Here is a 72,089-nt window from a genome sequence, read left to right on the forward strand (position 1 = left end):
AAGAAATGTAAGCGTGTCAACCTTTGCAATCGCCTTATAGGTGTAAGGTTGTCTCAGCCTCTTTAGATTAGAGTGGAAGCTGCAGTTTGGATTTGTAAACTGGTCATGACGCTGTGGCACAGGAAGCCATGAGCAATGATATATAGTGGAAAATATCTGATCAGGGCAGCAATTATCCTGCAGGATGGCTTTATTGTGCCGTGTTTCAGCATCAGGTTTGTATGGTGAAGAACTGAGTTAATGCCTATTTATAAGGTTTCCAAAAAGGCTAACTTTACAACAAATGGAACTGTAGGAATCCAAAGAAGTGTACGCACTAATGAAGGTACATTTGCAGTAGAGAATATTAGGGAATGTACTGACCAATTTATCAATTAGGACATCAAGGAAAGGTAACTTATTTGATAGCTCCATTTCAAACATGAGTTTGAGTGCAGGATTGAGCCCATTAACACATTAGGAAATTATTACATGCAGCTGCTGATTTAAATATAGCAAACATATCATCAACATGTCAGAAATATGCAAGGGTAGAAGGATAGGTGCCATTCCATTGAAGACACATTTCCAATGGAATCCAATTAGGATACTTGTGAGAGCTTGGTCTAGTGGGGACTCCATGGCAACACCATCTATTTTCAGCATACACAATGTTGTTGAGACTGAATTCAACTGCACAAGCTGCTGAGTTCATAAGTTCAATTAATACAGATTCACAATAGTTGCTGTCTATGTTGCCCATATATAGTGTTGAAGTGCAGGTGTTTATGGTTTCTTTGAGAGGATACATTGAGTGAATAGGTTACCAATATTAAATGAACATATGGAGAGAGTATTGCTATTGATATGTAAGCACTGTAAGGTCTTTGCAAACGTGAAGGACTCCTTCACTGTGTAAGTAGGGAACCTACTCAAAACTGGTTGTGTGAGTTCACCCAACCATTTGGCCAGTTCATGTTATACAGAACCAGTCATAGATATGACAATGTAAAGGAAAAACACTTCTGTATGTCATGGACAGTCCATGTATAAGGAGCTGCAATGAATTGTGAGAATGAACCCTACCATTCTTAAGACTGTAAGACATCGGAGCAGAAGTAGATCATTTGGCCCATTGAGTCTGCTCTGCCATTTGATGAGATAAAAACTGTTCTGATAGCCCTCAACTCCACTTTCATGCTTTATCCCCATAACGCTTAATTCCCTTAATGATTAGAAATCCATCTCAGTTTTGAATACACTTAATGACCCAGCCATAATAGCCCTCTGTAGCAAAGCATTCCATAGATTTTCCAAGAGAAAAAGTCCTCCTCCTCTCTGTTTAAATTGTCACTCCCTTACTCTGAGATTGTGCCCTCTGATCCATGATTCTGAGAAACAGCCTCTCTGCATTGACAACAATAACACCAACCCAACTTCTCCTCATAAGCAAATCCCTCCATACCCAGGATCAACCTAGTGAAACTTTCCTGGATTCTTCAATGCCAAGATGCATTTCTAAGATCAAGGGCCAAAACTGCTCACACTACTCAAGCTGTGATCGGACTGGTGCCTTGTACAGTTTTAGCAAGATCTCCATATCCATTGCATATCACTTGGCCATTCATTGCTTTTGCAAAAGTCCTGCAAACAATCTTTTAGTTACTTTCTAGTCAGGCTGTGTGGTCATACTGCGCATTTTATCTGATGGAGAGACATGTGGACTTCTCATTAAAAATGGCATTTTGTTTGTAAAATAATGTTTATCGGGGATGATTATTCAAATCCCTTTACCAGGTTTACTGATATGTATGTCTATCTTGGCTCTGAGGTCTGGCAATGCTGCTCAACATTCGCATTGTATGGGGAAATTGAACAAGTCATTCAGAATCTCACAATATGCACATGCTCAATCAACTAGGTACTCCTCCAAGGACTTACTATCTTGAGCACTGTGGGCACTGGTTTATAGGTCGATAACTGTGAGCAGAAGAGTTTAAACTCAGGAACTTTATCTTCTTGTTTGATGTCAGATGAAAGCATATCAAAATAATGTACAAAGACAAACTAAAAAAACCCAAAAGAACTGCAGATTCTGTAAATCAGAAACAAAACAAAGATCGCTGGAAAAGCTCGGCAGGTCTGGCACCATCTATGATGAAAAATTAGAGTTAACATGTCGGGTCTGGTGACCCTTCCTCAGAACTCCTGTGTACAAGGACAAACTCTTCACTTTTCAGACAGAACATGGTCAGGGAGATTTACCATCTATTTATCGGAATCATTACTTGTGCTGCCAAACCACTCCTGCTTTACATTTATGGTGCAAGCATGTTTTAATCGGGCATTGTTTATAGTGCAGTCATCTATAGAAACAATATAGTGGCATAAATAGATCAAAATTGAAAGAAATTTGTGCACTTTAGACCAAGTGCAGTGTTGGGCACAGCACAAGTTAATAATTTTATTCGCAATCTGTTCAATATCTTCTTGCATAAACACCCATTCAGTTGTGAGACTTTGTCTCATTTTAATATTATCTATGGATTTGGGCGTGAAAACTGGCACAATCTTGGGTTTGATACATTCTTGAAAGAATTCAATGGAACTTTAAGTTGAATTACGTTATTTATATCTTTGCTGTACCTCTGTCTCAGGACGCAAATAGTCATTTAGTAGTACAGACCTTGAGAAGGATTGTTAGTTGGCCTCAGTGTGGCACACTGGCATGTACTGGTAGTTGCATGCATTACTACATGGGACTGTTCTTTGCAGATAGAAAGAACATGTACAGACACTGTTCCTGTTTCAACTCAACAAAATAGTTATAAGACATTCACTGGTTCATTTCTCAGGGCAATTACCTACTCAATCAGAGTCAACCCAACTGGTTTAAAATTGAATAAAACCAGGCTGTTAACTGTCAATCAGCATTAACAGTTACATTCTCAATGGTAACACCTCTAGAAATCAAAATCCACTTGCCAACCAGTCAGCACTCTCCTCTCATGCAGTACAGATGGTGTTCCCCTTGAACTTATGTTCTTGCAAAACACCCTGATGAGGACAAAAAAAATGGCTTCAACAAAATGTGTCTTTTCTCAACAACCATTCACAAGTGGTACTAAACAAATTGATGGAGCTGCTGGCTGACAAGATTCTAGGTTCAGATGGATTTCATTGTAAATTTTAAACAACATTTCAAATGAGATTGGAGATGAATCGGTGTTAATTTTACTAGATTTTGTGAATTCAGGAAAGATCTCATCAGACTGTAAACGAGGCAGGAAAAAGAACACTATTGGCCAATTAGCTTGCTTTCTGTTGTGAGGATGTTTTAAAATTGAACACTATAAGATTATAACTATGAAGTTAGAAAACCCTACAAACATTTTGTCAATGAAAGATCATGGTTAAACAACTTATTGGTCTTCTCGTGAAAGAGTAACATGAGCTGTGGATACAGGGGAGCCCATAGATATACTATATTTGTATTTTCAAAAGGCTTTAGTTTATGGAACACATCAAAGGTTATTGTGGAAAGTAAAAGCTCATAGTGTAGAGGGTAATGTATCAGAATGGATGGAAGATAGGCTGACTGACAAGAACAGAAAATATGCATAAATGGGTCTTTATTTGATTGGCAAGATGTGATGATCAGAGGTCTGCGAGTGTCTGTGTTAGAGCATCAACTTTTTATGATTTACATTAATGACTTAGTTGATTGGGGCAAAGGTTTGGTTGCAGATGATACCAAGATAGGTAGGAAATTATGTTCTTAACAAGACATAAGGAAGTTGGAGATGGATATAGATGGGTTGTGTGAGTGGGCCAAAATTCTGACAGATGAGTGTAAGTTGTGATAAATAGAGAATGACTGCAGAATTCTGAGGTGCAGAGGAATTTAAATGTTCTGGTGCTTGAGTTACACAAAGTTAGTATGTACTTACAAAACAAAATCAAGAAGGTTAATGAGATTCTATCTTCTATTACCAGATAAATTCAGCATAGAACTAACAATTTTATAGTTCAGTTATAGAGGACATCTCAAAACTGTGTGTAATTTTGTTTTCCTTATTTAAGGAACTTTGGAGGTGGCTCATAGGAAGTTTACTAGTTTGATTCCTGGAATGAGAGGGTTGCCTAATAAGGAAAAAATAGACAGGCTGGACTTATTCCATTGATGTTTAGAAGAGTGTGAGGTGACTTGATCAATGTGAATAAGATCCCAAATAATCTTGACAAATTGAAGGTGAAGAGAATGGAGATGGGTCCATAACTAGGGAGGATTGCTTTTAAAAATAGAGTTTGTCACTGTAGCACAGAGATGAGGAGAAATTTCTTCTCTTGGATGGTGTTATTCAATGGCAGAACAGACTTGGAAGACTGACTGGTCAATCTTTGCTCATCTTTCATATATTCAATGTTCAGCAATGGTTGTGACTCCTCAGATAGTGAAGTAATTCATGTTGTGATGACGTTGCTCCTTTAATAAGGTTATGTTATTTTTATTCTTTTTTGAGAGGTCGTAAATGCAGAGACTCTGGGACGTCTGGCTTTTAATGAATTTTAGGGCAAATTTGATTATAGCTAACTGATACTGCCTCAGGCAAAAGGCTTTTAAGTTAAAAATAAACTTGTAAAATGAAAGGGGAGTAACCAGTTTCTCCTGACTCAGCTTTTCTCTGCTTTGGTTTGGTTTTGGTTTTTTTTTAGCAGTTTGGATGTTCAGAGAACGCAGTCAGTCAGTTCTTTGAGGCTGTTGGTCAAAGAAACAGTGACATAGAAGAAGGTGTTCCATGCTGAATCTCTCTGCCATCTCCCCTGTTAAACCCTGTGTTTGATTTTACCTTTTTATTGCCAAAGGGTGTTTATGGGGATTGTTGCAGGAACTTGGAACAGCATCATTAAGTTGGGATAATCTGTTAGGGCATCCAGATAGGTTAAGTTATTCTGTATTCAGTTCTCTTTTGTTTGTGTTTCATTTAGCAATCTTGCAAATAAATTCTGTTTTGCTTTAGACTATGTGATTGGGCCAGCTGCATCACTCCTGGAATATCCACCATACACCTGCTTAAAACAATTAACAAAGTTAGGGTCAGGGCTACTTCCTTGAAATGTTTTGAGGGGGATTGGCCTTGTCCATAATAATGTTCAAATGCAGACAATATCATGGCTTGGGCTGACAAGTGACAAGGAACACTCACACCACTCAAGTACCGGGCAATGACCATCTCCAACAAGAGAGAATCCAATCATCATCCCTTGCAATTCAATGGCTTTACCATCACTAATGCACCCCCACCTATTAACATCCTGAAGGTTACCATTAACCAGAAACTGACCTGGACTAGACATATAATATGGGAAAAAGTGAGGACTGAAGATGGTGGAGATCAGAGTCGAAAACCACAGCCAGTCAGACAGCATCTGAAGAGCAAGAGAATTGATGTTTTGAGCATAAGCTCTTCATCAGGAATATAATATAGTAGCTACAAGAACAGGTCAAAGTATAGGACTCTTGCAGTCACCTCCTGACTCCCCAATGTGCAAATGAAGTATCCTATAATGTTTGCTTGCCCAAGATAACCAATGCCACCTCTTCATGCAGCTTAACACATGGTCCTTATAATGACTGTTGGAGGCCAACTACCACCAATAGTTAAGTATGTTCAAGTCATTTATCTAAATATGGATCTGGGTGCAGCAGGAAATTTCCTCCTTAAAATTATAGGTTGTTCCAAACACCACCTGTCCATCTCTCAGTTGTAACCTCAACCTAATAACAGGAGATTAGGAAGCTCAAATGAATAGAAGGATCTTGGATTGCTCATCCAGAGATCCCTGAAGGTGACAGGACAGATTAATAGAGTAGTTAAAAAGGCATATGGGCAACATCTTTATCAGTCTTTACATAAGAGCAGGGAGGTTATGTTGGGGTTGGACAAAACTTTGGTTAAGCTACAGTTGGAGCACTATGCACAGTTCTGGTCACCTCACTATAGAAAGTATGTGATTGCACTGGAAAGCTTGCAGAGAAGGTTCATCAGGATGTTTCCTGGAATAGAGCATTTTAGCTATGAAGAAAGGCTGCTTAGGTTCAGATTGTTTTCTTTAGAGCAAAAAAGGTTGACGGGAGATACTTATTGAGGTATATAATATTATGAGGGGCATGGACAGGCTGGATCAGAAACAGTGTTTCCCCTTAGTTGAAGCGTCAACAATGAGTGGACATAATTTTAAGATGAAGGGCAGGAGGTTGAGAGTAGATTGGAGAAAATAGTATTCACCCACAGGGTACTGGGAATCTGGATGGAAACAGCCTGGGAGGCAAACCTCACTACCTTTAAAAAGTACATGGATGAGCACTGGAAATGTCGGTGTTGGACTGAGGTGTACAAAGTTAAAAATCACACAACACCAGGCTGTAGTCCAACAGGTTTGCACGTATATACATATAAGTTTGTGGGTTGAATTTGTACTTGCAGAATTACATTTTATTTTGCTCAAAAACTGCATGAATCCATGTAAGATACTGTAAATCCATTTTTTATATGACACAGACAGCCTCACACAGGGCAGCTCACACCTTAAACACATTATTCTGGGCCAACATGACACCAATTGTTAAAGTTCACTTGAGAATGTAACTTTTAAATGTTCTGCGATTTACATATGAAAGAACTGAAACCAACATGGCCATTCTAAAAGATGAGAGACTTAACAACAATCCAGGTCTTATTCAATATATAATTTCAGTTATATCATACTGTAAACTTTTGCTATAAATTGTGTCTCACGATCTTATACTCCACAACCACCTGATGAAGGAGCAGCGCTCCGAAAGCTAGTGTTTCCAAATAAACCTGTTAGCTTATAATCTGGTGTTGTGTGATTTTAAACTTTGAACACTGGAAATGACATAGCATTCAAGGCTATGGGCAAAGTGCTGGAAAATAGGATTAGTGCATAGATAGATTGGTGCAGACTCGATGGACTGAAGAGCCTCTTCTGTGCACTATGACTGTACAACTTTATAACTCCTTCTAATCAGCACTCTGCAGGCTCAAAACCCTCATTCCATCCACTGCCCACCAGATCATCACCCTTTTCTGGTTATTCCCCTTATCTGGTCTTCCCTCTTTCATCGTCCCTTTTAGGGATTTAACACAAGCATCATTGCCAATTGTGCAGCAGCCTAATGCTTATGATCACTTCAACAAGCTGCCCGAGGCCACCTTATAAGTGCCAACAACTTCCAATTCAATAATAATGATGTGGGAAGCCCAACTGAAGGTATGTCTCAGATCCATCCATTCAAGTGAGTTTGTTTACTTGAAACCAGACAAATTTTCATCCAAAATTGTCATTTGTATACAGATTCATCATAGAAAGATATAATTAATTCCTGGTGGGTCAAATTCAATTTTATGACCTGTGCTCCCTCATATAGGCCGGGAGATTTAAATCTGTTCTGTTTCACTGCCTGCGCCAGTAATGCGATCAGCACCAGTCCAAATAGAGTGTGAAAAATCAATTTAAACAGTAGATTATGCTTCAGTTCCAGGAAAGGAACTTATCAAGGAATAACATGAATATCTTTGAATTCACAGCTGGATCCTGGCAAGCAGAAATCAAGCCAATTTCAACATCTAAGATAAACAGGATGATTGAAAATAAAATATTGAGACAGCGGTCAAGTTATGAAAATAGAGAATTGTGGGACTACAATAATATTGAAATTTAACACATGCTTAATCCATCATGTTTGTGCTGGATCTTTGTCAGTAAAAAATATCAGGCAGCCATGGCAAACCTTCACCTGACACCCCAGTCCCTCTTACTTTCTATAATTATCCTTCAAAAGTGATACAGTGCATTGACATGAATAAAAATTTGATATTTATAATTACAGAATTGTATTATATGAAAAAGAAAATCATGATGATACTGACTGTATATTCGCATTGTTCTACACTTTTCAGAGGATATGTTCTCAAAGAAAGCTCATTATAATGTGTAATGTGGTTTACAAGACATAATATTAAGTGTTCCTGTAACAATTACTAGATCACATTATGCACACTTTACATGATCAATACTCATGAGGCAATTGCCTAATGGTGTTAATGCTAAACTATTAATCCAGAAACCCAGATAATGTTCTGAGTTTAGATTGGACCATGGCAGATAGTATATAGTTCAATATTGCACAGTTTGATAACTGTAACTTCAGAGTTGCTGAAAATAGTCTATAGTCTGGCTAGTCTTGTGGCAGTTGACAATCTTTACAATTCTTTAAAATAAATTTCATGTTGCGACAAATTCTAACACAATTATAAATCCCAATAAATAGTATATCATCGTGTAAAACAAAATTTCCCGATCTCTTCTGTTTGTACATAGTTAAACAGTGCTATTACTCATCATAAAAAAAAAGCATAATTTGAGGAAGACTGGTTGCTCAAATGTAACTGTACATTGTCATTGAAAAGATGTTCAAGCTACTGACAAACAAGAAAAACATTCATATGGGTATCCTTTATGCTTGTGATGTTCATTAATAAAATTAAATATTGTGTTTAACTCATCTTTAGTTCTGCACTTGACCTACAAATAATGAATAATAGATAATCTGTTGTGTATCCAATTTATTTATTCCAAAGGAAGTCAAACAAAGTCAATGCTAACAGGAAAAAGAAAAAGACATGAATTCATGTAGCATCTTTCATGACCACTGGTGTTCCAAAGTGCTTTAGCACCGATGAAGTACTTATGAAATACAGTCGGCAACTTTGCCTAGCAAACTCCCACAACAATACGAGAATGGTCAATTTGTAGGGGGAAGTTCATTAGAGATATTCACATTGGCAGGATACCAGAAATAACTTCTCTCTTCTTTTTTTGAAACAGTGCCTTTATATCTATCTCAGAGAACAGATGGGACTTCAGCAAATGGTTCCTCTGACAGTGCAACATTCTGTTACTCTCATTGTGTAGCCTCAAATCTTGTTGCAAGTAGTGAAGCAGTTGTTTGTTTTTGCTTGGAATAAGGACAAGGGATCATTTTTATGATTTAAAATAGATTGAATGACATTGGGAGAAATGTCTTATTCACGTTCAACATCTAATCTTAACCTTTATTAAAATTTAAACTAGAATTCAAGAGATTGGAGTTGATAATTGCGTGATCCACTTAAATGTTCAAACACTGGGGTCATGGAAATTTGGGATGGAATAACATGAGGGGAGGAGGCAGTAGGGTTCCAGGGAGATTGAGATTCTGGCCTCAGGTGGAGGGAATGGAGTAGAGTTGCATGAGAGGATGAAATTCTGGAATGGGAATGTGGTTTCAGGCAGAGATGGGGCAGGGAATGGCATTTCAGGTGGATAGAGGTCCCGGGGGTGTCAGGGTGGATGGGGCACCCAGGGGTGATGTGGGATGAAATTCCAGGGACAGAGATGAAAATGGGAGTAGGTGTTGAGGTCCTATGGAATGAGCGTGCAGTTAGATGTACCATGGGTGGAGAGTGAGCAGAGCTCAGGGAATGTGGGTTGGCAGCTTGCATTAAAAATAGAATGATGTTTTAAAAGCTTATAAACACTTAAGACAATTTACTTGTCATGGACCAGAAGGCGATCCTCATTGGAAATGATTTACTACGAAAGAACCCCACTGACCTCATTGATGGACTTACACTGCAACTCGCAGAAAAAGTTATTGCTGCAGACTATGGAACAAGGTAGGAACATAGTTTTAAATGCAGTTGGCAATGTACACCAAAAAACTTTGCATTATTTCAATGCTATTTTAAAATAACATGTGTTTTTGGTTATTTTGTTTTCAGGACATGCAATGTGGCCCTGAAATTCATTAGCTTAACTGGGAGACTCCTGCTGTAACTTTAATAAGAGTTCATTGGCACAGTCACAAGATCAGATAGGTCTCCGATACATTGGATACTAGCCTGATGCAGGGACTTCCATGTCAAGAGTTCTCATACTCTCTCCTGGGATGCTGCCTGACCTGCTGCGCCTTTCCAGCAACACATTTTCAGCTCTCTCCACCGCATCTCCTTCACTTCCCGCTCCTCTGCCTTTGAGCCCTGCCCCTCCAATCGCCACCGGGACAGAACGCCACTGGTCCTCACCTACCACCCCAGCAACCTCCATATACATCACATCATCCGTCGGCATTTCCGCCACCTCCAAACGGACTCCACCACCAGGGATATATTTCCCTCCCCTCCCCTATCAGCATTCCAAAAAGACCACTCCCTCCGTGACTCCCTTGTCAGGTCCACACCCCCCACCAACCCAACCTCCACTCCCGGCACCTTCCTGATGAAGGGCTTATGCCCGAAGCATCGAATTTCCTGTTCCTTGGATGCTGCCTGACCTGCTGCGCTTTTCCAGCAACACATTTTCAGCTACTAAATGAAATATTCTACAGAGAAGTACCTGACTCTGTGGAACATATTGTTTTAATCCTTTCTGACATGCAACTGTTGCATTCTAGACAACTCAAGAGGTGTGTAGCCTGTTTTAACAACTTAGTCAACAAGGCTGAGCAGTGGGTTGATGTGTTAACTGAGGAGAAAAGATAAAAACAGCACAAGGATTAAAAATATCTGTTTAATTTTATCAGATTCTGTCTTTGCTTTATTCATTAATTATTTTCAAGAACCAATACAAATTAATTGTATTATTTGCAGAAGTACACAGACAACGAAGAGAATGATCATAGATCCATACACCAACATGCTTTCTTTGAATTATTACTTTAGTGTAATATTATTCCCAACACCCTATATTTTTTAAAACCTAATATAGGAAACCTTGTAAAAGCAGGACAAGCGAGCCCTGAGAAGTCAACATTTATCAAGACCAGTCATAGAAGTTTCTTACTAAATTACAAAGACACGGACATGCAGACCGCAGTCTTTTGTTCAGTGCTCATGTCAGTCTTCAACAATTACACAAGAATATTGCAATGTCATGACTCTGATGTGTTTCTCTGCTGCAGAAATTCGTATACCTATCAGAAATGTAACATCTTCAACAGGACGTACAACACACGCCAAAGCAGATGCACAAGGGTCCTAAAACAAACTGATGTTTGTTGAAAAATTGTAGAACAATTGTAATAAATAAGTGGACATAAATTTTCCAAAGCTGAATCCGCTCGGTAATAAACGTATTGGAGACTTAGTGGAGCTTCTGATAATGTACAGACCATCCACTTCTTTCCTTGGATATACTGCATTGGTAATGAGCACTAAGTCCACATAAAATGTTCCCAGGTTGGTACTAATGTAGTCTTCAAACACATTCCCATAGTTCAGATTAATTCAAGCCTATATTTGATATTTGGTAGTTCAACCCTATATCACAGTGGCATAACAAATCAATCTAAAGGTTTGTGTAGACCATGCATGTGTGAAAATGGCTTTCCCACATTTTTAAAATGATAAGGCACATGTCAATAGTATTAAAAAATCTTCAAATAAACTTTTTTATATTGTTCACCATAGTATTTTCATATCTTTTTTTCAAGTAATTTCCTATTCTCTGGATATTTGGCTTCATTGGTTGTTCTGTCATCTTCTGCTTCTGAATGCTGAACGTAACTTGTTATAGCTGGAACATTTGTATTGTTTTCTTTCTCTTTTTCCTGGTCCTTTTTCTCTTCATCCAATGTGTGATTTCCAAATGTTTCATATATTTTTCTAATATTCTCTGGTATCTCTTTCTTTAGTTCTCTACTTTTGAATCTCTTGGGCCCTCTTGCTGAAGATCCAACTTTATTGATGATGTTGTCCTCTGAAGCTCCTTGCATGTGTTTGTCATATTGCTTTGTTTCTTTCTGCTGTAGATTATTAGAATTGCCATTTATACTTTCCTGAGAGGAGGCCTTGAACTGACCTGTCTCCAGACCTGCAAATGCTAATCGTTTCTCAGGGGAGAGCATGTCAAGGGAGTGGGCGCGTTGGTCCAAACCAAGCCGTCTTCGCTCCATGTTTCGGATAGTTGCTGCCCTTTGAAGTTTGTCATGAATTTCAACACTTAATCGCCTTCGTGTTTCCCTAAATTCTGCTGTCACGTTTGCTTTCCATTCAGCAGCGTGAGCCTTAATTTCACCAACCTTCCGGCACAAAGAAATTATTATATGTTGTCACATAAAACAAAGAATTATTCAGTAACAAGGCAACAGTAACATGTACAAGAGTAACAGAGTGTTAAATAAAGCTTAGTTTACACATGAAATAGGAAAGAAGGCAGAAATTGCATGCATTCATTTACCATTGCTGTCATCACCTTGCAGGTTCTTTTTGAAATTATAGGTGGGTTTGTTAAATCTTTGTGTTTTGAAAGTTTGAAAGACATTGGGACTTCTGTACAAGCAGAAGGAAAGTCATTTGGAGTTTATTTTAGATAATGAATTGCCAAGCTATGTTAATCCAGTAGTACCAGGAGCATTTTGTTTCCCTTTGATAAGGACTATTCAATTTCCTCGTTACATAACGCAAAAGGGGACAAGTTGAATAAACATTACGTTTAATGGTTGAGTTTAGAGATTTAACCCATTTCTTGGTATACCTACTCACTAATACATCCAATGGAAGTTTTCCTTTTGTGTTTTACCTTGTCTTTAAATTGTACCAAAGGAGCTAAAATACTTAAACAGAAAAAGATTGCAATTAAAGACCTTTAGATTTTATAAACTGAAAAACCATCTCTAATTCTGGAAGCAAAAAGTTTCAAGATTCTAAATATACCTTTGGGATTTATCACCAAATAACAGTATTGGAAGACAATTAAGGTATCCTATGGGAAATTCTTTGCAATTGGTTTCAAATCCCCAGGAAATAAATTGAGACATCCTGATTTCATTTCAGTCTAGAGAGCCCATTAGACTGAAAACCTTAATTACGCCTGTGTGAGCAAATCTTACAAATGACAATGAATGATCTCAGCTAAAATTCTACACATCACATCTGCTCAAAACTAGAATTATGCCAATGTGGGGTGACTATGTCATTTTTGATAATTAACTTATGAGTTTTTTCAGATTATGTTCTTATTAATAAGGGTTGCATCTTTGCTTATTGGTATACTCCTCGAGATAAACTTTATGGTTTAGTAGTAAAGCTATTCATTCTGTCAATGTCCCCAAGACTCCTGGATGGTTCAATAATGTTTCATTCTTTTAAACTACATGCCAAACCTTCTCAGCCTCTCCTCATGACAGTCCCTCCATGCCTGGATCAACCTAGTGAACCTACTCTGGACTGCCTGCAATTCCAGTATATCTTTCCTAAGATAGGATGACCAAATTTGTTTGTAATATTCTAGACGCGGTCTGACTAGTGTGTTGTATGGTTTTAGCAAAACTTCTCTATCTTATATTCCATTCACTTTGAAATAAAGGTCAACATTTATTTTACCTTCCCTTTACCCACTGAACTCAGATGCTAGTTTTTTGTGAGCAAACTAAAATCCCTCTGTGCTGCAGTTATCTCTAGTATTTCTTCATTTTAATATTCAGTTCCTCCATTCTTTATGCTGAATTGCATAATCTCAAATTTTCCCATTTTAAATTCCATCTGCCCATTTGTTGCCCACTCACTTAGCCCAACTACATCCCTCTGCAGACTCTGTTTTCACCTCACTCGCTTGCCTTTCAACATATGGGCCCCTAATTGGCCACAAGTGGGATGCCTACCCATCACCAAAAAGTGGCCTTGCCTTGGAGAGCTGCTGTGCAACAGTGGGTCAGCAGCTCTAGGGTCTTACCAGCACCATTGGAGAGGCAGTCACTGCTGGAACTTGCGTGGGGTCAAGTGGAAGATGTTCAACAATGGATGTAATGTGATGTAACATGAGGCTGGGTAACATTGTGGCCACAGATATCATTGTTGGAAGGACAAAAGAAGATGAATGCAATGAGATTTGCACTTTGGGTGGGGGCCTCTGATGGCCCCAGATAGTCATCAACGAGACACCCACATTTGCTGAGTTGTACCAGGCAACTGTAAGTTCTCCTGCAGTAGGTAAAGTCCCAGCAACAGTAGGAGAAGGGACTTTAAAGGTCTCACCATCCGATGTCTCTCTGACAATTGGCTAAATTGCAGTAGAGGCTGGCAGGTAGGTGCTGAAAATGGGCTGTTGCATATCACCCAACATTCATCCCTCTGGAAGATGGGGGATGGTATTGTGGTTGTGGTGGTGGTGCACAAGGGAGGAGGGCATGGTATTGTGGTGGTGGAGGTTGGGGGTGGGGCGTACATAAAATTTTGACCCATGACTTTGGTGAAAGACTGTCCCAGTGCACCTTACTCACAGAACTGAAAGTTAAATGGAGTGATCATGGCAGAAGCTAAACAGTGAAGAAAAGTTTCAGTGGGGTGATGAACTTTAAATTTTCTTTGCAATGAGGATTTTACTACAGCTACACTTCTGGCATAAACTTCTGATCTATGCATTTCTATTCTTTTGCTATTAAACTTCCAGTTTCTTGTGATCATTGCAAGTGTTTCTATTGCGCTGTATGAATTTGATGAGATCAGGTTCATGAAGGGACAAAATCATCACTGAGAGGGTATAGGATCAGTCCAATCAATATTCAAGTACCTGCATTTATACACGGCAACACTTCTCTCTGATTCAGTCAGAAGATAGTTTGCTGTCTCCACTTAACTGCAAAAGCAATGATTGTGCTGGGGTAACGTTAATGGCAGGGATAGCTTCACATTCAGTTGCAAAAGACTCAATGGAATCACATTTTTATACAATAGGATCCTTTTAAATCACTGTAAGGAACATCTGCCAGACAAAGCAGCACATTGACTGATGCCATGTTTACCAATGGAAACTAGAGTAGGCACCAGATTATTTTACTGACAGGCTTTCTGACAGCCCAGATTGCTATAAATGGAATGCATATGGCGATGAATATTCTAAACATCAACTTTAATGCATACCTGATCTGGAAGGAATACCAGTCCTTAAATATTCAGATGGTTTCTGCAAACTAATTTTCCAGTATTCAGGAATGTAACATTTGAGAGTACACAAATTACTTGTAACCTTTGAAAGAATGGATTGTTGCGAGACCAGATCTACTACTCGCATCTGTCTCAATTCCCAGATAAAAACCCGGCACAGCAAAGTACAAGTACGATTCCATGCCACGATCCATTGTACTGTCGAACACACCTTAGGAATGCTAAAGTAATGATTCCGTTATTTGGGATACTCAGGCAGGATGTTGCTTTCCACTTCAGCCAGGGTCTCCAAAATCATCACCATCTTGCATTATAATTTGCCATCCAACGAGGAGGGGGCATGTAGCAGCTCGATTAGAAGGCCAATGGGCCTGCAGGACCACAGAAAGAGGATGAGGCAGGGGAGGAGATCAACATGGAAGGAGTTGATGTACAGGTAGGGAGATTGGTGATGCAATCTGTGATCAAGAACTTCTTCCAGTAATGGATACAACTCACTGTTCCAATTGCTTTTGATATGAAAATCCACACATTGTCTCAACCAAGAACATGCCATATCAGTCCTTATTCCAAAGTTGAACTGCTGTTTTTAAGACCCCCCACCTCCCTCATTGCACAAACCCACACAAAGACTATTTATGCTGACTGTACTCACTTGGAAAGAATTTCAAACTCTTCTGTGCAAGATATAACTGGAGATGAGTCCTACATTTTTTTCAGCAATAAAGTGCTAAAAAAATGGGCAAATATTATTCCTAAATCTGGCATGCTAGCTTAATGGGTGTTGAGCAGCTCAACCTTTGGATTTGTTCCATGGGTGGATAAGAAAGGAGCAGGTGCCCAAAACTAAGTTCACTGATCTTGGCATTTCCCCAATGCAAGTGACTCTCTTGTGCATCTATTCCCAGGATCTGTACATTAACTCTGCAGCCTCCACCCAGGATCTGTAATTTAATTGGTAAGAGGTTTTTAGCTCTAAAAAAGGGTTGGCAGGTTTCTAAGAGAAAATACAGCATCTTACCTCTTCCTTTGTTTTCTTGGATATCACACGTAGCCAATCTCCAATCATACTGAGGACAGCTGCAAAGTATGCCAGACCCACTAGAATCCAGAACCAGACTAATGGTTTATACCATTCTCGATAATGAATAGCTATGTTTCCACCTGAATAAACAGATGACGTAGAACTAAGTGGATGCATTTTATAAATTCAAAACTTCTAATTGCCTCTTGGCATTGAACAGCATATTTGGAAACGGAGAGCCTGTTGCTTGATTTTCAAAGATGATCTAATTTCATAGCAACTGCTAATCTCTATTACCCACTGTGATCATTCAGTGATAGTGAAACACTGACATGTTCAGCACTATCAGAAACATTTGTGATGTCCAACAATTTGTAAAGCATTTTCATAATTGTTAAAGTTAGCAAAAATACTCACCAATTTATCAAACACTCATTACATCAGCAGTTCTTATTAGCATTGGTTCAGATACTTGGTTTGATTGAAACTGGTCTAAGTCAATCAAACTCAGAGCTGGAAACAAACAGCTAAAATTACTATTTCCAATTAGAAATCAATAGGAAAAAAAGAAGCTGAGTTACAATCAGCATATTTATCCAAATTTATTCCCATTTATGTGACCTCAAATATAGAGCCAGTCATTGCTTTATCTGTCTGCTGTCTTGCTGCATTAATTGCGATAAAATAATCCTCTGCCACACTTCATTTGTGCTAATTTTGTTGCACATCCTTGTCTTTCAATTATACATCACTTTATACACAGTAATACATTATACCATGAGTTTAATCTAACACTGAGCACTGCCATTAACAAGATATCAAAAATACACAAAAGAAACTAATAGAAAAACTTAGGTCATTTTGATAAATAAAAAAACTGAGTCCTCAATTGTAAGTTGCTGCTCATCTCTGGTTTAATTTAGTTGTTATGTAAGATTGGAGTTTACCATAAGTATTCAGGATTTTGAAGTTAATTTCATTTCAGTTGATCTGATAGCCATAACAGAAAAATGAAAACTGCAGTTTGACTTATTGGATTAATTTAAATTTACACCCTAATTAAAAAGTGAAGAAAAAGATCCCTTCAATACCTGGTGGAATATACAAAACATAATTAGTTTTCAAGTCCTTATCGGTATATTTTTTCCAGGATACAAGTTACCATTTCTATCAAGGATTTATATGCCATATTGGAAACCTATTTTGATGAAAACAAAAATTAATGAATCTATTTATGCTCCTAGAAATGCAATTTTTCATTCAATTCTCCCCATTTTGTCATTATCTTAAGCCTGTTCAGTCTAATTAGGCTTCTTAGTTCTTCTATCTGACAGAGAAAGCTGGTGGTTGAACAATGTACACTCAAAAAGGATAATGCAAAAGTAAAGCAAGGAGCACAACATTAATATATGAACAATAAACAAAATAAATGAATTTGAAATGAACATTTCACTGTATTTTCTCCATTGATTTCTAAATTTACTGAATTGTAACAGTCAACATAACAATTTCTCCACAAATATGTGTAAAATTGGGGATAGCCGTTCAGCCTTCAAGCCTGATCCGCCATTCAAAGTGATCATGTCTGATCATTTCTCTTGGTACCTTGTTCATGCTTTCTTCTGATACCCTTCGATCCCTCGGAGCTATGTTTAATTCCTCCTTGAATACATTCAATGTTCTGGCCTTGACCTCTTTCTGTGGCAGAGAATTTAACAGAGTCACCACTCTCTGGGTGAAGAATTTTCTCTTCATCTTAGTCCAATGTGGCCTACCCCATATCCTTCATTACATTCCCTCCATCACCAGAATATCCTTCTTCGGATAAGGAGACCAAATCTGAACACAGTGCTCCAGGTGTGGTCTCATCGACTCTCTGTACAATTGTCGCAAGACATCCCTGCTCTTGCACTTGAATCCTGTCAATATGAAGGCTAAGATGAGAGTTATCTTCTTCACCACCTGCTGTACCTGCCTGCTTGCCTTCCACAGAGTTCTTGGGTACACTTGATCAGATCCTGGGGACTTATCCAGTTTTACAACATCCAACACCTCCTCCTCTGTAATATGGACATTTTTCAAGATGTCACCACCTATTTCCCCACATTCTATATCTTCCATGTCCTTCTCCACAGTAAACAGTGATGCAATCATTGATAAATGATACTTGTTTAGTATCTCCCCCACCTCCTACAGTTCCACGCATAGACTGCCTTGCTAATCTTTGAGGTGCCTTATTATCTCCCTAGTTACCCTTTTGTCCTTAATGTATTTATAAAACCCCTTTGGATTCTCCTTGATCCTATTTGCCAAAGCTATTTCATATCCCCTTTTCACCCTCCTGATTTCCCTCTTAAGAATACTCCTACTACCCTTATACCCTTCTAAGGATTCATTCGATCTCTCCTGTTTATATTTGACATAAGCTTCCTTGTTTTTCTTGACCAAAATCTCAATTTTTCTACTTGTCCAGCATTCCCTACACTTACCAACCTTTCCTTTCACCTTAACAGGAAGATACTGTCTCTGAACTTTCGTTATCTCATTTTTGAAGGCTTCCCATTTTCCAGCCGGCCCCTTACTTTAGAATAGATTCCCTACATTGTGGAACCAGGCCCTTTGGCCCAACAAGTCCACACCGACCATCCAAACAGTAACCCACCAGACCCATTTCCCTCTCACTGATGCACCTTACACTATGGGCAATCTAGCATGGCCAATTTACCTGACCTGCACATCTTTGGACTATGGGAGGAAACTAGAGCACCCTGAGGAAACCCACGCAGACACGGGGAGAATGTGCAAACTTCACACAGACAGTCACCCGAAGCTGGAATTGAACCTGGGACCTGGTCCTGTGAGGCAGCGATGCTAACCACTGAGCCACCGTACCTGCGAACATCCACCCCCAATCAGTTTTTGAAAGTTCTTGCCTAATACTGTCATAATTGGCCTTCTTCCAATTTAGAAGTTTAACTTTTAGATCTGGTCTATCCTTTTCCATTACTACTTTAAAACTAATAGAATTGTGATCTCTGGCCCCAAGGTACTTACCCACTGACACCTCAGTCATCTGCTCTTCCTTATTTCCCAAGAGTAGGTCAAGTTTTGCACATTCTCTAGTAGGTAAATCCACACTCTGATTCAGAAAATGTTCTGGTGCACACCTAACAAATTCCTCTCCAACTAAACCCTTAACGCTATGGCAGTCTCAGTTTGGAAAATTAAAATTCCATACCACAACCACTCTATTATTCTTAAAGATCTCTTCACAAATTTGTTTCTCAATTTCCCGCTATCTACTGGGGGGTCTATAGTACAATCCCAGCAATGTGGTCATCCCTTTCTTATTTCTCAGTTCCACCCAAATTACTTACCTGGATGTATTTCCAGGAATATTCTCAAGTATGGCGGTAATATCTTTTCCTACCAAAAACCCACCACTCCCCTCTCTTTTGCCCCCTTTTCAATCCTTCCTGTAGCATTTTCATCCTGGAACATTAAACTGCCAGTCCTGTCCATCCCTGAGCTACATCTCGGTAATTGCTATGATATCCCAGTCCCACGTTCCTAACCATGCTCTTGAGGTCATCTGCCTTCCCTGTTAGACCTCTTGCATTAAAATAAATGCCGTTTAACTTATCAGTCCTATCTCATTCTCTGCTTTGTTCCTGCCTGCCCTGACTGTTTGACTTGCTCCTTTTCCAAACTGTACCAGTCTCAGACTGATCTCTTTCCTCACTATCTCCCTGGGTCCCAACCCCCCCCACCTTAATAGCTTAAATTCTCCTGAGCAGTTCGAGCAAATCTCCCTGCCAGTGTATTAGTCCACTTCCAATTCCAGTACAGTCCTTCCTTCTTGTACAGGTCACTTCTACCCCAGAAACTTTTTCAATGATTCAATGTGAACTTTTCTCCCCTGCATCAGCTCCTCAGCCACACATTCATCTGCTCGATCCTCCTATTCCTATCTTCACCAGATTGTAGCATTGGGAATAATCCAGATATTATTACTCTCGAGGATCTCCTTTTAAAATTCCTGCCTAACTTTCTATTTCCCTTCAGAATCACGTCCCTCTCCCTTCCTATGTCATTAGTTCCATTGTGTACAATGACCTCCTGTCAATCCCTCTCCTGTTTGAGAACATTCTGCACCATCTCTGAGATACCTTTGATCCTGGAACCAGGGAGTCAACACACCATTTTAATTTCTAGCTGCCAGCCGCAGAAACATCTATCTGTGCCTCTGACTAGAGAGTCTCCTGTCACAATCGATCGCTTGGAACCTGATCTACTCTTCCTTACATTAGAGCCAGTCTTGGTACCAGACACTTGGTTGTTCGTGTTACATTCCCTTGAGAGTCCATCACCCCCTACATTTTTCAAAACAGCATACTTGTCTGAGATGGGGATAGCAACAGGCGACTCCTGCACAACCTGTCTGCCTCTCCTACCTTTCCTGGAGGTAATCCATCTACCTGACTGTAATTGTGGTTTTTCTCCCTTCATATAACTGCCATCCATGCGATCTGATAGGATTTGCAACCAGAAACACTTTCTGCAGACATTATCATCAGTAACATGGAAACCCTCCCTAACTTCCCACATCTGACAGGAAGAGTAAGTCACTTTATTAAAGGCCATCTTTGCTCCTTCACAATCTATAAACCCAGAAAATAGTACTGTCTTACTGTTTTAAAAACACTGCTCCAAGCTAACTTTGTACCTATGTTCTTTAGTTTAAAAATTTAATCAAGAGACAGATCTCAATGAAATATATAATTGAAAAAGAACTCACTCTATCACAACTGTAGGTTTACAGCAAGCTTACACTTAAAAACTAGGCACTTAACTGCTCCTGTGCTGTGAGCTCTCCCACACAGGCTCCTCCAAGGTCAACTGTGAATTTCGCTGTTTGTTAATTTTTCTTAGATGCATTCTGATGTCCCGAGAACTCAAGCAAGAATATCGATAGTCACAGGTGAGGTACCGGAAGACTGGAGGTTGGCTAACATGGTGCCACTGTTTAAGATGACATCAAAATTGGAGGTGTAGTGAACAGCAAAGAAGGTTACCCCAGAGTACAATGGGATTATGATCAGGTGGGCCAATGGGTCAAGGAGTGGCAGATGGAGTTTAATTTAGATATATGTGAGTTGGTGCATTTTGGAAAGGCAAATCAGGGCAGGACTTCTACATTTAATGATAAGGTTCTGGCGAGTGCTGCTGAACAAAGAGACCTTGGAGTGCAGGTTTATAGCTCCTTGTAAAAGGAGTCACACGTACTTAGGATAGTGAAGAAGGTGTTTGGTATGCTTCCCTTTATTGGTTAGAGTATTGAGTATAGGAGTTGGGAGGTTATGCTGCAGATGTACAGGTCATTAGTTAGGCCAAATTTGGAATATCGTGAGCAAGTTTGATCTCCTTCCTATCAGAAGGATGTTGTGAAACCATGAAGGGCTCAGAAAAGATCTACAAGAATGTTGTCAGGATTGGAGAGTTCAAGTTATAGGGAGAGGCTGAATAGGTTGGGGCTGTTTTCCCTGGAATGTCAAAGGCTGAGGGTTTATAGAGGTTTATAAAATCTGAGGGTCATGGACAGGGTAAATAGACAAAGTCTTTTTCCTGGTGTGGGGGAGTCCAGAACTAGAGGGCATAGGTTTAGGGTGAGAGGGGAAAAATTTGAAAAGGACCTAAGAGGCAACATTTTCTCACGGAGGATGGCACATGTATGGAATGAGCTGCCGGAGAAAGGGGTGGAGGCTGGCACAATTACAACATTAAAAGGTATCTGGATGGGGATATGAATAGGAAGGGTTTGAGGGATATTGGGCTGGGTGCTGGCAGGTGGGACTAGATTGGGTTGGGATATCTGGTCGGCATGGTCAAGTTGAACCGAAGGGTCTGTGTCCGTACTGTACATCCCTATGACTCAATGATGATATGACTACTGTACAAAAGCACTCATTGCACCTCCCCTTTCCCAATCTATCAACATTCAAATAATAACCCCTTCTAGTTTCTCTTGACTTAATCAATACTTTTATTTTTCTTTGCTGAAACTGTACTTTGCCCAGGTCTGCTTTTGTTTTTGGCTATTGTGTATCCCTCTTTCCTTGAATACAGTCAGTGAAGGTGGGGTAACATTGTTCAGTAAGGGAGGGGGAGCATTGTCAGTGGGGGAGAGGAAACATGTCGGTGAAGGAGGGGTAGAATTGTTAGTGAGGGAAGGGTAACATTATCAGTGAAGGTGTGGTAACATTGTCAAGGAGGGAAAGGGAACATTGTCAGTGACGGAGGGACGACATTGTTGGTGAAAAAAGGGTAACAATGTCAAGGGAGGAGTGTAAACATTGTCGGTAGGAATTAAAGATTTATCAAGGTCTGGAGTGAGGATTGTCAAGAAGGGATGAGGATTGTTCGGCGGGAGTGAGGATTGTCAGGAGCAGATGAAGATTGTCAGGAGGGGATGAGAATTGTCCAGGAGTGAATGTGAATATTGTCAGGAGGGCATAAGGATTATCAGGGTCTGGAGTAAGGATTGTCTGGAGAGAGGGAGGATTGCCTAGAGGGAGTGAGGATTGTCAGAAAAGAGTGAGGATTTTTGGGTTGGGTGAGTATTGTCAGCATTGCTCTGTTGCTGAATGTTTCGACACTCCAGCTGCTTTACTGTGAACTGTGCTCCTGGGAAAATCTCTATGTAAATCTGCTTGTACACGAGGGTTGGTATGGGGCAAACAGCCCAAGAATCCATGGATCTGGCTATCTGATCCCAGTGATATAACAAATCATGTAACACTGGGGAGGGGCTCTTGTGGCTCAGTGGTGGTGTCCCTGAACTGGGAGGCCTGGATTCAAGTCCCATCTGCTTCTGAGATGTGTAATAACATCTCTAAACAGGTCAATGAGAAAAATTCAAGTCATAATCTTTAGCCTTATGCTGATCATTTTGTGTGGCAAGCATAACTTAACCTTGACACAACAAAACAGTGCCTCATGCTTCCTGGCTGCACGTTATATGTTGAGCCCTGAAGTGCAAACTACAGAGTAATAATTTCTCATAAAAACATGAAGTTCATAATGCATCAGTATTAATACAGTTGTTCCAAAAAACTGAGGTTTGTACACATCCCAGAATGCAATGCATATCGGAAACATTTTTAAAAAATTAAGTGTAAGATCTCACTTTGTTTATTTTCATCACAAATAATTAACACCTTTCTAAACTGTGAAATAATTGATATACAAGTAATATAATTAGACATTGTTATAGCAAAGCTACAGTTTCTAAAATTTATGTGACAGGCTGTTTAAATTGCCAGGGTCACTCAGACAGTCACTAATGCAATGCTCTGCCTGCCAAGGATCAATTCAGAATGTCATTATTCCGTAATCATGGTCTTATATGCTTCCTAACGTTGCAATCTCTCAGATAGCTCAGGCTTGGCCTCAAATTCACATTCATCCTTTATTCAACAAATTGCAATCTGATTCTGATCCTGGCATATGATTGGAATGGAGCTAATAATAGACTGAAATAGCTATCTACTCTGATGATGCAATTACGTCTTTCTTTCTTCTGATCCAAGGAATCCTCCCCGCCATGGTTTACAGGGCCATCGATCATGTTGTCCTATTTCAGAGATTTCTGCTATCACATCTTCATCCCTCTCCCAAAACTATGATGGAGTTCTCCTTAGTCTTGTCATGAAAAGCACCATCCTCTAAATTTAACAAATCGTTCTCAGCCATTTCCTCCACTTCTAGCATCATATGGACTATGATGTATATCTTCGCGAGCCTCCCTCGCAGCATTCCAATGGGGACATTCCAAGATCCTGGTCCAATTCTTAGTCATCCACAATACCTACCTCTTCCTATGATGTCTCTCCATTCAAGCTCAGGAACACAAACTCCTTCCTTCTCAGCATCCAATTCCCCAAGCACTTGTGTCAGATGAAACACAAGTTTGTTTTTCTTTAAATGCAGTCAATTACATTTGTTGCTCAGGAGGGAGATCAAATGCAAGCTCAGCAGTTGTTTCTTTTAACACAGCTCTGTTCAGTCCACAAGCTTGACCCTGAGTTTCCAAGTCATCAAGCGTAGCGCTGGTAAAGCACAACAGGTCAGGCAGCATCTGAGGAGCAGAAGAATCGACATTTCGGGCATAAGCCCTTCACCAGGAATGTTTTTCAATCTTGTTAATTTTAATTATCCCCTTTACACCTCCTCTGACCTTTCTGTCCTTGGTGTTATTCAGTGCTTCAATAAAGCACAACGCAGCCTCAAGAAACAGCACTCTATTCTTCCATGGGTATTTTTCAACCTTCTGAGCTTAACATTGAGTTCAACAATTTTAGATTTTAACCATTATCTACATTTTGTTTCTATTTATTTCTTGGTCTGGTTTTATCAGTTATTTCTCTCATTTTTCCATCACTTTACTTTCAGATGGCAGCAATTGCTTGATCCTGGCATTTACGTCTTCTGGAGACAAATATGTTGTTTCTTTACTTTTCTTGTCACAACTCCATTTTTTTTCTGGCACAATGTAATCTTTTGTCATTTAATCTTTTCTGCCCTCCAATCATATCACAGACTTTTCCTTTTGTTCTTTTTGAGTCTTTCATCTACCTCCTTTTCACTTGCTCAAACCTTGTACTTTTCCCAGTTCTAAAGTAAGGCCACGGAGCTGAAATGTGGAAAAATCTTCTAGTTCCAGAGGCAATAGGTCTAGAGGCAGGAAAGCAACTTATTTTAGTTGGGGTAGTTCTTTGTTGTCTTCCCACATTCACTGGAACTAAATTTGGGTGAGAATGGCCAAACTCAATTTTCCCATCCTAATGCTAATTGAGACCTTTACTGGTCTATGGATGACCTATTAAAGGCTTATTCTAACCTGAGCTTCAGGCAGGATAAGAAAGAATCAGTCCATTTGACTGATAAACCAATGCAACAGACTCAATTGGAGGAATTCCCTCAATCTGCAATAATTTGTGCATGGTTGACTTGCTAAGCATAAAGGTGCTGAGGGTCCCCTTCCAGTGATTACCATGAAAATTCCAATAATATTCCCATATTCTATGGTTGCAGCTTTCATCCTTAGAGTCTATGGGGTGCTGCACTGACAGCCATAGCCTCCTCCATGACGTTGCCAAGTGTGAGAACTGCCAGTCTCTGATTGGTTGGCAGCTCTTGGCAGGTAGGATTTCTTCTTTTGGGGTCTAATTACTTGTCAAAAGCTGGAAGATCTGATGAGTTTTAGAGTCAAATTGAGTGTCTGCCTCACCCCATTAAGCTCTACTGCTTTCTGTCCATTGACTTTATCTCTCTATTCACAGAGTTAAAAATCACACAACACCAGGTTATAGTCCACCAGGTTTATTTGGTAGCATGAGCTTTCAGAGTGCTGCTCCTTCGTTAGGTGGTTGCACAAAGGAACAGTGCTCTAAAAGCTAGTGCTTCCAAATAAACCTGGTGGACTATAACCTGGTGTTGTGTGATTTTTAACTTTGAACACCCCAGTCCAACACTAGCATCTCCAAATCATGTCTATTAACAAAAGCTACCTGATCTGTTGAGTAGATTCAACATTTTCTACTTTTACTTCAGATTTTCAGCATCAGAAACATTTTGTGTTCAAATAATTACTGGGTTGATTATCAAACAAGTGAAGTAGATACATGAACTAAAAAAAAATTGACTAAAGTCATAAATGTGTACCTGAAATGATCTTAGGCCAATACATTGTTTACCTGCTACATAGTCACCAAATCCTACAGTTGTTAAGGAGATAACAACAAAATAGATGGAGTCCAGAGTTGTCCAACCTTCAATGTGCTTGAAAATAATTGCTGGGATAGTCACAAAAACAAGGCATCCTGCTAGAATGAATAGGATTGTGGAAATCACTCGGATTTTTGTTTGGCTCACTTGTTTTTTCTGAAAAGAAGAAATAAGCGATGAATATTTTGTTTTATAAAAATTAATGTAACTGAGTAGTTATTATTGCAGTCATAAATGATATTGGGAAATGAAACATTTTTCCTTCTCAAGTGCGTGAAACCTCTGAGTATTGATTTCAGGAGAAAGCACAGATAGGGATCAAATGCTACAATGCAAGAAAGCTTGTCAGATAGTCATCAGAGAGAGGCAACCAATGTCTGAACTGGATTTAAAATCATGTAATAAGAATTTCGACATAATTTTCCTGCACGCCTGATAAACCTCCAGCAGGTCGTCAGTGGGAACCCTGGAGAAACTGTATTTAATGTTTCCAGCAATTTGTGCCATTTCTCCAGGGGTTCTGCTCATCACCCTGCAGATAGAACTTGTGGGAATTCTAAGCATATATTTCCAAGGTCTAAAAACTACTGCACACAATTGGAGGAAATAAAAAACTTAAAACAGAATGTTAAATTCATCCTTTGGTGTTTGGATTCATGGAGTCAAAACCTGAATTAGGTTTTGAAATAATAAAATCATTTTTGATGTGGTTTCTGATAACACTCACAGTGCCTATTGCTACATTCACCTAAAATTGTAAAAGAACCATCTGAAGTTGACATTGATCTGCAATTCTGCATTGAAAAACAGCATGTTGATGCACGTCAAAGTACAATGCCATAAAATGGTCGATTTTGGATTTTTCTTTCCAATGGACCATATGGTGAACTTCTATCCTTAGCTGTGCTATCCCAGAGGCTGTCAGATATTTCCACACAGGCTGGAAGAAAACCAAATTGGAAAGGAAACAAGGGCATTCTTGCAGACCTCCCAGTACTGTACTTTAGTACAATACTGTTTGGTTAACTGTCATCTCTGTCAGATGTTGCATAAGGAATGAACAATCAAATTAAAAACAAAACATAGAAGCAATTAGGTCAAATCTGAATTAATTAACCCAGTTCAGATTACATTGCTAGTTCGGACTAATTGAAGAAGTGGAAGGCAGTGGGCTCAGTAAAGTTTTCAAAACTGGTAGCAATAACTTGTAAGACCACATCTGGAGAATTCAGTCCCAATCAGCCTGCCAGAAGAATGAATACATCTTATCAGATTGCACAACAAGGCTGTTCTCAGGTTAAAAGAAAGCAGCACTGAAAAGTACATGAGTTCAACAAATTCATAGCTCAATGGAACCATGTAATTAATTCTCTCCAAGATTTATTATTTTACATTGGGCAAGATTTGGCACCTTTCCTATAGCCTCAGCTGAATGTAACCCAATTTTCAACTGGCATGAGTTCCAATGAAACCATTTAATGGCCAAAATCTCAGAGCAACTCAGGGATCCCTTTTGATCATTTTTTGCAGATTGGAGGTTTGGGGGTACAAACCATACCAAAGATTTACCATGAGCCCCACCCTTTGGAAACTGGTGAAGCCAAAAATCAGGCAATCCTACCCCACATCTATCTGGTCCATGATTGGATTTTTGAGCCCAGGTCTGTCTACATTTTTGTTGCTTCCTAATATAATTCCTAAAAAGACATGATAGTCTTTATCATAGACTTTTCCGTAATAACTACAGTTTTACAAATGAGTGACACAGCACAGGAGGCTTAATTTTGATTTAACTGGCCTGTACTGTTGCAGTGCTATATGACGTTCTATATAGCTTATTGATAATGGCATTGCTACATGATAAATGTAACCCAGTTGGTCAGGTGATCTCTTTATCAGAAAAGGGGTGTGTCACACTTGTCAATGTTTCCTCCAAAGCTAGAATGTTGTTTAATGATTTGACAGAATTAAATAATTATATGTTAAAGAAAAAGCATTCTGCACATTTAGCTAGATAATGTAGAGACCGAAGTGCCAATGTCCCTCATTTAGCCACATTCTGCCTGAAAGCCTAATTCTTTAAATAGGCTAGATCGCCACATACTTATAACAAAAGATCACTTTTATTAATTTTCTTCCCTTTTTAGGTGTTAATGTGTGCCATGTTGCCATGGGAATAAATTGCAGGGAGATTTTGTTTTGTTTTGGGTTCTACCTCATTTATCATGGTAAGTGGAGGTTAACTTGTGAGCAGCTGTTTTTCAGACAGGTAAAGAGGGAATTTGCCAGGGGCTGTAAAGCAGCTGGAAGCAGATCTATCAGAAGTCAACTGTATTTTCTGGTTTAGAACATGTTTTCGTTTAGGCTAAAAGATTTCATTAGTTCTGGGTGTGGTATTTGTGATAGTGTGTTGTTTTAAATCTAAATTAAATATATGCCCCACAATTAACTTTTATTATTTCATCTGTCAAATGAAGCAGTGTAGGAGGTAGTTAGTGTAGATGCAATATTGGTGATTCCAGTACCTGAAGAATAACAACATAACTTTTTGCTTAAGTCTTTTCAAATTAGAAAATTGTTCATAAAGTCTTTGAGTACCTTTATATTTCTCAATCCATGGGAATTTTCTACAAAATCTGGAAAACCATCACTATTTGGTATAGCTGAATAACATTAAGTATGGGACTGTGACAACAATGGACACTTGGGAACTTGAATTCAGTTTTTTTTAATGGCCAGAACCAGTAACAATGAAGATGTTGAATTGTTATAAACTTCCAAGCAGTTTACTAATGTCTTTTATAGAATTGGTAAGTCATTACCTCCTCTGGTTTAGACATTATTCCAGTCTATCATCAATAAGGTTGACTTTTAATTGCTCTCTAAAGTGCCCCAGCAAGTCTTCCAGTTTTATCAAAATCTTTATGCAGTAGTTCAAGAGAGGGGCCTCCTCGGGTCAGTAAAAGGCTTAGTGACATCCACTTCTCAAAAATAATATAAATATATAAAACATTGAAGTGTAGCTCCCAGTAGTTTGATATTGTATTCTTGATTCTTTAGTTATAGTTAGTTTTTCCACTGCTTTGATTTCTATAGTTATTTTTGCTGTCTGTGCAAATGTGGACAAAGTCATAAGTCATGTGACACCAGGTTACAGGTCAACAGATTTATTTGAAGTCAGAAGCTTTTGGAGCATTTTCCCTTAATCATCTGATGAAGGAGCTATGCCTGTTGACTATAACTTAGTATCATGTGACTTCAAACTTTGCCCATCCCAGTCCAACACCAGCAACTCAACATCATGTTCACATGCGAATCATTCTTTCATCATGCACCAACAGGCGTGTGACCTATTCATTTTTTCTGATAAAGGGAGGTCTATGTTTCAATAATAGACTAAAATGTGTGAACATTTTAATCAGAAATTATGTAAACTTCGTCAAATATATAATCAACTTTGACTTTGTTGATGTGTTTAGCATATTAATGACTTCCAGGGATGAATAGTTTACACACTATAGAGTTCATGGAGCATAAAATAATATAACAAAATACTGAACATCTGTCAACTTACTCTGAATACTTTCTCCACTCTTGCAATGCTTTTACCAAAGATTGTGCCCAATTGATCCCCAATCCCTGCTAACAGAAATCCGAAGAGAGGAATTCCAAATAAAGCATATAAGATGCAGAATATTTTCCCTCCTTCAGTACTGGGTGCAATATTCCCATAACCTATCAAAATAAATAAGAACATATTTTTGGGATATAACAATAAAGACATAAAGATCTCTTGCTACTTAATGAACTAGGAACTCAATCGATAAATCATCAATCAGTTTGGAGACAGACAAAAATGAAGTATTGAAATGGCAACGGGAGTTCAATCAGTGAGCTATCAAACTATATAATTAAACTAATCTATCTTTTATTTCCAGCTACCTTAGTCCTTATTTGGAAGACAAAGAAAACATTTTTTCAGTAATTACATAGTTAGTTCAGTCCTAAATATAGATTAGTTGAGTGCCTTGCAGCAGTACAAGAAATGCAAATAATATATTATCTAAGCATTCACAATTCTAGAGATCTGTTTAGAAATCATAGCAATCCAAAATTGATGTTTGGTTTCTCTGCTTAGGTTCTGAAGCATTGATAACTTATTTTTGAAATCGGAATGTCCTGTATACCTCACAGAAATGTTCAACTTTTAAAATCAGTGATATCCCAGAGAAACAGTTCAGAGATGATGGATTGAAATATGATGTAAATAAACCTATTTTTGTTCTGCAGCTTTTACTTTACCTGAATATTAGGGGAAAAAATGAGGAGGACGAATGAATTTTTCTAGTATTAACTCTATTTGTTATTATTTGTGCATACTTTGTTTATAGTACTTGAAGCCTGCACGTGTTATGCCATTACAGACAACACATTGATATAGTATGCTAATTGGACCTAATCTACATGCACAAAGTAACTGTGTTCCAATAATTATCAAGACGAGGCAATTGAACTTTGAATGAAGATATTACCTCATAATGAAACAATACAGCACAGGCATATCAACAAGATATCCTAACCTAGTTAGGATATCTTGTTGATATCCCATTTGTTAGCACGTGGCCCATATCCCACTAAACCCTTCCTATTCATAAACCCATCCAGATGCCTTTTAAATACTGTAATTGTACCAGCCTCCATTACTTCCTGTGACAGCTCATTTCATACACACACTACCCTCTATGTGAAAAGGTTGCCCCTTAGCTCTCTTTTATATCTATCTCCTCTCACCCTAAACCTATGCCCTCTAGTTCTGGACCCTCACACCCCAGGAAAAAGATCTGCCAACTTTTATAATCAATATCCTGTTTGATGGATGCATACCATATGCCTTCTTTACCATCTTATCTTCTAGTGTTGTAACTTTCAGGGAGCTTTGGAGTTGGACTCCAAGATCCCTCTGCATATCAATGCTCCTAAAGGATTCTGCCATTGACTGTACACTTTCCTCCTACATTTGACCTCCAAAAATGCATCACCTCACACTTGCCCGTGTTAAATTCCATTTGTCATTTCTCTGCCCAACTTCCTAACTGATCTTTAACCCTGCTGCGTCCTTTAATATTCTTTCTATCTATAATTCCACCAACCTTTGTGTCATCTGCAAACTTACTAATCAACTCACCAACATTTCCATTCAAATCATTTATATATAAAGAACAGAGCTTCCATCACTAATCCTTGCAGACACCACTAGTTACAGTTCTCCCATCAGAAAAACAATCCTCCACAACCACCCTCTGTCTAATGTGGCCAAGTCAATTTTGTATTCAACTTGCCAACTCACCATGGATTCCATGCGATTTGATCTTCTGCACCAGTCAATCATGAGGGACTTTATCACAAATAATGTTATGATATTGTTTATGAATAATCACTAGATTTGATTTGAAAATTAAAATTTGCTTTATTATAAAATCAATATTCTTTTGTTGCACCACCAGTTTTGAATGGTCTGTCCTGTTCTTCGTTCCTTAAAACTGTTCAGTTTAGCGCAGGTGAGACTAGAGGGCTGATTGCCAACTGGATTGGCTGGTTGCTCACTAGGACAAAACCCCCTCCTCCCCAGATGGGGAAAGAGAAGGCTTGCCTCCAGCCTTGTGGGCGGCACGGTGGCACAGTGGTTAGCACTGCTGCCTCACAGCGCCTGAGACCCGGGTTCAATTCCCGACTCAGGCGACTGACTGTGAGGAGTTTGCACGTTCTCCCCGTGTCTGCGTGGGTTTCCTCCGGGTGCTCCGGTTTCCTCCCACTGTCCAAAGATGTGCGGGTCAGGTGAATTGGCCATGCTAAATTGCCCGTAGTGTTAGGTAAGGGGTAAATGTAGGGGTATGGGTGGGTTGCGCTTCGGCGGGTCGGTGTGGACTTGTTGGGCTGAAGGGCCTGTTTCCACACTGTAAGTCTAATCTAATCTAAAAAAAATGAATGTACTGTATGGCTGCTGATCGTTTTGGTGACTGGACAGAAAACCCTGATGTCCAAAAAATCCTGCTCTTTAAGTGTAAAATCTTTATTAGCACTGGTACTGATGAAGGAGCTTCAGCCAAGTGATTAACCTCTTTTTCCCAGATTCTGGTGGATTTTTGGTATAAATGCAACTTCCCACTTGCAATGTAGTTCTTTTTTGATTAGAATTTTGAGAACATTTAGAAAATTAAGCACACTCCATTTATTTCTGTACAAGGAATGGGATTTCAGAACTCCTTAACGAAGATACAATGTTACAAAATACGGCTACATTACACACTGCTGAAAAAAATTAACATTCCAGTCATCTACAGTGAGATCATTTTGAGTCTTGCTGGGAGAACACCACATTTCTCATTTTCTGGATATTAAACATGCTACAAATTTCCATATGTGCCAAATTCCATCTCTCTATACATGGTCACTAAATATTCTTTATAATTTTTGTCAAATGTATTTTATCTCTAAAATAATCTTAAACAATGATTCTAGAATTCAACAATAATTAATTTAGCTATTGACTAAGAAAATAAAATCAAAGAGCATGCTTATTCATTTCTTATTCCTTACTATTCTCATTTGATAATAGCTACAGCAAAGCATGGAAGCTTTAGTTGATGTTCATTGAATAAATTTGTATATAATGCCATGAAAGCATATTCAAAAACATGTGCATGCTTTATATTTCGTATTGGTCCTTTAAAAGAATGAAAGATAGATTCACATCATAATTGCACGTTCTTTACAATATTAACTCACATAAGCTGTTTACAACCCAAAACCTTCATCTGACTGGTAATATGGGACTGAATTTTATACAGAGGTGTTGGGTCCATTTCTCTAGTTTAAAAAGTGGATTGTGCCTGCCTCCATGTGGCCAGGTTGCCTTAAGCTGGTGTAACAGATGTCAGATCTTACTTGTCAGGGCAAGATTTCTGCTCAACCGCAGAGGAGATCCTGCTCATGAAAATAATCAGACAATTAGATGGCCAACAGCTTTGAAGTCCCTGAAACATCAGGAGTGCTGGTCATTGGTGGAATTGCAAACTGTATCCAACAACAATCATCGATGGAGCTGGATGAAAATGTAAGTTGGGGCTGTCAGTCAGGACCAGTCTGGTAGACCTTGATAAGGGGTGTGGAGGATTGGTAAGGGATGATTAAACATTTGAGTTGGCTGCATATTGTGGGTGTGTGTGAGGCTCTCCTTTGGGCTAAAGATGCATGAACAGTCTGGACACCAGCCTCCCACCTCTAGCCTACAAAAAAATTAGTATAGAGACTTCCTGCTTCTCCTGGTAAAATACTAAGGACAGTGACAATGGAAAGAGACCTTAAAGTGGACGGTGTCTCATGTGCCACTCATAAAACATGAGCAAAGGTGGATAGGTAATTGACAGGGTGCTGTCACTATGGTACCTGATTTTGCAGCCTCTCTTCCTACTAGCTCCTTTAGGGATATTCATAAAATTCCACCATCATATCTCCTTGGAATCAGCAGTCCAGTATTCTCCAAATATATTAGATTCCCTACAGTGTGGAAACAGGCTTTTTAGCCCAACTAGTACACACTGACTCTCCGAAGAGTAATCCACCCAGACCCATTCCCCCAACCTAATGCACCTAACTCTACGGGTGATTTAGCATGACCAATTCACCTCACCTGCACATCTTTGGACTGTGGGAGGAAACTGGAGCACCCAGAGGAAACCCATGCAGACAGGGGGAGAATGTACAAACTCCACACAGTCAGTCGCCTAAGGCTGGAATAGAACCCGGGTCCCTGATGCTGTGAGGCAGCAGTGCTAACCACTGAGCCACCATGCTGCTCCATATGCAACTGTTATTTTTATAGTGCCTCTAACACAACAAACATCTCAAAAGTCTTTATGGAAAAGAAACAGTCAACAAACAATGAAAAACAATTGAAGACATAATTGGTGATGGGTTTCCCAAAGCTTTCTCAAGTAAGAAAAGTTAGAAAGATTGAGTGAAAATGTTCTAGACTGAAGGAAACGTTGTAATTTTAGCAAATCAATATATACAATGAATACTTATTCTCAAAAGGATTCATTTTAGACTCTGTTGTCATTTAATTAAAAGATTTTGCAATGAAGCACAAGTGTCGCCCAACTGTTTGTTCTGTGGTGCTGTGGAGTCCATGGACCATGTATATATGGGGTGTGGGTGCTTGCACTCCCTTTTTGATTTTCTGAAAAACCTCCTTCTGTTTTTGGTTGTACTTCAGTCCCACGATCCTGATCTTCGGACTCCCAGTATGGGAGGGAGAGGGCAGGTCTGATGACCTCCTTGTGGGTCTGCTCCTGGACCTAGCCAAACTGGCCATAAACAGGTCCAGGCAGCGGGCCATGGAGGGGGTCATTAGGGCCGACTGCCTGACCCTCTTCCGCAGTTACGTTAGAGCCCAAGTGTCTCTGGAGAAGGAACATGCGGTATCCACCAACACCCTTGAGCTGTTCAGGGAGAGGTGGGCACCGCAGGGAGTGGAGTGCATTATTCCCCCTCCAACTCTATTTTGATTTAGTCCCTGCCCTCCCCTTCACTGTTCGATCATACAGCATTGCCCTTTGATGTGAAGGGCACTGCTTGTCACTGGCCACCCTGGTGTTTCCTTTCTTCTTGGTGGTGGAAAATGAATAAAGATTTGTGCACCTTGTGTCTTTCTCTGTGTCTCACACCTGTACACACACAACATGGGTGCAAGGGAATAAATAAGCACTACCGCAGTTAGGTTGTAGTGTGGGGGTAATAAAAAAAAGACCAGGATCAAGAAAGAAGAAAAAAAAGAGCAGGAGTGTAACACCTCCTGCTCACTCTGAGAACTGGCTCTGAAGCACAAGTGTCAAGACAACTCCTACAATTTGCACCAGGGTATAACAAACTTTAAACCTGTGTAAGTACGGTTCTGCAAATGCAGCAAAATCTAGTTATCCTCAACTGGTTCACACATATGGGTGGAACACAGGAAGGAAAAATGTGCAACATAAATGTAAATCTTTCTTGACACTCCCTTCATATTCACTCAACATTTTTTAGCCTTTATGACAAGATCTCCGGATTCATCAATCACGAGTGTCATTCAGCAACGATTTGCATATGTCTATCAGATCAAGGCATAGGAGGTCTTGTGGCCCAGTGCCTCCTCACCCTACCAAGGTTTGGTATCATGGGTCAGACCTGCCTTTGCTCAGAGAACTGAAGAAGGAAATCAGATAATTTTGCCAACAGAAGAGCTCAATAGAAAGGGAAGAGCCATTACAAGCTGGCTCCTCCACTAGTTAGGCTGTGAGACCCTGAAATGGGAACAAATAAAATGAAGAATAGGTAATGGAATGATGTATCTCACTTTTTCAGCAAATTGGTAGCAAATTCAAAAATGGACTTTTATAAAGAAATATTAGAGGAAAGAAGAAACAATAGTATTAATGGTAAGTTGTTTGCATGCATGTAGAAACAGTTTATGGCACAGTACTTCAATGCTGTCAAGTTTAGCACTATTTGTGATTCATAATAAAAAGCTGCAAATTAAATGGAGAATTTTTAATCTTAACTAGACTATCATTTTTGAAAGTTTTTTTGAAATATTGATGCACACCTACTCCAGCCATGCACTTATTACATACTAATCAAAGTAGGGACAAAGTGATCAGCCACTAGAGGAGGAGTCAGCATAACTTTGGCCATTGTATATCCACCATAAGATAGGGCTCATCCAAATTACCGTTCTTCGTTATGCCGCTGATAATGCATATATCTTGTTTAAGTATGAAGAGTAGGATGTTGTAAAAGTGAATAGTGCAGAGCATCACACAGATATTCTAAAATTATTTTGAAACTACTTTTACATATGCCATTAATTTTGATAATAAAGTTTAATTTTTAAAAGATTACCTATGGTGGTTATCACAGTCCCAGCAAAGAAAAAGGCACTACCAAGTTCCCAGTGGCTTGTATTATTAGCTGAATTATCTACAGGATTCACTCCAGCACCAAGAGCCTCAATTGCATGCTGGAAAGAAACAGTTGTACATTAATAAATTATACTTTCAGAAAAATTCACAATAAAGCAATTGAAACATTTGTTGGTGAATACCCAGACTTATAACTTTAAAGAGGAATTTAAAATACTATATGTAACTCACGTACAGCACACAAGCCACAGCTTCCTGATCTACAAAGCCATATGAAAACATTGCATTACATTTTCACACATATGCAGCTGACACACAAATCTAGCTCACCATCACTTCTCTTGATCCCTCCACTGTTCCCAAGTTATTAGACTGCTTATCAGATATCCAGTATTAGATTATCAAAGATTTTTTTAAATTAAATACTAAAAAGATGGAAGACACTTTTTCTCTGTCCCCATTCCAACTCCATTCCCTAACTACTGAATGCCAATCCCCTCCCTGTGGATCAGTGTGTTCACAACCCATGGTTTCAGACTTCATCCCAAATGAGCTTCCAACTCAATATTTGTGTCATCACTAATACCACCTATTTACACTTCTGTATTCATGTCTTCATTAACTCCAAGCTGAACTACTTCATTATAATCCTTCATCACTCCTAACATTTCCTCACTCCCGCTAGACACAGGATTGTCCTATGCAATTGCAGAAGGTGTAACATTTGCCTATTCATCTCCCCCCTCTCCTTACTGTCCAAGGCCCGAATACGCTTTCCAGATGAAGCAGCATTTTGTTTTCAATCTAGTCTACTGTATTTGCTGCTCAAAACAGTGCCTCCTCTACAGTGGTGAGACCAATAACAGACTGGGTTATCACTTTGCACAACATTACCCTAACCTCCCAGTTGCTTGTAATTCCAATTAACCACCTGGATCTCAAGCTTACATTTCGGTCCTAGGCCTGCTGCAATGATCCAAGCACAGCACAAGCTCAAGGAACTGTAGTGATTGTAATAAGGCCAGCCAGATGGACCTCTGACTGTAGCTGTTAATCTAGTCCAATCAGGGAGCACTGGTTGACAGACAACAGCAGGAGTGTCCAACTGCTTGTTCTGCGGTGCTGTGGAGTCCATGGACCATGTGTATGTTGGGTGTGGGCGTTTGCACTCCCTTTTTGATTTTCTGAAAAACCTCCTCCTCTGTTTTTGGTTGCACTTCAGTCCCACGCTCCTGATCTTCAGGCACCCGGTGTGGAGGAGGGAGGGCAGGTCTGAAGACCTCCTCGTGGGTCTGCTCCTGGGCCTGGCCAAACTGGCCATAAACAGGTCCAGACAGCAGGCCGTGGAGGGGGTCGTAAGGGCCGACTGCCTGCCCCTCTTCCGCGGTTACGTTAGGGCCCGGGTGTCCTTGGAGAAGGAGCACGCGGTGTCCACCAACACCCTGGAGTTGTTCAGGGAGAGGTGGGCGCCGCAGGGAGTGGAGTGCATCATTTCCCCCTCCAACGCTATTTTGATTTAGTCCTTGCCCTCCCCTTCACTGTTTTGATCACACAGCATTGCCCTTTGATGTGAAGGGCACTGCTTGTCACAGGCCACTCGGGTGTTTTCCTACTTTTCCTGGTGGTGGAAATTGAATAAAGATTTGTACACCTTGTCTCTCACTGTGTCTCACACCTGCGCACACACACCATGGGTGCTGGGGTTAAAAATAATAAGCACTACCGCAGTTAGGCGGTAGTGTGGGGGTTAATAAAAAAAAGGAGTGTAGGAACACTGCTTGTCACTGGACCACTCGGGTGTTTTGCCTGTTAGGAGTTGGACCAGTGGCAGTGTGTGGAAAAAAAGAAGAAAAAAAAAGATAAAAAGAAAAATATAACAGCAGGAGTGTCCAACTGCTTGTTCTGCGGTGCTGTGGAGTCCATGGACCATGTATATATTGGGTGTGAGCATTTGCACTCCCTTTTTGATTTTCTCAAAAATCTCCTTCTATGCTGTTGGTTGCACTTCAGTCCCACGCTCCTGATCTTCAGGCACCCGGTACGGAGGAGGGAGGGCAGGTCTGAAGACCTCCTTGTGGGTCTGCTCCTGGGCCTGGCCAAACTGGTCATCAACAGGTCCAGGCAGCGGGCCGTGGAGGGGGTCGTGAGGGCCGACTGCCTGCCCCTCTTCCGCAGTTACATTAGAGCTCGGGTGTCTCTGGAAAAGGAGCACGTGGTCTCCACCAACACCCTGGAGTTGTTCAGGGAGAGTTGGGCGCCGCAGGGAATGGTGTGTATTATTTCTCCCTCCAACTCTATTTTGATTTAATCCTGCCCTCCCCTTCACTGTCTGCTCACACAGCATTGCCCTTTGATGTGAAGGGCATTGCTTGTTACTGGCCACTCGGATGTTTCTTCTCTTCCTGATGGTAGAAATTTGAATATAGATTCGTACACCTTGTGTCTCTCACTGTGTCTCACACCTGCACACACACACAACATGGGTGCTGGGGAAAAAATAAGCACTACCGCAGTTAGGCGATAGTGTGGGAGAAAAAAATAACCTTAAAAAAAACTGATATTCACTACCGCAGAAAAAAGAAAAAAAACAGCAGGAGTGTCAGACATCTTGGCACTCTGAGAGCTGGCTCTTGAGGGAGCTAGATCAGCATCAGGGTCTTTCCACATGTAAATAAAGGTTGACTTGGTGATGGGACACCAGCCTCCGTGGAGTTATTTCAGGAAAAAAAAGCTTCACTTTCTGCTTAGGCACGTTACAGTCTCAATGTCATAATACTGAACTCAATAACGTCAGAAACTGACAGTGTTATGTCTGCTCTCCATTTTCTTATATTCTACCAATTCCACCATTCCCCACATCAACCCCCACAGTCTTGTCTTCTTTATTTTGTTCTTAGTAGAGAGAACACATTGTTTCTCTTTCACATGCTAATTTATGCCCATTTTACATTTCTTTTGCTCTTTCTCCACCATTAACAACCCTTCTGACTTATTTCTTCTCCTCTGCCTCTGTCAAAAGTATAAAAATATATTTCCACTACCTTCCAGTTCTGAAGACGCATTGTACCAGATGCAAAATGTTAACTCTATTTCTTTCTCCACAGATACTGGCAGACCTGCTGAATTTCTCCAGCATTCTCCCTGATTGTTCTAAACATTTGCGTTGGTATTGTGAATACCTGACTCCATAATTTATGCAATTTAGAGGTATAGTTTTATAAAACTGAAGTTTTGGTTGGGGACAAAAGTGTTAAATGTAAGTTAAATAGACTCTCTTGGTCGGAGAACTTGTAAATTGACCTTGATTAATTATACTTCAGGGTGTTTATTTAATCAGGTCAGAATTAGACCAGTTAGCTTAACATTGGTCAATCAGGCAGTCAATATGGTATGCAGAAAGTAAATTATATTTAACTGATTTATTACATTTTTTGAGGATCCATGTAACATGAAAAAAGGGGAACTTGTATGTGTGGTGCACTTGCATTTCCAGAAAGCATCTGACAATGTGCCCATGGAATCCATAAAATCTCTACCATATGGAACTAGGCCATTCAGCTCAACTGGTCCCCACCAACACTCCAAAAAGCTTCCCACCCAGACCCATTCCCCTACCCTTTCCCTGTAACCCTGCATTTCTCATGGCTAATGTACCTAGCCTACACATCCCTGAACACTAGCATGGCAATTTAGCATGGCCAACCCACCTAACTTGCAAATTTGTGTTCTGTGAGAGGAAACTGGAGCACCTGATGGAGATCCATGCAGATACAGGAAGAATGTACAAGCTCCATAAAGACAGTTGTCTGAGGGTGGAATTGAACCTGGGTCCCTTGCGCTGTGAGTGCTAACCACTGAGTCCAATGCCACATCAATGATCACTATACAGGGAACTCATGGGGTAGAGGGTAACATACAAGCATAGATAAAGAATTGGATAGCTAACATGAAATTGCAAGTGAGTATAAATGGATCATTTTCAGATTGACAAGCTGTAGCTAGTGTCAAAACGTGTGGCGCTGGAAAAGCACAGCAGGTCAGACAGCATCCAAGGAACAGGAGAGTTGATATTTCGGGCATAATTCCTGACGAAGGACTTATACCTGAAACGTCAACTCTCGTGCTACTCGGATGCTGCCTGACCTGCTGTGCTTGTCCAGCGCCACACCTTTTGATTCTGACCTCCAGCACCTGCTGTCCTCACTTTCTCCAAGCTGTAGCTATTGGAGTGCCAGAGGGATCAGTGTCATGACCTCAGCTATTTACAATTTATTTTAATGACTTTGACGAAGCGACTTTATGAACAGTTGCTTAATTTGCTGATAGAATAGCAAAATGATAGGTGAGTAAATTATGAAGAGGACATAAAGAGATATAGATAAGTTAAATGTTTGGGCAAAAATTTGGCAGATGGCATAGAATGTGAGAAAATGTGAATTTGTCCATTTTGGCAGGAAGAACAGAAAGGCAGATTATTACTTAGGTAGAGACTGATTGCAGAACTCTGCTGTATTGCAAAACTCTGTTGTACAGAGAGCTGCAGATGTCTTGGTACATGATTCATAAAATGCAATGTTGTCATAATTATAAGGAGCAAGGAATGCAAGAGTAAGGAAGTTTTGTTACAATTGTACATGGTGATGGTAAAATCACATCTGGAGTATTGTCTCCTTACTAACGGAAGGATATAATTACATAAGAAGTAGTGCAGAAAAATAGTTCATTCAGCTGATTTTCAGATAAAGGGGTTGTCTGATGATGAAAGTTTAGACACATTGGGTCGGTATCTATTGGGGTTCAGAACAATTGTAAAATAGTTTCATGCAAACATATCAAATCCCAAGAGGACTTGACAGGGTAGTTGCTGAAAGAATACTTTCCCTTATAGATGAGACTAAAATTAAAAGGAGACAGTTTAAAAATAAGGGATCTCCCATTTAACCTGGAGATGAAGAGAATTTGTTTGCCTCTCATTATGTAATTCTCTTCCCCAGTGGAGGCAGAGTCATTGAATATTGTTAATCCTAAATTATACAGATTTTTGATCCACAATGGTTCAAAGGATATTGGAAGTAATAAGAAAGTAAAGGCCACAGTCAAGTCAGCCATGATTCTTATCAAATCACGGATTCATCTTGAGGGCATAAATGACCTAAGTCGTTTTCAAATTCATGTGTTTACACGCAATTAAAAAGAAAATAAACTTAAACAATAGATGACCCATTTCTAAATCTGTGATGAGGCCTATACATACCTCAATAAATGATTTAAATTACTTATGTCATTCTGTGATGAAATTAAGGTAAAAGCACTATTGTAATTAGGGAAGTTTAAGACAAAGCTTACCCTGGTTTCACTCAAAATTTGAATTATTCCTGTGGGTTTAAGAATCAAAGCTGGTTTAATTAATGCAAATTTTTGTTTGTAACATCCCATGTATGCCACATTGTCATGGATTTGAAATGGATATGGAACTGTACTATTTTGTGGTGTTTATCTCTACATTCACAGAAACAGGCATTCAGCAATTTAATTTGGGGACAGACAGAGGAAGCTGCAGCTCACTGAGCCAAGGGAAACCTTCAGGTTCTGAAGAAGAGGAATATCAGACTCAAAATATTAACCTTGTCTCCAAACCTACTGAGTTTCTCCAGCATTTTCTGAGTTTGTTTCAAATTCCCAGCATCTGAGGTATTTTGCTCTTATAGGAGCAGAGGAACCTGAGTGTATTTGTTCTAGACTATTAATCAAGAAACTCAGGTAATGTTCTGGGGACCCAGATTCAAATCCCACCACAGCAGATGGTGGAATTGATAACCATGAAACTATTGTTAATTGTCAGAAAAACCTATCTGGTTCTCTAATGTTCTTAAGGAAGGAAATCTGTCACCATTACCTGGTCTGGCCTACATGTGACTCCAAAGCCACAGCAATGTGTTGATCTTCAACTGCCCTTGAAATGGCCTCCCAAGCCACTCAGTTGCATCAATCTCTATGACGTCTCAACAAAAAAGTGAAACTGGACAGACCACCAGGCATCAACCTAGATACCAGGAAAAGACAACAGGAGAAACAACCTCACTGACCCTGCTACGTACTCCTTACTATTATCTGGAGGCTGAATGGGGCTTGATATACTCACAGAATCATACATGACAGACAATGTCCCACTGCCACAGTCACCAACCCTGGGTTGGTGATTCTATTCACCTTCAGGACAGACCCAGCAGAGGTGGCGACACTATAGTATGTAGTTGGGGAGGAGCTGCTCTGGCAATCCTCAACAAAGGACCACATGGCTTCAGGTTAAACATGAGAAAGGAAACCTCTTGCTGATTATGACATACCTCCCTCAGCTGATGAATCAGCTCGTCTGGTCAAGCTCTTCCAGTACAGTTACATCTGCCCAGAAATGGGAATCAATGAGTATTAGGAGGCAAACCTTCCATTGGCTGGAGTCACACCTGACACATAGGAAGATGGTTGTAGTTGCTGGAAGTGAGTTGTCTCAGCTACACACATCTGCAGGGGTTCTTCAGGTAGTGTCTTAGTTTCAACTATCTTCAACTGCATTATCACTGATCTTCCTTCCATCATAAGTGGGGGTGGTCACCAATGATTGCACAACGTTCAGCACCATTTGATACTGAAGCAGTCCATATTCAAATGCAACAACATCTGGACGATATCTAAGCTTGGGTTGACAAGTGGCAAGTAACATTCATGCCACACAAATGCCAGACAGGGACCATGTTGAATAAATGATAATCTAACCACTGGCCCTTGACATTCATTGGTGTTACCATCACTGAATCCCCACTATCAACATCCTTAGGGTTCCCATTGACCAAAAACTCAACAGGATAGTCACATAAACACAAAGGCTACAAAAGTAGGTCAGAGGTTAGGAACACTGTGGCGAGTAACTCACCTCCTGATTCCTCAAAGCCTGTCCACCATCTACAAGACACAAGGCAGGAATGTGATGGAATATTACTCCCCACTTGCCTGGATGGGTGCAACTCCAACAACACTCAAGAAGCTTGATGCCATCCAGGCCAAAGTAGCCTGTTTGATTGGCATGACTGCCAAAAGCATCAATTCCCTCTACCACTAATGCTCAGTAGCAGCAGTGTGTACTATCTGCAAAATGCACTGCAGAAATTCATTAAAGATCCTTAGACAGTACCTTCCAAACCCACAAGTATTTCCATCTAGAAGGACAGGACCAGCTAATACAAGAGAAAACCACCACCTGCAAGATCCCTTCCAAGCCACTCACCATCCTGACTTGGAAATATATCACCAGTTCTTCACTGTCACTGGGTCAAAATTCTAGAATTCCCTCCCTAAGGGTATTGTGGCTCTACCTCCCCACAGGAACTGCAGCTCATCACCACCTTTTCACCAGCAACCAAGGACAGGCAATAAATGCTGGCCAACCAGCAACGTGCATGTCCTACATATGAATTCTTTAAACAACAAGGGCATAGAATTAAATTAATTAGTAAAAATAGAAAAAGTGATATGAGGGAACCTTTCTTCACATAGTGAGTGGTAAGGAGCTGGAATGCCCTGCCTAAGAGTGTGGCGCAGACTGGTTTTACTTTGGTTTCAAAAAGGAGACTTAGACAATTATCTGACAAGGAAGAACTCATACAGTTATGGAATAAAGGCAAGGGAATGGCACTAGGTGGTTTGCTTAGTTGAACTGCCATTGGAGATACAATGAACTAAATAGCTACTTTCTGTGCCATGGAAATTTTGTAACTATCTGGTATGATCTGATTCTATAATTTCTTTTAAATGTTCAAATTTCACTTTAACTGTCAACAGTCTTTACAGGGATTATAAAATTGATCTCTCACATTCTAACCTCCAAAAGTTTGATGTTATCCAAAACACCGTTGTCTGTGATTTTCCTCATTCACTTATCACTCCCATGCTTGCTGACTTACACTGGTTCTTTGTCAAGAAAAGTTATGCTTTTAAAATTATCTTCATTGTTCTCAAGTCCCTCCAGGGCATCACTTTCTATTTTTCTAAAATTTTTTTAGTCACATAATTTTCCAAATTTTCTGTGCTTATTTAGTTCTGGATTTTTGAACATCCTCAATTTTAATTGCCTCACTACTGGTGATTCTGTATGAAGTCGCTGAGATCTCAATTTCTGGATCGCTCTCCCTTCACCTTTCCACCTGCCAACCTTATTTTCCTGGTTTCACTTATTAATTCAACTCAACTCCATGATCAAGCATTTAGTCACCTGGCCTAATATTTAAGTAATTGAAATCTTTTGCATTTAGGGATGGGTAACAAATAGCCTTGCTGGCAATACCCTTATCCTATCAAAGAATTATTAAAAATATGGTTCAGTGTTCTACTTTGTTTCTAATGCTCCTGCAATGGGCCTTGAGACATTTTATTTTGTCAAAGGTTCAAATGAACATGTAATGTTGTTGTTTTAACTATCCTCAAGCTGGTCATTTCAGAAACCAGCAGCAAGTGGAAGTTATAGTATTAAATTTAACATTTTTTGTAACAAAGTTTAAAAGGAAGTATTTCTATTGTTTGAGTTAAACTTTTCTTTAATATGTGTTTTATACTGGAACTGTTATGATAAGCCCAATTCTGTTTCATGGCCCACTTTAAAAATAAGTTTGGACATTTCTAGTTTGAACATTTAAGATAATGCTCAAACATTTATATATTAGAGCAAAATAATTTGGAATATCTCACATCAGGCTGTAACAGAGAGGAGGAGAGGGTAAAGCTAGCATTTCAGGTTGGTGACCTTTCATCAGATAAACAGGTCTTGATACTTGTTCAACTAGCAATATCAAGTGTAACAAAGTTATAGAAAACATCCCACAAAAATTGTTTCAAATCTTACAATAACATCCTTTCTATCAGTATTCTGTATCTATCAGTGGCCTTTTTTGGAACCAATTCTAGTAAAACTTCCTACTTTATTTCATATGATTCTGTGCATTCTCAATATGTGTCAATTTTGATTTTTTAAAAAAACTAATCCAGTGACACTATATGAAAAATGACTAGAGTTCCGCCAAAATTCATTCCTGATCAGCAATGATCCCTCAGTCTAGCATTACAAAATAAAGCAGATTATCTGGCCATTATCTAATACTTATATGTGAGGCTTTGCCACGTGCAAATTGGCTGCTGTGTTTATCACAGTGGTTACTCTTTAACAGTCTCTAATAGGTTGTAGAACATTTTAGAATATTCTGAAGTGGTGTGGAAGGATGTTTAATTGCAAATCTTTCACTATATACAGGAAAACAGTGAAAAATCACACAACACCAGATTATAGTCCAACAGGTTTATTTGGAAGCATGAGGTTTTGTAGGTTTGAGTAAAAAATGAGGTCTGCAGATGCTGGAGATCACAGCTGAAAATGTGTTGCTGGTCAAAGCTCAGCAGGCCAGGCAGCATCTCAGGAATAGAGAATTCGACGTTTCAAGGGCTTATGCTCGAAACGTCGAATTCTCTATTCCTGAGATGCTGCCTGGCCTGCTGTGCTTTGACCAGCAACACATTTTCAGTTTTGCAGGTTTGCTCAACTGATGAAGGAGCAGTGTTCTGAAAGCTAGTGTTTCCAATTAAACCTGTTGGCCTATAACCTGGTGTTGTGTGATTTTTAACTTTGTACACTCCAGTCCAACACCGGCATCTCCAAATCATGACTACCATCGACTACAGTAAAACAGAAATATATTTACTTAAGTTTAAATGTAACATGTTGCGCTTATTGATTTTTTTTATTTAAAAAGGCTTGATTTAACCCAGGTTCCATTGTTCTTATTCCTGTATTCTTAATAGCAGCATCTGACTGGTTGTCTCTGGTGAAATGGAAGACCCTATGTCAGCGCCAAAAGGGTTGCACACTTAATTGTTGAATGCCACTATCTGTGGACTGTTGGAAGATAGGAATTATCGCCACATGGTAATAATGATGCATTAAACTAAGTCAAGATCAAAAGTGAGATGGATGCACTTGTGTTTGGAGTAACACAGCCTCCCAGAAAAGGACAGGAGCTCTTAATCACATGCCGTGTAGATTGTTTTGAGTATTACCTTTCGAACGTGCGAATAATCTGAATTTGATTTGGTTTGGCCATAAACATGATGCAGCCTTTATGTTTGACATGAGATAGATAAGCTATTTACTTGAAAAGTGTTCATTGAAAGAGGGATAACTTAATCCTTTCTTGGGCTTTAAGCACCTGGTGACGGTTACTTGTGAAACATGGTGATCTTTGTAAAACAAAAGCATGTGGAAATGGCGTCTCAGTGCGATCTGAGCATTGTCTGACCAATAACATCCACCCCTTCTCAAAACAAAAAAACAACTACTTCCCTTTATCAAAACAAGTTCTATCCTTTCAAAATAATATTTTCTTTGGTGGGGCAAGTTTGACAGGCCGACACATTTATCCAACCACTGCCAACTGGGAGATGTGTTTGGAGTATCTGAGGCCAGCCCATGTGTGCATTCATTTTCTTACCTCAATGAGTGCATCAAGTTCTCCGGGGTTCACACAGGGGTGATTTCGAAGGAAACTGGATTTCTCTGTCGTGATCTTATGCTTTTGCTTGCTTTCGAAAGGTTTTTCCAGAGCTCGGAACACAGTGCCTCCGATCACCAGGTAAAGGACAACGACCACGAAGATAGCCAGCACCGTTTTCCACTTCATGACTGTGGGCGATGTCTGAGGGCCACTGTCCATGCTGGCTACCACCGTGGTCCTGGAGGATATGGACAGCCTGGGCACCGGGTAGTGCCCGTTGGTCTTTGGATCACAGGCTTGCACTGTGGATTGGACAGCGACTGAAACAAAAACAACTGAAGAGTAACTCTGATCCCCGTGTGGAGAGGGGTCAAACCTATAGCTCTGTGCACTAAAGAAGGACATTTGCGGCCTGAACTGTCAGTCTGATATCATTTCAAGATACATACTAACTTCATAGTTTTCTTTTGAGTCTGACCTTGTAATCAGACGCTTCCTGGAGGTGTACGGTTCAGCGAAACGCCCTGTTTAAATTGTGTGCAAATCAGCCCTTTCAGGTTGGCTCTGCACAATGTGTCATGCAAAAGTGTGGCTGTCGCCGGAGTAGTATTTTCTTTGGATGAAATAGGGGCGTGCCGTCAGCGCTCCCTCGTGTCGGTCGTGTTATTCTCTGCCGTTTCTCATCGACTGAGTTGCTTGTCGTGTGAGGGTGCAGCATGTGCGAGTAGAACTGGGCACTGCGCCCAATGTGTGGTGGGGTAAATGGACCCAGGAAAATACATGCAGATGTGTGCCTCTCCTCTACAAAATTCAAAATGCCTTTCTTCCTGGACCTACACTTTAATCTTCCCAGACAAAATAATGTCCATTGACTTGCACTAATAGCAACTGACAATACTAAATGTGCTCGAACTGATTACAAAAGGTCTATTTAGGTTAGATACAAATTTATTTGAATACATTAGGTTATATCTATCTGGTATTGTTTTAGTGGCCATTAATGCGATGGGTGACCGGAGACAGCAGCAGTGACTTAGAATCGTTCTAAACGTAAACAGAAACTGGCATCTTGTGTAGGGTAACCGGAAACGGTCTGCATGCAACGAAAAGGCAGCTCCTAGGCAACATTCCACTGGGGGTCGTGGCCAACTAACGCACCCTGTAACAATGACCCACCCCGGCAGCTGGCTGCAAAGAGTCGGTTTGGATATTTGCATTCAAGCCACAGGAAAATGAGTAGACTTGATGAAGAGCTTGAGTCTGTTTCGGAGAAATCAAAAGCTGTTTGGAATGATGTAATTGACTGCTGGAGCAGTTGAGATGGTTATTCTCGTACATCCATCCAGCAGTTTTCCATCGGGGAAGTCTTGCCGCTGAACGTTTTGAAATTGTTGAGCCAGTGTGTGTGTGTGTGTGTGTGTGCTGCAGTGAAAGAACCATTTTCACAAAACACCTCAACGGGAATATTGCAAAGCAGCAAATAGGGGAGAGCGAATGCGGAGACGGTTAGAGCTGAAGAGGTATAAACATATCAGTTCCTGGTTTAATTTTGTCAATACACTCGTCTCAACAAATTAGCTCACAAGCAATAGTGAGGCTTTTTTGTTCATTCCTTCCCGCCGCAGCAGACTGCGGGTTTTTGCAGTGTGTTTGCCTGTCCATGCAATAATGCAAAAAAAACACTAAGCAGCTACACATATACACCCCAGCTGTACTCGTAATCGAAACTAATAATTAAATCACAATGGTAATGAGATGAAAAAAGAAAGCGGGCGAAATAACCGGTATTGCCGTGATGCAGTTTGGAATGAATAAAAGATTAGCATATTCAAAGTGAGCTTACTATTCACATCTCAGTCATACACCCAGACACCCTGGTGTAACTGCTCAGTTAACAGTGTAGCATCGTATCATAATGGCATTTGTCAGACCCTGGACTGGGAACCCGATAAGCGAATTCTCGTTCGTAAATAAAGGAGAAACGAGAGAGGGAAAAAAAGATTTGGCCGCCAAAGGGCAATAGTTCCCACCACTGTCTACCTCTTTGTGTGTGTGTACATATACCTGAACGATATACCGAATATTAACCCTATGGGCAAATACTGTTCAATTCATGGAATAAAATAACACACGTACATACACTCAAATTCAACACAGCTACGAACCTGGAGGGTCACAACTAGTGTGTTTCCTTGATGATTCTATTGGAAATTTCATCTTAGATCGCCAAAACCTTTTCTTTCCTTGCATTCGCAAATTGCAGTCAGTTACTCGGAATCCGCGGACTTAAGATAAAAGGACATCCTCTGGAGTTACCATTTCACACAAGCGCATTTTATTCCAAGCCAGTCGATCAAAGGAAAATTAGATTTCTAAAATATATATTCAAGCGATATTCCTAAACCGGGTTGAGGCTCAGCAACATCAGAAAGGTTTCGTGCATGAATGATCTCACACTGCAGAGTGCAGAACGAATTGCACGCGTCCGCCTCGCATATGGCAATTAAACAGAAGTATATTGTCTGTGGAGACCATCGCTGCTCTTGCTTCAGAAGAGTGGCTGAACTGAGTTGTTTTTTTTTGGCTGGAGATGAACGCTGTGTATGGCTGTGTCGTGTTGTTAGGTGGAGTTGTGAGTCGGAAGACACCCTTGGATTGTAGGCACATGGCGGTGTCCTGCGGCAGCCAACTCATCATACATTCCCCACACACTGAAAGATGGGATAAACAGTCAATATTCGGCCAACAGGAAGGGACTCCTTCCAGAAGGCGATTGTTTACGCTACACAGTTGCTTTTGTATTGGTTGAGATGTGGGTGTAGGTGCTCATATCTCTTTGGAAAATCAATGCAGAAACATTACTTTGGCTTTTTGTGGGGTTGTTGTGTTGTATCATTCCACCATGCAGATGTTGACAACACGCACACAACTGTTTGTTTCATTAGACCACGTCTTACTTAATGTGTATCGTGCCTGTGACATGCCTGTACTGGAAAAGTTTTTATTATATAAACACCAAATGAATTTTATAATTTTTAAAATGTAAATTGGACCCGGAATATGAATATACGTTGAAACAGTTGGTGCATATCATGTATGGGTCATGCTGCCAAACGTCCCACACGTTTACGTCCAGGCGTGGCTGGGCTACAAGTAAATACAAGGAATAAGGGAGCACGATCGTTTGTCACAAATACGCTCAACTGTTGATTGCATTTCACATTACTTCATCGCACCGCGCCGCACCGCAACGATATTCTGAAACCTGTGCGGAATAACCGTGCCTTCAACCGCAACCACTGCTCACACCGACTGAGCCATCGGCTCTTCCGGGGATACAGCCGGAACAAAAGAGAGGGCGGTGTTTTCAGCCACTTAGACAACAAAAAGTTTTTTTTTAATTGGGCGGGTCTGGCAACGTGGTTCGTTTGACCCGTTCTAAATTGTGAAAATGTGTTGCTGGAAAAGCACAGCAGGTCAGGCAGCGTCCGAGGAGCTGGAAAATCGACGTTTTGGGCAAGAGCCCTTCATCAGGAAATTGAAGGGCTTTTGCCCGAAACGTCGATTCTCCTGCTCCTTGGATGCTGCCTGACCTGCTGTGCTTTTCCAGCAACACATTTTCAGCTCTGACCTCCAGCATCTGCAGACCCCGCTTTCTCCCCGTTCTAAAAGGTGTCGATAAATGCAACCTTTTATAAATTGTCAACGTAAGGCGTGCGCTATAGAGTAAAATATAATCTGGGTACAGTCAAAACAAGGTCAACAATATTTAATCTGGATGTGCTGCTCACATAATGTTTAGACTAGAGTGGTGCTGGAAAAGCACAGCAGGTCAGGCAGCATCTGAGGAGCAGGAATATCGACGCTTTGGACAAAAGCCCTTCAATTTCCTGATGAAGGTCTTTTGCCCTAAACGTCGATTTTCCAGCTCCTTGGATGCTGCCTGACCTGCTGTGCTTTTCCAGCACCACTCTGATCTAAACTCTGGTTTCCAGCATCTGCAGTCCTCACTTTTGCCTCGTTAATATAATTTAGCAGTAGCCACCGGATTGCATGAAGATTCCTCCAAAGTTTTTTTTTGCCAACCCTGTCAGGTTTCAGGTCATGTTTGAATGCAATTCTACTGGATTTGATGGCCCACAATTGAGGTGTCAATCAACTGAAGCTATAACAGGACCCTCTACAACACAGGAACACTTGTATACCAAACAGCACAAGTAGCAACTACACATGAATTGTGATGGATGATGAAACAACTTACTAGAGAAGGCTTCACAAATATTCCAATCCCCAATGATTGGGGAGCCCAGTACAACAGTACAAATGCTAAGGCTGAATCGTTTGTGACAATCTTCAGCCAGAAGTGCCAAGTGGATGATCCACCTCCATCTCTTCCAGATGGTCCCAGCATAACAGACACCAGTATCCAGAAATTTCATTTTATTGTATGTGAAATCAAGAAATAGCCTGGAAAGGCTATGGGTACTGACAATCTTTGAGCAATAGAACTGAAGGCTTGTGCTCTAGAAGTTGCCATGGCTCTAGCACAGCTATGACACTGGAATCTATCTGACAATGTGGAAAATTGCTTAAGTGTATCCTGTACAGGAAAAGGAGGATCAATGCAACCAGGCCAATTAATACCGAATCAGTCTACTCTCTTTTACAAAAGGGATCATCATCAAACATACTGTCAACCAGCACTTGCTTAAAAGGTTAAGGGGTGGATATGGTCAAAGTCTTCATGATATTAACAGGAAAAGACAGGGTAGTTAAAGATAAAGTATTCCCACCAATGGAGGATTCTGGAACTAAAGGTTATAGTCTGAGAATTAGTGTCAGCCCACACAGGAGAAATGTTAGGAAGTACTTCTACACATGAAGGATGGTAGATGTTTGGAACATTCATCCACAAATGGAACCAAATATTGGATCTATTGTTAATTTTAAATCTGAGTTAGATAATTTTTTATCAAATGAGGTATGAAGGGATATGGGGCAAAAGTAGGTAAATGGAGTTATGCCACAGATCAGCTATTATCTAACTGAAAGGTGCAACAGGCTCAAGGGTCTGAATGGTTTCCTCCTGTTCCCATGTACGCATTTGGATGGTAATAGACTTGAGGGGAAGTTACAGGTGGTGGTGTTTCAGACACATACTGCCCTTTTCCTTCTGGATGATAGAAGCAATTGATTTGGAAAATGCCTTTGAAGAAGCATTGGTGCATTGCTTTATCTTGCTAGATAGCATGCATTGCAGTCCCTGCTTGATTGTGGTGGAGGGAATCAATGACAAGGTAGTACAAATTAAGCAGGTTTCTTTGACCTGGATAGTGTTGAGATTCTTGCATGTGGTTTGAGCTTCACTGATCCAGGCAGTTTGAGTATTAATCCATAACATTCCTGATTTGTGCTTTGTTAGAAAAGGTTAAAAGAGTCACTGGGTGAGGTATCACAGAATAACTAGCTTCAAAGTAGCCACATTATTTATATGGTTATACCTGTTAAATTACTGATCATTGGTGAAACCCAAGAACCTCGAAGTGGGAGAATCAGTGTTGATAATGCAACTGAATATGGAGGAGAGGTGGGATTGGATAGTCTCTTGTTGAAGGTAGTCATCGCTAGGCGCATCTTGGTGCAAATATTATATGAGACATTCCACTCCAAACTCAATAAGGCCAAAATTTTCATAAGTTCATTGACTGTTTCATTATATAAGTTGCAAATGGAATTTATATCAGTGAACATCCCACTTGTCACTTTATGTTGAAAGAAGCAGCTTAACATGATTGGTCCTGAGGCACTACACTGAGGAACTCTTAGAAAGTTGCTCTGGGGCTGAGATTGTGATCTGTAATACCTAGAAACATTTTCCTTTATGCTAGGCATAACTTCCAGCCAGTGTAAAGTTCTCCCCCACACTTCTATTAGCTTCAATTTTAGTAGGACTCCTTTAACATTTGCCAAATACCACCTTGAATTCAAGAGCAGTGACTCAGTATTTGGATCAGTGCTTTAATGAGTTGATTGGGCTGGATGAAAATCATCTCAGCATTGGTCAGTAAGTCATTCATGAGCTAGTGCCACTTGATAGCATTGGCAAAGACCCATTAACATGTTTTCAATACTATAGCTGGTTATTGCCAGTGTCATAGTCATTGCTGTATCCAGAATGCTAAGCAGAAATAGCTTTAACCTCCTCATGAGCTCCTCACCAGCAAAGATGCCAATCTTTATTCAATTTAATTCACACCACATGAAATCCAGAAACAGAATTGGATAAAGATTAGCATCTGTGCTGGTGGGGAGCTCATGAGGAGGTTAAGATGGATTGTCAGCTCAATACCATATAACAAAGAACAATGGCTGCTGGACATCTGAAACAACTGCAGAATTTGCTGGTGAAACTCAGAAGGTCTAGCAGCATCTTTGAGGTGAAAACAGAGTTAATGTTTCATGTCTGGTGACTCTTCATCAGAACACCAGAGTCAGATTTGCTAAGTTTCGTCAGACTTAGTACCTTTGTCAACTCGGTACCTTTGACTGAAAATGGATATAAATGCTTTGGCCTTGTCATTTGGACTTACATGCTGGGCCTCCACATGTTAGTTGTTTAACTGTTCACCAAATTTAACAATTAAAGGTTTAGGATTACAGAGTTTTGATCTGGTCCATTACTTTTGGGATCACTTAGCTCTGTTAATAGCATGCCACTTCCACCATTAGCCCTACGTTTTGCTTCACCAGATTGGCACTTCACTCTTTGGTGTCCCTGGTGTTCTCCTGGTTTGCTCTCATATATTCATCATTGAATAAGGATTAGTTTCTGACTTAATGGTAATGTTAGACTAAGCAAGATAAGATTTATTGGGATGTTCCCTGAACTGGAGAGTTTTAGTAATGAAGACAGATTGGATAGACTAAGGTTACTTTCCTTAGAGCAGAGGATCATGATTGAGATGTATAAATTATGATGGGCATAGACAGGGTAGACAGAAAGAAGTAGGGTCACTGTACTCAAAACATTAGCTATCTTTGTTTTCCACTGATGCTGGGAGTGTGTTGCTGGAACACACCATTCCTGATGAAGGCCCAAAATGTCAATTTTCCTGCTCCTCGGATGCTGCCTGACCTGCTGTGCTTTTCCAGCAACACACTCTCAACACTGATCTCCAGCATCTGCAGACCTCACTGTTTCCAGAGATGCTGCTCAACCTGCTGAATTTCTCCTGCAATTTCTAATAGATAAGTGGCTATTTTTGACTGGCACAGAGTCAATGAGGCAAAGGGCATTTTTCTATGCTTTAGACGTCTAAGATTTTGTCCATGTACATGTCCCGATACATTTTCTCAGCACCCTCTCCAGTGAAATCACATCCCTCCTATAATGTGGATCCCAGAACTGCACACAATACTCTAAATATGGTCTAAGCAACATTTTACACAGGTCAAACATAATCGCCCTCCTTCCTAAAATTCAATGCCTCTGCTAGACCCCAACCCTCCAACCGTAACAAGGACAGAATGCCCCTGGTGCTCACCTTCCACCTTACCAACCTACGCATAAATCAAATCACCTGCCAACATTTCCGCCACCTCCAAACGGATCCCACCACCGGGGATATATTTCCCTCCCCACCCCTTTCCACCTTCCGCAAAGACCGTTCCCTCCGTGACTACCTGGTCAGGTCCACGCCCCCCTGAAACCCACCTCCTGTCCTGGCACCTTCCCCTGCCACTGCAGGAATTGCAAAATCTGAGCCCACACCTCCTTCCCCACCTCCATCCAAGGCCCTAAAGGAGCCTTTCACATCCACCAAAGTTTTACCTGCATATCCATCAATATCATTTATTGTATCCATTGCTCCCGATGCGGTCTCCTATACATTGGGGAGACTGGATGCCTCCTTGCAGAGCACTTTAGGTGCTTGAATGGAATAACTATGGGCTAAAGTATTCACATGAATGCGTACACATATTATCCACCCTAAATTCTTCATTTAATTTCAATGAAATTTTTTTTAGAAATCACATGCTTTGCTACATTGAAGCTTGTGTATCAATATATTATCAAACTTATTTTTGATCTAGTACTTGAATTAATTGAAATAATTGCATTTCACTATATATCTATAATGGCGATAAATTAAGCTAGTGGACTGAGGTTTGCTGCTCATCAGCCTGCCATTTTGCTGAGGTGAACAGATACAGGATTATCGACTCAATGTGGAAATGTGGAAAACCACACCCATATCTGACAATTCAAGGGTTACGGATGGATATGATTTTGAAACAAAGCAGTGTAAGATCCTTCTCTTGAATATTTCATTCCAAATTAACCCTAGATTTGGCTCTGCTTTCCATTGTTGGCATTCTTCCATTGACATTAGATGATGACTGCATTATAATTAGGTTTAAACCATAAAGTATTTGGTTCTGGCATTACAGCTGGCATGCAAATACAACCTCTATCTCATTCCTGATAACAGATTACACAAATTATAACACTGAAAATGGCCATTTGACACTTCATGCCTGTGCCAATGCTACCTCTTGAATGACTTATTCACTTCAATCCCTTCTCCAGCTTTTCCCACTATCTTTTACAATATTTATTTTCAAACACTCATTTAATTTTTGTGCAAAACATATTGTTGTCTTTGTGGGTGAAACCTCATCCCATTTTAAACATATATTTTAAATTGTTTCTATGATGGATGATACTTCATAATCCCATCAACATTAAAGAAATCAGGGGAAGAATTAAGTACGTCAACATCATTGGAGAAGTAATATTGGACTAAAGGTAAATAAGTCCCCTGACTTGATGGCTTGTATTCTAGGATCCTAAAAGAAGCAACTATAAAAATAGTACATACAGTGGTTGTAATTTTTCAAAACCCCTTGAATTCTGGAGGAGTACTGGAGAGCTGGAAAACTGCCAATGTGACATCCCCATTCAAAAAGGGAGGGAGGCAAAATGTGGGTAACTATATGCCAATTAGCCTAAACATCTATTGTTAGAAAAGTATTGGAATCAATTATTAAGGAAGTAATAGCACTATTTTTGGAAAATCATAACCTAATCAAGCAGTGTCAGATTGACTTCGTGAAAGGGATATTATATCTGACTCATTTATTTGCGTTTTGTTTTTGAGGAAGCCTCAGCCAGATGGATAGTAGTTATGTTGTATTTGGACTTCCACAAGGCATTCAATAACATACCTCACAGAAGGTTAAGTCAGATGATAAGAAACCATGATATTAGAGATAGTATATTGGCAGATAGAAAAATGGTTAATGGGCAGGAAACCATGAATGGGGATCAGGAGCTCTTTTTCAGGTTGGCAACCTGTAACCATTGGGGTTCCACAAGGAACAGTGCTGGGACCACAACCGTTTACATTTTACATTAATGATTTGGAGGAAGAAGGCATATGAACTCTAACTAAATTTGCAGACAACACAAAACCAAGTAGAAAGACAAGTTGTGACAGGAATGCAAATAATTTGTAGAGATATATTGCTAGATTCCATAAGTGGACAAAAGTTGGCAAATGCAGAACAACATGTGAAACTGTTTATTTTGGAAGGAAGAACAAAAGAACAGGGTAACATATAAATGGAAATAAACTGCAGAACATTGCAACACAAAGGAACTTGGGAGTAGTTGTGCACAAAGCACAGAAAGCTGACACACAGGTACAATGGGTAATCAGGAAAGCTAATGGAATGTTGGCTCCTAGGGAGGTCTTCCTTCAACAGTATGAGATTCTGGTAAGACCACATCTGCAGCGCTGTGAGTAGTTTTGGACCCCTTATTTTCAGAAATATGTGTTTCATTGGAGGCAGTTCAGAGAAGGTTCAATGTGATGATTCCTAGTATGGAGAGATTGTCTTGTGATCAAAGGCTAAACAGGTTGGGACTCTATTTGCTGGAGTTTAGAAAAATGAGAAGTGACCCCATTGAAACTTATAGGATTCTTAAGGGGCTTGACAGGATGAGGTAGATCATTTCTTCATCAGTAAGGGAATCAAGGGTTATAGGGAAAAGGCACAAAAGTGGATACGAGGAATGTTGGTTCATCCATGATCTTATTGAAAGGAGCAGTCGGATTGAAGGTCCAAGTAGCCTATTTCTGTTCCTATTTCTTATGGTCCTGTTTTGTTGCGTGTCAGAACCATCAACATTTTGTGACAAAAAATTTGGGGAGAAGCAGTTTCTGCTATTTTTGTGCCATACAATTGCTCTTCCTAAATACACTTGTACTTCTTTGTCTTTCCTATAATCCAATTCAACTGTAGCTGAACTGGTATCATTCTCACCTCTGAATCCCAAGGTACAGGTTGAAAGTCACACTCTAGGGCTTGGGTGCATAACACTCCAATGCAATACTGAGGGTGCCCTACACTGCCAGAATGCTGACGTTTGGATGAGACATTCAACTGAAGCTTCTTCCTGATTTCAAACAGCAGAGGATGTAACTGTGTTGTCCTGGGCAATATTTACTCTCCATCAACATCACACACAACAGATTTGCATCAGCTGAGTATGTGTAGAGTAACTTTATGAACACTTTTCTGAGCAAGTTCAGCAGTTATGTAACATATTTAACAATCTTTTTTACTGTATATATGCAGCTGCACTTGCTTCTTGCTGTTTTTGACAGGATTAAGTGATCAGCATATTTTCATCCTTACCCTGAACTCCTAACACTGTGTGAATTCTCAGGATGAGACTTAGCATTGCATAAGGCATGTCTTTGTATAAAATACATAATCTAGTCTGTTACAAGCTCATGGTTCAGAGTATGGCTTCTACATTGTCTTTATTCAACTAACAGTAAATTGGATGCAATCAGTGCCTCATGGTAGAGGTTATATGACCATGGCAAACCAGGAAGCAAATTGGTATACTATTGAATCTAAACATCTCTCCATTCATACAGAAAGAATTAAAAAAAATTACATTGTGAGTGACGTAACTTATATACTAGCACATTACTGTTTGCATGCATTACTATTTTGTTATTCTCATTGGCCTCTGCACGTGCAATGCACACATCATCTTTAAATCTCTGATTGACACATGTGCATTGTCATTGGCTGTTTATCTGAATGTTATTCCCCTTCCAGAATATGTTTTTCCTGTGTCACTTGTTGATGTGGTAGTCTGTTGTTCCAATTCCATTGTAGAGGAGCCGTGAATCTTTGGGACTAATGTCTGATCTGTGGTCTGTCCAGATGGTGAGTTCACACTGTTAAAATCCACTAGATAACCCACCGTAAATTGAGATCCATTATTCCTGAAATTGCACCAAATGTTAATTTATTTTTAAAAAGTGCAAACAGTACTCCAATTTACTTGACTTTCAGACCAATGTAGAAAGCATGGATCATGTTCCTGTCCTGAACAACAATTATTATTTATTAAAAGTAATTGTTCCTGTCCTAAACAATAATTAGTATTTATTATAAGTAATTAAGTATAGATACAGGTAAACAATTATATACTATTCGCACATGAGACTACAGACTAAAATTCTAATCCCCTGCTAAACTCTTTCTGTCACACACACACACACACACACACACGTAGGTGACAAAAATTCTGTGGTTTTTACTTTCCGGTTGAAATGGTACTTTTTTTTAGCTGTCCAAACTCCTTGTTGTTCACTTTTTCTAATGCTCCCATATGTTTTTAGGAAGTACAGAGTAATTCATTCACTTCAAAAACGTCTGATTTATCATTTCAACTGTCATAGTTCACAACAACTGTTACAGGCAAAGTAGGAGCAAATAATTGCAAATGCTTGAATAGAACATAGAATAGTACAGCACAGAACAGGCCCTTCAGCCTACGATGTTGGGCCGACCATTGATCCTCATGTAAGGTAAACCTAATGTACGAACTCTCAAATTTCTGTGACCATATGAATGTCCAGCAGTCTCTTAAATATCCCCAGTGACCTCGCTTCCACAACTGCTGCTGGCAACGCATTCCATGTTCTCACAACTCTCTGCGTAAAGAACCTGCCTCAAATCTGAACTGAAAACAAAAAGAATGCTAGAGATCACAGCGGGTCGGGCAGCATCCATAAAAAGAAGGCAAATTGACATTTCGAGTTTAGATGAAGTAATGAAGATCATTTAGACTCGAAACATTACCTTGGTTTCTCAGCCTGGATGCTGCCTGACCCGCTGTGATCTTCAGCACTTTTGGTCGTAGGAAAGGTAATTGCTTTTTTCTCAGGTTTGAACTAGCTCTGACTGCAGAGAACAGGCAATTAGTTCTGGACTGGAAAAAGATCTGCACACTTCTTTGTCTCTGTCTCTGTCTCTGTAACTTGATTTCTGCTCCAAGCTGCTCAGATGCCTGAGGTCCAATCGTCCAATCAAACAGTTGGTGGCAAGCAAAGGTCTCTGTCAGTCTTTACTGCCATATCGACCTAGACCCTATATACCGGCCACTGCAGCGGACAGCAATTGACAACCGGAAGCGGCAGATTCAAACCAGTATAAATGCCAGAGGAATCAGCACAGAAGCGCTTCACGGGAGGCTCCCAAACACTGAAGATGTCACCTAGAAAGGGGACGAAATGTTTGCAAGAAAAACTCCCAGCTCGGCGAACAGAACCACAATAATTAATTTGTAAGTATTTCTGTATTCATAGTTATTTATTTCAAAACAGTATTCTGTTTATCTGTTTTATAACATAGTGAGGTAGACCACTATGCATTAAGCTATTAGAAATTTGAGTAACATACTATCTACATGACTTACCTCATAGATTCCCTACAGTGTGGAAGCAAGGCACTCAGCCCACTGAGTCCATACTGACCCTCCAAAGAACATCCCACCCAGACTCATACACTATTCCTATAAGCCTGCATTCCCCATGGCTAATCTACCTAGCCTGCACATCCAAGGACACAATGGGCAATGGGCAATTAGCATGGCCAATCCATCCAGCTTGCACATCTTTGGACTGTGGGAGGAAACCAGAGCCCCCAGAGGGAACCCATGCTGACACAGGGAAAATGTGCAAACTCCACAGATGGTTGCCCAAGGGTGGAATAGAACTTGGGTCCCGGGTGCTGTGAGGCAGCAGTACTAACTACTGAGCACCATACAATATATAAATATCTGATAGATTCTTGTTAGAGTGCTACCTCAAAAATAATTTCTCAGGTAATCTCTCCCAAATGTTTTCTCAATAAACAATCATTGACCTGTACTTTGAGGTTCCTGGGATTATTTTGTTAAATAAATCTACTGCAATGGTACAGGTAATATACCAGGAGTAGCTATAAATCAGGAATTGAAAGTAAGGGAGAAACTTAGGAAAATAACAATCACAGGAGAAGAGGTACTGAGTAAATTGTCTAAGCTGTGGGCTGTGATGTGTTTTGATCTTGATTGACTGCATCCCAGGGTTCTAAGTGAACTATCTAATGAGATAGTTGATGCACCATTTTAATTTTTAAATTGGTTTTAATTTTCCGAAACTCTTGATTTGGAGAAGGTGCCATCAGGTTGGAAGATGGCAAACAAAAGTCTTATAAATCAAACTGGCAGGAGACAGAACATCTGTTGTAGGGAAAAATTTGGAAGCTAATTTTAAAGGTTTTATAGGAAGGCATTTAGATTTAAGGCAATTAGGAAGAATGAATATAGCTCTGTGAAAGAAAAGTCATGTTGAACCCATCTGTTGAAATTCCTTGAGGAAGAAATATGCTCTCTGAATTAAGAGGAGCTGGTTGATTGACTTTATTTTCATTTCTAGAGGAATTTGATAAAGTGTCAAGTCAAGCAACTTTTGATTGCAGAAAATAAAACTTATAGTGAAAGGGTTAGTGTCCTGGTATGAATGGGTGATTGACTGGCTAGCAAGAAATAGAAGATAAATATAAACATTGGCAAGATGAAATGTATGATGTGCCACATGGATCAGTGCTGGGACCTCAACTGTTTTGCAAGTTTCTATAAATGATTGAAAGGATAGAACCTAAAGTTGTCAAATCTGGTGATAACACAGAAATAATGTGGTGTAATGTCTTTACAGATGCTTTGAAGTGAATAGTAACAGTTTAAAGTGACTTGTCTCTTATCCAGACTATGACTTTATTTCTTTCATATAGGTGTCGATGAAAATGTTCACGAACATAGACAATGACCAAGCAGCATTTTTCTTGATTGGAGCTTCACATCATTCCATTTGTGTTCATGCCTTGGTTGCAAATACAACCACTTGACCTTGATAACTAGGGCTGATCCAAGTACTGTCTTACTGTCATCACAATACACAGTTGCGAGCTGCTTCGGTCTCCTTATCTGAGGAAGGTTTTTCTGGTTATGGAGGGAGAACAATGAAGGTTTACTAGAAAGTTTCCTGGGATGGCAGGACTGATGTATGAAGATACTGAATTGGTTAAAACTCTATTTACTGGAGTGTAGAAGAATGGGGGATCACAAAGAAAAATTCTGACAGGATCAGACAGGGTAAACACAGGAAGGATGTTACCAATGTCTGACAGTCCAGAACCAGAGGTCACATTTTAATGAATGAGTGGGCTATTTAGACTGAGATAAGAATAAATCACTTCACTCAGAGAGATGTGGAATTCTTGAGAAGGAGTTAGATAGAGTTCTTCAAAGGGTATAGCAGGAATGGGGTACTCAGTTGAATGATCAGCCTTGATCATATTGAGTCATAGGGCAGGCTCAAAGATTTGAGTGGCCTATTCCTTTTCTCATTTTCAATGTTTCTAAACTTGTTCCAGATGAGGTGAGTGTTTTTTGTCTGATTTATCTTGAGCAAGATTGATCTTGGTCCATGATCTGGAAATCCAGATCTTGTTACTGCGTTTGGCTCTCAGAATACTTTCCTAGACATTTGATTTGATTTGATACATTATTGTTACATGTACCTAGGTACAGTGAAAAGTTTTGTTTTGCATCTAGTACAGGCAGATCATAATATGCAAAGACACAAAGATTATTGGGGGATTGAACAGAGTGAGGAATACAAGGTTACAGTTGCAAAGAAGGTGCACAAAAAATGAGATCAACATTAGATTTGAAATTTGAGAGGTCCATAACAATGGGGAAAAAGGTGTTCTTGAACCTGTTCGTACATGTGTTTAAGCTTTTGTATCTTCTGCCTGGCAGAAGAGGTTGAAAGAGATTATAACCAGGGTGAGAGTGGTCTTTGATGATGTTGGCTGACTTTCTGAGGCATTGGGAAGTATAAATGGAGTCAATGAATAGTAGGTTTGCTCAAAAAGCACAAAACCTGCAGGCAGTCAATCCATATAACATTTTATCAATTCTTACTTTGGAAATAGAATCAGTCTGACTTGTGATTGGGATACAGACAAGACTCTAACCTCACATAAAAGATGAAAGACTTAACAACAATCTAGGTTTGTTCGATATATTTTTAATTGCATGACACTGTGATCTTTTGCTATAAATTCTGTGTCTTCTGATTCTGCCTCCCCCCCCCTCCCCCCCCCGCCAGATGAAGGAGCAGCGCTCTGAAAGCTAGTACCTCCAAATAAACATGTTGGTCTATACGTCGTGTTGCCATAGACTTATCAGGCCATAGGGGCTGCTCTCTCATCAGAGAGAAGCGACTGGTGATGATTTAACTTGAGGGCTATCAGACCACAGGCAAGGCAAGAGGCTGAGAAGGAGATCCTTCATGGTAACCTCAAACTGGTGATGGGAATTGAACCCACACTATTGGCATCACACTGCTCTGCAAACCAACTCCACCATGGCTCCATTGATGTAGATAGGGGTGTGCCTTCCACCTTGCTTCCTGAAGTTGATGATCAGCTCTTCAGTTTTGCTGACATTGAGGGAGAGACTATTATCTTTACAACACATCACCAAGCATTCAATCTCTTTTGTGCATTTGTCTTATCATTGTTTGATATCCGGCCTACAATGTTGGTGTCATCAGTGAACTTGTAGGTGGAGTTTGGATGAAATTGGATAATCTGGCAGCCAAGCAAAAATTTGCGCCTCAATTTTCAAGCAGAGACCTAGAGATCCTGGTAGCTAGTGTGATGTAGAAACAGGACATGCTTTTCCTTCAGGATCAGAAGAGAGGGTTCACAAGATTCAAAAATGTTAGACTATTCTGTGGTTATCATTCAGATCAGTTAATTATTAGCCATCTGGAGGAATGCACATTAATGGAGGAAGACTATCAATGACCTTCTCTACTCCACTAGTGTAAATGCCACCATCCTCCTCCAATAACTCACACACTCTCTATCTCAGCCATTGTACCCACTTTTCACCAAGGCTCTTGCTCCAGCACTTTCATTATTGCTCACAACATTTTCACTCAGTTGCTCTCACCAACCTCAACCTTGATACCACTAAACCACCATGCCCTCTGTGATCCTGAATCACACACTCAGTTCACCACCCCATCCACAACAAAAGAATCACCTGTGTCACCCACTTTCATCTCCCTTAACACCTGCATCACTCTCATTCCAAGGGGTAAGAAGACCACAGTAGGAAAGAGTCATGATGATTGGTGGGTTGCCCAACATTCAGCTGCTGATTTTTTATGCGGACAGAATCTTGACTCTGATTGCCTTGAGTAGCTTATGTTTCTAAGTCCCTGGACTGGTAGCAGAGGTTGCCCATTGTGCATCATTGAAATGCAGAGACATAATGTACATAGTTTGGAGAGGTGCTCTGAGGATTCTTGAAGGTTGGCACATATCAGATGCCAATGTCTGTGGATATGGGATGTGTGTGTTGCTGGTGTCCATTGACTGTGCCCTGAAATGTTAGTGCAAACATGGAGGCTTTTGGTTCAAGCAGTGGGCTGAAGGTGCCAAGTACCAGCTGTGACTTCAATGTCAAGAGTTCTTGGTGTCTAGTTCGCTCATGTGAATAGAACAATAGAAAGCTGCACATTAATGAAGAAAGATTTGTATTTAAAAATATGAAAAAAAGATTAGTCCTGTGAACAGGCAACTTGCCACTGTCAGTGAGAATCTTACCCCAACACCTGGAACATAGAACATAGAACAATACAGCACAAAACAGGCCCTTCAGCCCACGATGTTGTGCCGAACATTTGTCCTAGCTTAAGCACCTATCCATGTACCTATCTAATTGCCGCTTAAAGGTCACCAATGATTCTGACTCTGCCACTCCCACAGGCAGTGCATTCCATGCCCCCACCACTCTCTGGGTAAAGAACCTACCCCTGACATCCCCCCTATACCTTCCATCCTTCACCTTAAATTTATGTCCCCTTGTAACACTCTGTTGTACTCGGGGACTTGTCTACTCTATCTATTCCCCTGATCATCTTATAAACCTCTATCAAGTCACCCCTCATCCTTCGCCGTTCCAATGAGAAAAGGCCTAGCACTCTCAACCTATCCTCGTACAACCTATTCTCCATTCCAGGCAACAGCCTGGTAAATCTCCTCTGCACCCTCTCCAAAGCTTCCACATCTTTCCTAAAGTGAGGCGACCAGAACTGCACACAGTACTCCAAATGTGGCCTTACCAAGGTCCTGTAAAGCTGCAACATCACCTCACGACTCTTGAATTCAATCCCTCTGCTAATGAATGCTAATTCTCCATAGGCCTTCTTACCAGCTCTATCCACTTGAGTGGCAACTTTCAAAGAGCTATGAACATAGACCCCAAGATCCTTCTGCTCCTCCACCTTACTAAGAACCTTACCGTTCACCCTGTATTCCGCATTCTTATTTGTCCTTCCAAAATGGACAACCTCACACTTGACAGGGTTGAATTCCATCTTCCACTCCTCAGCCCAGCTCTGCATCATATCTAAGTCCCTTTGCAGCTGACAAAAGCCCTCCTCACTAATCACAACTCCACCTATCTTCATATCGTCTGCAAATTTACTGACCCACCCTTTGACTCCCTCTTCCAAGTCATTAATAAAAATTACAAACAGCAGAGGACCCAGAACTGATCCCTGCGGAACTCCACTTGTAACTGGGCTCCAGGCTGAATATTTACCATCTACCACCACTCTCTGACTTCGACCGGTTAGCCAGTTCTCTATCCAACTGGCCAAATTTCCCACTGTCCTATGCCTCCTGACTTTCCGCATAAGCCTACCGTGGGGAACCTTATCAAATGGTTCTTGGAACTTAGCTAAAAGCTGCAGCCAGTTGTTCTCAATATTGAAATAGGCCTTGCTGGACTTCTCATATTATTCTCACAAGGAGGACCTCCACTCTATAATACAGACTATCTGGTATCCTGCTACGGGCTCATACATGAACTGTTTCACAATCCAGTAGCTGACAATACCCAGAATGTGACAATGATTGACAATGTGAAATACATTTCATCAAACTTGTGGAAAACGTCAAACCCATTCAAAATGCTTGTAAAATTTCAAAACTTCATTTTCTGAGAAAACTGTCATTTGTTATCAGCTAAAATCAACATAGATGCAAGTACCAAAATATTATCCCTATAATTCTAAGAATCATGTACCTAGAGATATGAGTAGCCTTGATGAAGTGGATGATGTAAAATGTGTGCAGCATGATATTGTTCACCAATTCCACATGTAGGAAAACAGGACTGAAGTGCAAGTACAATCTATCTACCTGGATGTCACAACATTCTGTATTATAGTCATAGCTGGACCAGTCATTGCAGGTGCTGTATATCAGTGTGCCATGACCTTGCAGTAATCACAATCAAAGGAGTGAGTCAGGCTTCTGAGGTAGAACAGAACCTGCTGCACAGTATTTATGAAATACTTGTATAATTGACTGTGAAAAGAACAATAGAGCACCCTTCTTTCTTCCGAATTAGCAGAGTTAAACTCTTAGCTGTGAAGAGAAAAATGAAACTTTAAGAGCAAACGGCTGAACAACTAGCTCAGGATGAATCCACATCTTTAAGGGATGTCTCTATTCCAAAATGATGAATGAAGAGTTAAGAGAGCAACAAAGGAAGTGGGGTGAACACAGCCATGTATTGCCAATTTAATGAAAAGGTATTCACTCCACAGGAAGACCTGAAGCATCTCACATATTAGATAATTTGGGTTCGGAGTGAACAAATAGAGAACATTGCCTTGAACACAAAATAAGGGTGGAGGAAATGCAAAAAATGGGTGGAGATGTACAGTGCTCATAATGAGGAGATGCAAACCATTAGTGAGATAGGAATTTCAGAAATAAATGCCAACAATGAGGCTGTAGTGAGAATTCAAGTGGGTCATAGAAACTGAACAATTATTGAAGAAGGCGTGTTGAAGAGATGCAGGCTTCAAAGAAAACCAATCTGTACATATCAGCAAACTACCTACATGACATAGATTCAATTATTGTAGTTAAAATTTCCTTTGGAAAGGACAGAATGTCATAGAGGTATCTTTTGCCTTTAAGAAATGTCAATTTTAAAGATCCCAAATGTTGTGCATAACTAAGGTTGCAACTCCACCTATCAGTTCTGTGCAGCAGCGCACATTAAAACCAGCTGGTCTGCTATAGTGCCTATTTTACTACTGATGATATGTTTTACTATTTCAATTAAACTTAACCATAATCAATCCCTGAGGAGTGTTTGTTAGACCAATATTATCACCATGACAGTTAACTGTGCACAATACAAACAGTCCAGCTTTTCCAGTATCTTTATTCAACTAGATAGATGCCCTCACCTCCATCCAAGGCCCTAAAGGAGCCTTCCACATCTTTCAAAGTTTTACCTGCACATCCACCAATATCATTTATTGTATCTGTTGCTCCCAATGTGGTCTCCTCTACACTGGGGAGACTGGACGCCTCTTAGCAGAGCGCTTTAGGGAACAACTCCGGGACACCTGCACCAATCAACCACACCGCCCTGTGGCCCAACATTTCAACTCCCCCTCCCACTTTGCCGAGGACATGGAGGTCCTGGGCCTCCTTCACCGCCGCTCCCTCACCACCAGATGCCTGGAGGAAGAACGCCTCATCTTCTGCCTCGGACCACTTCAACCCCAGGGCATCAATGTGGACTTCAACAGTTTCCTCATTTCCCCTTCCCCTACCTCACTCTAGCTCCAAACTTCCAGCTCAGCACTGTCCCCATGACCTGTCCAGACTTGGCCTACCTGCCTATCTCCTTTTCCACCTATCCACTCCACCCTCTCCTCCCTGACCTATCACCTTCATCCCCTCCCCCACTCACCTATTGTACTCTATGCTTCTTTCTCCCCAACCCCACCCTCCTCTAGCTTATCTCTCCACACTTCAGGCTCTCTGCCTTTATTCCTGATGAAGGGCTTTTGTCCGAAATGTCGATTTTACTGCTCCTCGGATGCTGCCTGAACAGCTGTGCTCTTCCAGCACCACTAATCCAGAATCTGGTTTCCAGCATCTACAGTCATTGTTTTTACCTGGTGCATCATAGTAGAGGTCACAAGACTACAGCAAGCCAAGAGGCACATTTGTGTACTATTACATTTCTATCCTATACATAACCTGACCTTAGAATACAATGCTGAAGAATAATGTACTCTGACATGTTGTCTTTCGATTGAGAAGTGAAACCGAGGCCTCATCTAGGCAAATATAAAGGCATCAGTTAAAGGAAAAGCTGGGGGTTATATCCTTTGTCCTGGTCAATATCCATTTCTTAATGAATGTCCCACAAAACCAGATTATTTTGTCAATATTGCATTGCTGAATGTGGAAGTATACCGAGCAGAAATTGGCTGTTGCATATCTAAATTACAACAGTGACAACACAGTGTAATTCACTGGTTGTAAAGTTTTTGAAAATGTGTTGCTGGTTAAAGCACAGCAGGTCAGGCAGCATCCAAGGAATAGGAAATTCGACGTTTCGGGCATAAGCCCTTCAACTTTAACCGTAAAGTTTTTGAAACAAGGTGAAAAGTGCTATATAAATTGCAAGATATTTCTTATAAAAAGAAAGCACAGTAAGGGCTGGAGTCAAATTGTGTCAGGGAGTTACTAAACCGGATGTAGAGAATATGTACCTAAATGTGACTGCAGGAGAAATCATTTGAATACTGCAACTAAGATGTGTACGAGAAGAGTGATTTTCATGAACAGCAAAAGTTTCAACACCTACTACATAATGATTTTTGAGTCAGGGTCATCTGTCTGCACTGCTCTATGGTGATGAATTAATTTTCGTGGCATGAGATAATTTCTGACTGCCAAAATTAGTAGAACTGGCACATTATCAGATAACTTGCAAAAGAGCTGCAGAATTCATTACTTTTGATGTCACAATATGACTTAACCAGTTTTATGGATTATGCTGAAGCCTTGCGTTTGCAAGGCTCAAAGTCCAAATGTGTGTAATTTTAATGGTCATGCAGAAGTGTAAATGACACATGCTTTGGTTGGAATTTATATAAAGAACTCCTCCAATGAACTATCATGGAGCTTAGACAGGAAGCTCCTAAGATATCTGTCCAGGCCACCAAAACAAACAAATCTTTCTTTATTTATGTAAACTCAATGTAACTTACTGCATGAAATTCACCCTCTCCATCTCAGCAGCTGTATGAGGCTGGAAATTTCTGGGCAGGAAATCATTTGCTTCCAGTGGTACAATGCAGATCGCCCTGAATTCATTGTGGCAGGCAGCATGGACCATAGCAGTTCAATAGCCTGCCTGTCCTTAGATTTGACACAAGTCTGCATTTGAATTTTTCTCCCTTCATGTCTTACAAAACACATTAAATTCCTTGTTCCTGAAACTATATTGTGATTCTTTTCTGTTATACGTTCTTCACATCCTTCCTCAAGTGTGGTGCCAAGAACGGGGCACAATAAGCCAATGGTGCAGATTGTATTTTATATAGATTCATTATTCGGACTTTCTGTGACTGTCTTGTTTTGCACTCAATGTTTCTATTTATAAAGTCCAGGATCCAGTATACATCTGGTGTTGGGAAGATCAGCATGGACAGATGCAAAAATTGCTGGAATAGCTCAGCAGGTCTGAAAGTATCTGTGGAGAAAAATCAGAGTTAACATTTCGGGATTGTTGACCCTTCCTCAGAATGGACACAGAACTAGCTAACCTATGGGAAACAGTCAGGACAAATGGGTAATTTTCAGAATTGTAAAGTGTAATTAGTGGAATGCCACAGGGATCAGAGTTGATGTATCAACTACTTATGATCTATATAAAGACGACTTAGATGAAAGGATGATCTGAATTGGAGCCAAAGTTGCTGACCATAAGGGCCATCTTGTGGCACAGTGGTAGTGTTCCCATCCTTGGACTGACAGGCCTGGGTTCAAGTCACACCTGCTCCAGAGGCATGTAATATCATCTCTGAACAGGTTGATTATAAAAGTAGGTTAATAAAAAAGGAGTGAAAAAGCAAATTGTGAGTATACATAGTGAACAAAATTATGATGTTGGAAAATTTGAGATTGCTTTGGAAGGAAAAATAGAAAAGCTTAAACGGATGGAGGCTGCAGTGCAGAGGGATTGGATGTCTTCATACTTGAATTACAAACGCAGCATATAAGTACGACAAGTAATCAGGAAAACAAATGGAATATTAGCTTTTATTGTAAGGAGAATGGATTACAAAAATAGTGGTCTTGACATAGCTGTACAGGGCATTGGCAAGACTGCACCTAAAGGACTGTGAACAGTTTTGGATTGAAGATTCAGTAGGTTGATTCCAAGGTTAAAAGAGCTGTCTTGTGAAGAAAGGTTTACTAGATTGGGCCTATACTCATTGTAGTTCAAAAGAATGAAAGATGGTCATATTGAAACACAAAATTCTATAGGAGATTGACAACTTATATGTCAAGAAGATGACTACCTTCATGGAGAGATCTTGAACTAGAAGGCACACTTTCAGAATAAGGATGAAGAGAAACTTCCTCTCTCAGAGGTTGTTCAATGTTTAGAACTGTCTACTTCAGAAAGCAGCGGGGTGCTGAATATATTGAAGACTGAGTTATACAGATTTTGATCTACGAGCAGGCTGAGGCTTGTGAGCAGCAGGAAGGTAAAGTTAAAACACAATCTGATCAGGTATTATGTTGTTATTTTATTTTTAGTTCAAATATTTTGTAACATACCACTGGGGCAGATGTGAATTTAACCATGAAGTCTTCGCTCAGAGTTAGGGATTCCACCATTGTACTACAACAGCCCTTAAATTTTAGTTTGACCGGCTACCATGATGGGATTTGGTCCCATATCCCCACAGCATTAACCTATGTTCTGAATTACTGGTCAAGTGAAATTACCAATACACCATCTTGCATCATCCTTTATCTTACTAAGAAAGGTTTGGTAGACCAAGTTGCCCACACTGACTGCCATTTCTTTCTTATAGGCCCAGTTTGCTGCATGCCTCTCATCTTTTGTTCAGGTAGTGGAATCAAGTCATGAGTGATGTATACAGCTGGTATTCTTTACCATGTTTGGATGTTCATGCTGTTACCTAAGGTAACACATAGGTTAAATGCTACAGAATAAGTGCTAAGTAGCTCCTGCAAAGATAGTGGACATTTACCAACCATCTCATGGGCGTGGTCACAGCAAATTGGTGAACTGCAGACACTTGATGCTTTTTCCTTTTATTTTGTGTCTCTCCCCAGGTCACTCAAAACAAACTGCAAACTAATACATTATTTTAATTTCAGGGCAACTACGTAAGCTCCCTAAACTCAGCAGTCCTTCATTTTCTGGCCCATACCATACTAACTGACTGACTTTCTCAAATGGACTGTCTTTGTGTCAATGACAACCACTAAGCAATGGCACTGATTTTACTCATCATGTATGGACGTGTGAGATTATTCCCTGCGTATGAGGTTCTGAAATGTTGCTTCCTGGCTGGATCATATAGAACTAGGGTGGTGGTGGACTGGGGATTAGAGGAGGGTAGCACAAGATGGAGGTGTCATTTTGCTGATGGCATCAGAATTACCTTTAGTCCAGAGAATTTCCTGGTGAAACCCTCTGCAAAATGTTTGCTTGTGGATGTCCTGATGATTGTCACTTTTCAAGTATGAATCATATATGAATCTCATAGCATTCCAATGTCCTGCTGTACTCATTGTTCCTGTGTACAGACAAAGCAAGGGTGCTATGTGCATCACAAAAAATACAACAACCTTCCAAACATGCCCACTATCAGCTTCCATAACTGTTTCCCACCACTGATATTCTGGTTGCTGTCACAGCTTTGGAGATGTCTCTGGTGAAAATGTAAGGAGATGGGAACACAGTGAGGAGATAGCCCAAATTATTCTTTTCCTATTTTTATGTTATCCTTTCCAGCTCTTTTTTCAAAGCTTCTGGGTAAAAAAATCCTCCTAATCCTGTGTTTCAACCTTCTAATCCTGCGTCTGCAGTTCCGAACACCTTACCAACAAATTCTCTAATTTCTGTATCATTGCACTGATTTTTCATTGTGCTCTATTGGTAAAATTTAATGAATAACAAAAGTACAAAACATTTTTTGTTTATATTTGCATTGGATTTTCCAAATATGTTGGGATCAATACTTTATATTAAAATTAGTGAGTAGGTGCCAGTATCTGTAGACACAACACTATTTAGTGACAGCATAGAGTTATTTAATGTAACATGACAGGGCCCCCTAAAGGAAAATTTATGAATCTGGTCTTTGGCAAAAACAGTCTAAAAAAGGAAATCCAAAAGATTCATAATATAAATGTAAAGATGAAAAAAATTAAATATGAAATGGATTTGCAAATTTGTATCTAAATGTCCCAGATTTAAAAGCTGTTTCAATCTTTTCCTATCTCTTCCTTTCCAATATATCATTGCTCTCTTCCTATTTGTTTTTCCTCCAACCCTTATACATTTCCATTCCTCTCCCCTCACACTTGCTGTTCTTTCCTCTCCTGCTATTTTTCACCCCTTTTCATCCAAACCTTCTCTGTCAACCACCTTTCTTTATTTCTCTTACATCTCCCCTGCACATCCCCTCTCGCAACCACCTTATTTTTGCATTGTTTTGTAATTATGTCTGTCTCAAACAAGTAGGTCATCCCTTCACTTACTATTCAGCTGTTGATATTTTACTCACACCGTCTGACACTTGATCACCTGCAGAAACATGTCATTAAGCCTGTTGACACCCCACTCACACGAGATGTACCATCTTTTGATCTCTCTGCCCAAAAAATTCTGTGCCTGTGAGTTTCTCTTCACTTCACCTGACAAAGAAGCAGCGCTCTGAAAGCTTGTGATTTTAAATAAACCTGTTGGACTATAACTTGTGTGACTTCTGACCTTTCAAATTTAATTGAGATTTCTGGACAGCATTCTGGAAGCAGAACTCTGATGATGCCCCTCGACCTGAGCAGTGCCATACTGGGATGGTGCACCATAAATTAAGTCGTGCTATTTGTGGAGTCATGGCAAATATTATGTTTTTTTCAAGGTATGCAAAGTTAACCAATTAACAAGATCAGCGAGAAAATGCTTCCCAATTGAAGACAACATTCATGTTTGTCAAGACTCTGGCTGTCAATGTGTGGAACATGGACGTAGTAGTGTCCACTTCAACACTGTGGATACACCTCCCATATCCACTTAAAAAGGGACTTATCTCGGGAGTCGGGCCTCCATTTTGACAAAACGGCAAGGAGAGAAGATGAAGTGAAGTGAGCAGTGCCAGGAAGGGTAGGTTTTCCCACTTAAAAAGGGACTAACCTCAGGGGTCAGGCCTCCATTTTGACAGAGCGGCAACGAGAGAAGGTTGAGTGAAGCGAGGGCTGGCGGGAAAGGTAAGTT

General features: G+C 40.2%; 1 protein-coding gene across 1 annotated transcript; it reads right to left on the reverse strand.

The window, feature by feature from the left end:
• Positions 1-11,518: 11,518 nt before the first annotated feature.
• LOC132818206 (potassium channel subfamily K member 10-like) lies at positions 11,519-48,533 on the reverse strand. The gene is made up of 7 exons (XM_060828985.1): positions 48,454-48,533; positions 46,286-46,608; positions 35,737-35,854; positions 29,372-29,532; positions 25,767-25,953; positions 16,009-16,151; positions 11,519-12,124 (listed from the first exon to the last, which is right to left on the reverse strand). The coding sequence occupies exons 1-7, from the start codon at positions 48,503-48,505 to the stop codon at positions 11,519-11,521; spliced, it is 1,590 nt and encodes a 529-aa protein (XP_060684968.1). The 5' UTR covers positions 48,506-48,533.
• Positions 48,534-72,089: the final 23,556 nt, after the last annotated feature.

Source organism: Hemiscyllium ocellatum, chromosome 8 (assembly GCF_020745735.1).
Source record: "Hemiscyllium ocellatum isolate sHemOce1 chromosome 8, sHemOce1.pat.X.cur, whole genome shotgun sequence".
NCBI classification, from domain to species: domain Eukaryota; kingdom Metazoa; phylum Chordata; class Chondrichthyes; order Orectolobiformes; family Hemiscylliidae; genus Hemiscyllium; species Hemiscyllium ocellatum.

Bases quoted from the DNA above. Each gene is read 5' to 3' on its own strand.
- LOC132818206 (XM_060828985.1), bottom strand. From the start codon at position 48,505: ATGAAATTTCCAATAGAATCATCAAGGAAACACACTAGTTGTGACCCT. The intron at 25,954-29,371 runs GTAAGTTGACAG...TCTTCTTTTCAG, and splicing joins GAGTGGAGAAAGTATTCAGA to AAAAAACAAGTGAGCCAAAC. The intron at 16,152-25,766 runs GTAAACAATGTA...CTGTTTATTCAG, and splicing joins ATTTGGTGACTATGTAGCAG to GTGGAAACATAGCTATTCAT.